Here is a 70089-nt window from a genome sequence, read left to right as displayed (position 1 = left end):
TTTTGTACTTCTCAAATTTCTAATAATAAAAATATGGGAAACAGTGAATGCCACCCGAGTGGTGATGGCTCCTGTGGTTTGGGGTCAGTGTTCAGAAATCCCGGCCTTTTGGTGAGATTATCTTTTATGTCAAGCAGCCACCCCTTTTCCATGGCTTCTTATTTATTTATTTATTTATTTATTATGTATTTATAAATAAATACATAATAAATAATGGAAGGAGATGGAAGGAGAGAGAGAATCCCAAGCAGGCCCTGCACCACCAGCACGGAGCCCAATGCAGGGCTCGAACTCACAAACCGGGAGATCGTGACCTGAGCCGAAACCAAGAGTCAGACGTTTAACCAACTGAGCCATGCAGGCGTCCCTCCATTGCTCCTTCCGAAGGAGAAAGGACTCTAGAGAACCCCCAGCGAGGCATTTATGTAGCACTCTGTGACCTGGAAGGACTTTGGGCTCCTCCCCAATCCTCCACTTCTCCCCATCACAATGCTTTGGGGGTGGATGATTCTGTCAATTGCTAGAGAGTATTTTTTCCATAAGACTAAAACGAAAAGATAAATTCGCTCCTGGAATCTGTCCAAGAGAGAAGAGAGTAGAAAAATACGGGTCAAGAACAAACACACCGAGATTCTTCCTCCCCGAGGACCCTCGGGATGTTCCGCCTGAAGAACTACAGCCAGACAGATGCTCATTCCTATCATTTCCTCCTCAAATCTCGCATCATATTTTCTTCAGTGAGGCCTCCCTTGCTCCGCCCCGCCCCGTTGGCTCCCAATGCCAAGTGCAAAACCCACAGCGCCTGCTTTGTTTGATTAGTTTGTACCTGTGCACCTGTTTTTGTCCTCTCACTTTTGATCTTTGTTTTCGGAAGCCAGCAGAGAACCAGATTCTGTTAAGTTCCTGATCCAGTTTGCCTTCTGCTCCTTGGTATGTGATTGAGAACGTGGGGGAACTGTCCATGGTCACTGCGAGCGCTCACACAGGTGGCCTTACTTCTACCATGTGATTTTTAGCTTTCTGTTTATCGTGCATGTTTCATGTTTCTTTCGTCTCCTTTCCTACCTATCATTGACCTACTTTCTTTATTCTCTTATTTTCGTCTTCCCGTTTGAAAAATATATACTCGATAGCGTTGCCCTGAAGACTTCTAAGCGTGTGTAACTTAGCAAACGTCTCAAGTGAGTATCTCACTCCTTCCTCCTGGAGGGCAGGACAAGAACCTCATTAATCTTTCATGCTAACCATCATCAGTCACGCTGATGATGCACATTGTTATTTCATTCCGACTTGTCATTAAAATCCCCCAAACCTGCTTTCTTGTGTGTTTTACCGCTAATGCTGATTTAGATTTCCCAACGCGTTGACTAGCTCCTTTGCTCATCCAGCTTTTTGTTTCCCCTTCGTCCCTTCGGGTCCAATTTTCTTGGGCTGGAAAACATCCTTTGACAGTTCTTCCGGTGAGGTTTTGTGAGAGGAAAGTTCTCTAGGCCTCAGCGTCTGACGGTGTGTCGATTGCGCCTTAACATCCCGGGCATAATTCACGGCTAAGAAATCCTGGCAAACGGTTCTTTTCCTCGGGGGTTTAAAGATGTCATTCCAGTGTCGGTGCTTTTCAGTCTTTCTAGAGGCTTTGAAGGTTCGGGCTGTGCTTTTGATGCCCTGTCGTTCTCTGCCTCGTCCGTGTGCGGACTTATTTGTATCTAAGACCCAGCGTGACCCTTCGATCTAAATGCTCAGCTTTTCTTTTCTTTATTTTTCTTTGTATTGCTGTGGCTATACCTTGCAGTCAAGAGTGCCTAGACTATGAGAAATGCAGTAAGCACCTATGTGTCTACCACCAAATTAAGTGCTAGACCTCTACCTGTGCCTTAGAAACCCTTCTGTGCTTCTCCTGGATCGCACCCCTCTCCTCCCTCCAACAGGCAGCCATACACCTGAATTTTAAATCAACAATTCCCTTGTTTTTCTCGAAGGCTCTGCCACAATCGGATGCGTGTCTACACAACATGTTTTGTTTTGTTTTGTTTTTAACTTTGCGTATTATTCTACTTTATATTACCGGAATCCTATATTCTCCATTCTTCTAGGAGTTGCCTTTCTCATTCAACAGTATGCCCTTGAGATACATCCGTCTTAACACATGCAGCTGTAGTTGGTTTATTCTAAACCAGGGTGTAGAATGCCATTGCGCAAACATTCCAGAAAATAAATATGTATGGGGTGAACGGATACGTGAATAAATAAATATACTCTCACACCCTGCCCCATTTTTTGACAACTGAATTTTGCTCTGAACATCAATTTTGGTTCCGTCAAAACTATTTGGTTTTTCCCAACCGTTGGCCCTATCACAACCTCTACATCATGCCCAGCCCAGTTTCTCAACCGGTATCTGACCCAGCTCCTCTCCACCTTAATAAATCCCTGGGGGTTATTTCACTTAAACTATAACTTACACTTAGGAAATCTAAATGTAAGTTACACTTGGGAAACCTTTTGTGATTAACCAACCAGTCAATCATTTTTTTTAATGGTTTAAGTTTTTATTTTTGAGAGAGCACAAGCAGGGGAGGGGCGGGGGAGGGGGACAGACGGTCTGAAGCAGGCTCTGCGCCGACAGCAGTGAGCCCCTTACGGGGTTAGAACTCATGAACTGTGAGATCCTGACCCGAGCCGAAGTTGGAGGCTCAGCCGACTGAGCCACCAGGTGTCCCAGTCAATTACTTTTAAAAGAAGGAAAGACTGTAAAGAACACATAACTCAATACCTATCTAGCGAGACACTCCCCTCACCACACACACACACACACACACACACACACGGCAAATGAACAGCCAGCCACCTGCTAGAATGCATCGAGTATTAAGGAGCCCACGGCTTCATAAGGACGCTCACTCCACTGGTAACTTTCACCTTGAAAGCTCTTCCTTCTACTCAGCTGAAACTCACTCCGGGTACCTCCCACCCTTGGAGGGTTAGTCTGCATTCTCGAGAGACACTCGAGAAATCGATCTCCTTTTCACGGCCCTTCTGAAATGCCTGCAAGTTACAAGCAGGTGCCTTTTGTCTCCGCTCCCTCCATACGCCCTCCACCCAAGTTCTTCCCTTTTCCGTGGTCACAGTTGTCTTCTCCTTTTGTCATTTCTCATTTACTGTGATTTCTAGGTTTCTCTTAGTAGGCTGACCACTCTCCTCTGAGCTCCGTCCCATCTATCCATGTGATGGATGACACGATCTCAGGGAATGATTCCCCTGCCCCCAGAGATGTCTCACTACTTGAGTACTTGTAATCTGTATTAGTGCCTCACTACACTTGGTAGAATATTTTAGATGTAAACATGCACAAGAAACAGTAGAACACCGAGTAATTCCTCTGTAACCACACCTTGGACATCCTAGGTATATGTATATGGGGAAGAAACAAACATTAGAAAATCCTAAAGGTTCTATGCTGAGATGCTATGATGAAGTTCAGGCTTCTTGTTTAGGTAAGTTTGCATGAAATAATTGATCGTTTTGTGTGCTTTTATTTATGCATCTAACTCATTTTCGCACCGGGATTCCAGGCTTGTAATAGTCTGGGGCTACAATTAGTCGAACCCTAAAAGTTTTTCTTTCTGCTATAGTCTCTTAGACACCATATGTGAGGAATGTTTTTGTTAACCGCGATTAAAAACTATTCTAGTTTTTTCAGAGCAAGGGCGAGCTGACCATGCAACCTACTGACCCATTTATCTCTAATTGTTAGTAATAGCAGCTAACATTATTTACACTTATACTGGGTAAGTTTGATTGTGATGAAATACAGAAAGCCTTGAAGTGCACCATTGCCAGTGCTGGTGGTGTGTATTGTGTTGACAGTAGCTATCCTGAAAGTGAAGGAAAGGTTTCGGACAAGGACCAGCGTGATCAGATCAGACCAGACACTTTGAAGTCAATTGGACATTTGAGGCATTTGGCAGAGTCGAAATTGAGGAATTAACCCATGCTCTGTTTAAAAACATATGCAGACAGGGGCGCCTGGGTGGCTCAGTCAGTTAAGCGCCCGACTTCGGCTCAGGTCATGATCTCACGATCCGTGAGTTCGAGCCCCACGTCGGGCTCTGTGCTGACAGCTCAGAGCCTGGAGCCTGCTTCGGATTCTGTGTCTCCCTCTCTCTCTCTGCTCCTCCCCCGTTCATGCTCTGTCTGTCTCTCTCTGTCAAAAATAAATAAACATTTAAAAAAAAAACAAACATATGCAGACAATTGGGGCATCTGGGTGGCTCAGTCGGTTAAGCGTCCAACTTTGGCTCAGGTCATGATCTCACAGTTCGTGAGTTTGAGCCCCGTGTCAGGCTCTGTGCTGACAGCTCAGAGCCTAGAGCCCGCTTCAGATTCTGTGTCTCCCTCTCTCTCTCTGCCTCTCCCCTGCTCGTGCTCTGTCTCTCTCTGTCTCTCTCTCTGCTTGGGATTTCTCTCTCCCTCTCTCTCAGAATAAATAAACTTTATTTTAAAAAAGAATTCTAGGGGGCACCTGGGTGGCTCAGTTAAGTATCCGACTCTTGGTTTCCCCTCAGATCACGATCTCGCAGTTCATGAGTTCGAGCCCCACTTTGGGCTCTGCACTGATAGTGTGGAACCTGCTTGGGATTTCTCTCTCCCTCTCTCTCTGCCTCTCCTTGGCTTGCTTTCTCTGTCTCTGTCTTTGAAAAGAATAAATAAATAAACATAAAAGTGTTTTAAAAAAAACCAAAAACATTGAGAAAGAAAGAGAGAAAGAAAGAACATTCTATTCATCAAAAGACACTACTAACAGAGTAAAAAGTGAATCTATATATTGGAAGAAGATAACTTGCAATACAGGCTCAACAGAGGACTCACATTTTGAATAGAAAAATAACTCCTTCAAACTGATATGAAAAAGAGAGACGCTCCAACAGAACAAAGTGAACAAACAACTTGAACAGAAACGTGATGACAGAGGATATCCAAATGGCTGATCAACATACGAAAAGTACTCCACCTCATCAGTCAGCAGGAAAATGCAAATTGAAATGAGAATGTGACGCCATTTTACACCTGCCAAAAAAGCTCAAAGGAAAATACCAAATCTTGCCAGGATTCAGAGCAACTACAACACCCACCTACTTCTGGTGGGGGTGTAAATTTGCAAGACCATTTTTGAAAACCGAACATAAACTGAATCAAAGCTGAACATATGTTTGCTCTACAATCCAGAAATTGTGCTATTAGGTAGAGACGCAACTAAATGCATACACACCACATGCAGTGCTATCTCAATCAAAACCCCAGAAGCTTATTTTGTGGACGTCACAGACTAATTCTAACGTTTATATGGAGAGGCAAAAGGCCTAGAATAGGCAACACGATGTTTAAGGAGAACAAGTTTGGAGCACTGACGCAAGCTTCAAGAGCTACCGTAAGTAACTACTAACTGTTGTTGGCAATCAAAATCATGTGGCATCGGTGAAAAAATAGTCAGACAGAAAAATGGCAAAGACTGGAGAGCCCAGAAATAGAGCCACACAAATATAGTCAACGGACCTTTGAAAAGGGGCAAAGGCAATTCAGCATAAAAAGGACAGTCTTTCTATCAAATGGTGCTAGGGGAAAAAAAGAAGTATCTAAACACAGACCTTATACCCTTCGCCAGAGTTAACTCAAAATGGACCAGACACCTAAATGTAAAATGCAAAACTGTAAAACTCCCAGAAGAGAGCATAGGAGAGAATCTAGACGACCGCGGGTTTGGCAATGACTTTTTTTCGTTTTATACGCGACACCGAAGGCGTAATCTGTGAAAACAATTGATAAGTTGAACCCTCCATTACAATTAAAAACTTCTGCTCTGGGGCGCCTGGGTGGCGCAGTCGGTTAAGCGTCCGACTTCAGCCAGGTCACGATCTCGCGGTCCGTGAGTTCGAGCCCCGCGTCGGGCTCTGGGCTGATGGCTCAGAGCCTGGAGCCTGTTTCCGATTCTGTGTCTCCCTCTCTCTCTGCCCCTCCCCCGTTCATGCTCTGTCTCTCTCTGTCCCAAAAATAAATAAATGTTGAAAAAAAAAAAAAACAAAAACAAAAAAAAAACTTCTGCTCTATCAAAGACACTGTCAAGAGAATGAGAAAACAAGTCATAAACTCGGAGAAAATAATTGCAAAACACATATCTGATCAAGACCAGTCTCTTAAATAGACAAAGAACTCTTAAAACCCAACGATAAGAAAACAAAAACCCCAATTTTAAAATGGGCAAAAGATCTGAACAGACACCTCACCAAAGAAGATATAATGATAACAAATAAACGTTAAAAAACAATCAACATCGTAAGTCAGTAGGGAGCTTGCAAATGAGAAAAAAAATCAGATGTCACTGCATACTATTAGAATGACCAAAATCCAAACGACCAAATACTGACAAGCATATAGAGCAACCAGAAATCTCACTTATTGCAAAATGGTGGGAATGTCAAATGGTACAGCCACTTTGGAAGACAGTTTGGAGATTTCTCGTAAACCTAAATATGCCATACTATACGATCCAACAATTTGTACCCCTTGGTATTTACCCACAAGAGTTGAAAACTTATGTCCATACAAAAACCTGCACACATACTGTGGTAGGGTCCCCTCCTTATGGAGAGGGGGGGAAAAGAGACAAAGAGAAAAAGGAAAACAAAAAACAAAAAACAAACCAACCTCAAGGTAACCTGGCTATGCGCCTACGTGACAACATCCCTCATGACTTTGTAACATGAGACCACTTAATCAGACTACATGTTTGTGTGTGTTACCATATATGGAAGATAAAGAAATAGAAAACGGATTACAAAAACTATGCCACGTGATGTTCGGCGCTCGGTTCTTTGGGTATGAACCCAAGTGAGCCGTGCCGGCACCAATAAGGTTGCTCTCTCGAAAGAAAAGCCTCAACGTCCCGACTCTCTGTGCGAGAATCCTGCTACAATGTTTATGGCAGCTTTATAGCCGAAACTTGGAAGCAACCAAGATGTCCTTCGGTGAGTGAACGGATACACAAACGGTGGTACATCTCACAATGGAATATTACGCAGCAGTGGAAAGAAAACAGCTATCAAGCCGTGAAAAGACAGGAGGGAAACTTAAATGCATATTACTAAGTGAAAGAAACCAATTCTACATGCTGGATTCCAACTACATGTATGATATTTTGCGAAAGGCGAAACTATAGAGACAGTAACAAGATTGGTGGTTGCCAGGAGTTAGGAGGGAGGGAGAGGGGGAGGGATGAACAGGCAGAGCACAGGGGATTTTCCAAGGTAAGGAAACTATGCTGTGTAATTCTGTAATGGTGGACATATGTCATTATACATTTGCTAAAACCCATAGAATGGACAACAAAAATGGCAGTCGGTTAAGTGTCCAACTGCAGCTCAGGTCGTGATCTCACGGTTCGTGGGTTTGAGCCCCGCATACGGCTCCGTGTTGACAGCTCAGAGCCTGGAGCCTGCTTCGGATTCAGATTCAGATTGTCTCTCTCTCTCTCTGCAAAATGCTATAAGCGTTCAGATTCTGTGTCTCCCTCTCTCTCTCTCTGCCCCTCCCCTCCTGCACTCAGTCTTTCTCTGCATCTCAAAAATCAACCAACGTTAAAAAAATTAAAAGGATGGACAACACTAAGAGTGAACCTTAATATAAACTGGACTTTGGTTGATAAGGATGATGTATAATGTAGTTTCATCAATTGTAACAAATGGACCCCTCTGTGCAAGATGTTGTTAGTGGGGAGGGGGTGCTTTATGTGTTGGGGGCCAAGGAATACATGGGAATTCTCTCTACTTTCTGCTTAATTTTCCTGAGAATCTATAACTGCACTAAAAAATAAAGTCAACTGAAACATTGTTTTAGTAGAAGAACCTGTAAAGTTTCACAGATGGACAGTATCCTCACCCCAAGATTGGGTTGGAGAATCGTCCTAAATTAGCCTTATCCTCGTGGAAAACCCCCCAACACTACCATAAAATGCAACTTGATGTGAGTGATAAATGAGAAAAGACAGAACCTCTTGCCCAGCCTGTATTTAAGATGAACAATGAATGATAAAAACGACCATTTGGAACAATAACATGGGAAATGGTTTTGCTAAGGAAAATCTTGGGCAGAGCAGCTGATCTGACAACAAGAACTGTTGTTATGTGATCTTGCTGTTAGGTTCTCATTCATTTCAAAGTCTCTTACCATTTTCTCTCTCTCTCTCTCTCTCTCTCTCTCTCTGCAAGATGTTTACAAGCGTTCCAATAGCAACAAAGAGTTCTTTAATCCAAATGGGACACACTTGTACCACCTTGAGACTTCATTCCATTGTTGCTTGTAACTATCTTCTCGTGGTTCCTGAGTTCGAGTCCCGCATCGGGCTCTGTGCCGACAGCTTGGAGCCTGGAGCCTGCTTCGGATTCTGTGTCTTCTCCTCTCTCTGCCCCTCCCCCATTCGTGCTCTGTCTCTCTCTGTCTCAAAAATAAATAAACGTTAATTTAAAAAATAATAATAATAATGCACGTATGATCATGTCACAGGCCCCCAAAAACAGTTTAGGGGCTTCCTATTTGGGCTTTTATAGCAGAGCCCTTACGACCCTACGAGCTTTATGAGAAGAAGTTGGGATGAGTGTTTGGTGAGCCAGGTGAGATTATCTGCTCCAAAGAGATACAGCAGGACAGAAAGCAGGGACAGCCCACAAATCTCTTGGCTTCATATTGCAGAAGCCCAAGCCCTTAAAGGCTACCAGAAGATTCTGTATACAGATATAATGCCAGAGTGAGGCGCATAGAGGTTATGTGTTTACAATGAGGAGAAGATTTGGGGAAGACAAATGATCTTTTGGGGAAGCTAGGGTATGGTAGGAATTGGACTGTCCTTTATTCCTACACCAAAGCAAGGGTCCCTTGACTCGAGGAGTCCGGGGGGGGGGGGGCGAGTAGTGTTGCAGACCAGGCCTCAGGGCAGGTGGCTGGGCCCCGAGGAGAAACGCTGACAGGCACAGCAATCTTCAGGAAGAGGGCGTTCCCAGCCCGGCACAGAGACCACAGGGACCCGGCAGGCCCACTGTCCACAACCACGACATCTCAGCAGTAACCAGCCAGGACCTGTCCCTGGTGATCAGACAACCCCACCCATAGCTCCCTTGTACCCTCTCTCACCGGTGGGCAAAACAGCACCAGGCCCTGTTACAGGGAGATAGCCATTCGGTGTGTTTTAAATGAGTGAAGGTAGAGAAACACCCCAACGGTGACTTTTTATCATGGGTGCTTTGCCCCCAGATTACCTTAAACTTATTTCTCTCCGCTGATACAGAAACACAACGTATCTCTTAAGAAAGGCAGACTTGTCCACATAACCGTTATCCCGTGGTTTTCCCATCCTGGGCTGTGACTGTGACCAGTTTTCTAAGAGGCTCCGGCCCCACCCTGTCAACTAGCTTAACATTTAAGCGGATGTATCATGGTCTTAAAACAAAGGGCTTTCGGGGCGCCTGGGTGGCGCAGTCGGTTAAGCGTCCGACTTCAGCTCAGGTCACGATCTCGCGGTCCGTGAGTTCGAGCCCCGCGTCGGGCTCTGTGCTGACGGCTCAGAGCCTGGAGCCTGTTTCAGATTCTGTGTCTCCCTCTCTCTCTCTGACCCTCCCCCGTTCATGCTCTGTCTCTCTCTGTCCCCAAAATAAATAAACGTTGAAAAAAAAATTAAAAAAAAAAAAAACACCCCTTTAAAAACACCATTAGAAAGAGGAGCATTTCTTAAGTTGATGGTTCATTCAAGCTGTCACTTCCAAGGGTAGGACAAAGTTGCACCAGCAGCCATGACGCAAGAATTGCAAGTCCTGTGACACACGGCCGCCGTCACTTACGTGTCTTTGGTCACATTCCTTCGTCCCCTCTTTTCCATCTTCTCTGCCGTGATGGTGAATTTCATGTGTCAATTTGGCCTGGCCATGGGACCTGCTTGTTTGCTCAACCTCTAGCCCCGATGTTACCGTGGAAGTGTGCTGTTTTCGTTGTTGCTTTTTGAGTGATCTTTGTGAACCGCAAACGAAAGTGTATTTTTAGGTGTGGTTAGTCTTTAAAGGAGCAGGCTTTGAGTAGAGCAGATTTCCCTCCATCCTGCGGGTGGGCCTCATCCAATCAGTTGAATATCTTAAGAGCAAAACTAGGGATCCCCAAAGAAGAAAAAATTGTCCTCAAGAATACAATGTAGAAGTCTTCCCTGAATTTCCGGACTCTGAGTCAGGGCTACAATGCCGACTCTTACCTGACTCTCTAGACTGCTGGCTTGCCATGCAGCTTTTGGACTTTGAAGGTCCCCACAATCCCATGAGCCAATTCCCTCTCTCTCTCTCTCTCTCTCTCTCGCACACACACACACACACGTTGTATACATACATTGTTATGTGTCTATGTATAATATTTATAATGTATATGTGTATGTATATGTGTGTGTGTCTTCTGTTGGTTATGTTTCTCAAGAGAACCCTGACTAATAGATGTTTTATGTCATACTTAGAAAGACCTTCCCCACGCTGAGATTATTAAAGCCATTTTCTGCCGTAAATTTTTTTCACCCTTTTTATGGTTTCTTTTCTTAATGTTTAAGGCTTTACCCGTTTGTTTTTTTCTTTTGGTGTAAGATATGACTAAGAATACAACTATATTTTATTCCCAGATAAGGAAATGCCATTTTGATTTATAAATCCGGTATAGGGGCGCCTGGGTGGCGCAGTCGGTTAAGCGTCCGACTTCAGCCAGGTCACGATCTCGCGGTCCGTGAGTTCGAGCCCCGCATCGGGCTCTGGGCTGATGGCTCAGAGCCTGGAGCCTGTTTCCGATTCTGTGTCTCCCTCTCTCTCTGCCCCTCCCCCGTTCATGCTCTGTCTCTCTCTGTCCCAAAAATAAATAAACGTTGAAAAAAAAAAAACACTTTAAAGAATTTAAGCATCTTTGGGGGAAATATATCATTGTTTGAGCACTACTTTTGAAGCCCAAAACTCACTCAGATATAGGACGCCTGAAGTGTTTACTTAAAGAAGAAAGCCAATAACTCAACAGCGATGCCTCCTTTATCAAATTATATTGCCACAGGCGTCGCTCCCGGGCTGAGGAAGGTGTTTTGCCCACGAGCCTTTAATATCACTGTGTACCTTGTGCCTGGTTTTGCACCAGAAACAGCGACAGCTTGACTCAAGGCACTTGGGAACTCACACACAATATTTCATTCTGCCCTGTTTTGAATCCTAACAGGCACTGTGGAATGCCCTTTGGCAAAAGACAATTTGTAACCCAATGGGAAGATTATTTACTGGGTCAAAGTCCTTGAGGTACTGATTCAAGAGGTATGACTATTCGTTGGGGAATGTAATTTGTTCAAAAGGCAGTTTGAACACCATAAACACTTGAACATCGGGGGACGGACTGCTTTTCCGACAAGGTGAAAAGAAAAAACCAATTCTATAACTCTACAAAAAATACTACTCACAGGGTTTACAATAAGATCTTTTGTTTGAATTCAAAGTCAAAAGTTAGCTTTAACAGGCGTGTTTTCCTCCCTAAACTATTTGACATTGTCAAATGAATCCACATTTCAGGAGGGGAAAAACAGGACTCAAATCAAGCGTCATCTGAATGCTATACGTTTGAAATAACTAAAACTCGTACGAGCGGTTAAGGCACATACTATTTCAAACCACCAACCCTACCGTAGGTTGAAAATAGTACAAAACTTGCAATATTTAAAGCAGTACATGAAGAAAAATGCAAAACCCACAAAAACTAGAATTGGGGGTATTTCTGGGTTCACGGGACTTGAACACAAGCACGTCAGAGGGGTGAATGGGTACGTACCTTAAGGGTTTTGCTCTTCAAAGAAATGAACCGGAGAGAACCTCTCTGGAAGGGATAGACAAGGCACTGGTGGAGTGGAGGCTGGCTTCAGGGGAGGGGTCCTGGTGGCTAAAGAGTCGGAGTTAGGAGGGAGATTGATCGCTCACTTCCTATCAAAAACAAAAAACGATTTCGGAAGAAATTATTGTTGGGAACTAACAATCAGCGAGACAGACCACCAAAAAGAAATGCTGTTGGGGTTCCTGGGTGGCTCCGTCAGTTACGCATCTGACTCTTGATCTCGGCTCAGGTCATGATCTCACGGGTTGTGAGTTTGAGCCCCGGGTTGGGCTCCATACCGACAGTGCAGAGTCTGTTTGGGATTTTCTCTCTCTCTCTCTCTCTCTCTCTCTCTTTGTCTCTCTCCCTAAATAAATAAATAAGCATCTTTTAAAAAAGGAAATGTTGCGGAAGAATGGCCGAACTGTCATGGACAGGTGACGCTGTTGACCACACCCCGCGACTTGGCGCTCCAGCCTTCCTTGACTTCCGGAACAGTGTGCTCCTCTAGCTCTCCCTCGATCTCTGACGTTCCTCCTTGGTCCTGTCCTGGGCTGCCCTTCTTTGCTCGCCCATTAATTCCCACAGCTCTGCCACGGCCGGATTCTGGACAAAGGGATTCACTCCCAAGTCTCTCCCCAAGCTTCGAAAGGTGGAACCAAGGGCCCCACTAGCTCAGCTCACGTGCCCTGCAGGCTCCTCAGTCTCAACATGCCCGCTTCCAGATGCATCTAAGAGCCAAGCGAAGCCTTTGGGAGGCCTCACAGAGCAAGCTGTCCACGTGGCGCCATGCTGGGACAGGCTTGCCTGACCTGGGAGACGGGAAGAGTAAGCAGGAATCTGTGCCTGTGTTCATTCAGCACTGCATCTCCGGAAGCTCCTAAAGCACCCCAACACCTCAGATGCCACGAACATTTGTTGAGAGGAGGAAAGGGTAGGAGGAAAGGAGAGGGGGGTAGGGAGCCCAGGAAAGAGGGAACAAAGATGGAAACAATCTTGACTCAAAACCCAGCAATTTATACTAAACTTATGGCCTTGGGTAAGTGACTCAGCCTCGCTGACTCTAAGCCTTGATGTCCTCGTCTGTAAAACGAGGCAGCCACTCCACTCAGGGTTGTTGTGAACACTGAATGAGATAAATATGGATAAAATGCTTAGCATAGGGCCCAATGTGTAATGAGTGGTCCATACATGTTATTGTTATGACTCTTGATGAGGGTCATAGAGCTGGTGAGGACCACGGGTGTAAAACACGCCTGTTAGCTCAACATCCGAGCCCCTTCTCTCTGCTCTCACCTCCACCTCCAGCCATTTGTGTAACAGACCCTTTCCCAGCCAGCCCCAGTTGCCCACTGTCCCCTGAAGAGCCCTGTCCCCAGCCACACAGACACCTATCCTCTCTGGTGAATGCAAATCCACTAATAACAACCAGAGGACTACCAGGATCTGTTTCTACTAGCTTGATAAAGCCTCTTCAACAGCTCAGCTGTCCCTGACACACAAAAAAGGAGCGGGCGGAACCATCAGGATGCACTCAGCCTGTTCTAAACCTCGAGGCAGTCAGCCTGAATCACCGTCCTTGTCAACAGTGCCTCTCAGCAGCATGGGAAGATTCTGTTCTGGGCTCTGGACCAGATTGCTCAGGAGCAAGAGGAAGCAGGAAGCTCGAGCCTCTCGCTCTTGCTGTTGCTGACCACGTGGCCACCGGGTTGGGGACACTAAGCCACAACCCTAGTGGGAGGGACAGCAGCCGAGGAGTCTGGTACTAGACACAGAGCACTCATTTCTTCTCCAATGCCCTTCGATGCTCTCTGCCCCTCCAGCAAGTAGAAAGGGGTGGCAAGTAGTGACCTTCCTGGTCTGCGGATGTCCTTGACCACAGACAAAGGCTAATCGAAAGAGATGGCTTCGCTTGGCAGCTAAGGGAGTATTCTGGAGCCGTTCAGCCTGGGTGTCAATTCCGAGTCTGCCTCTTACCGGCCATGCAACCTTGGGCAAGATACTTAACTTCTCTGAACCTCAGTCTTCTCATCTGTAAAAGGGGGGTGATAATAAGACTTCGCTCATAAGGCTGTGATGTAATGCCGCAGTAAGGGGAAGACAGAGAAGCAGTGGTCCACGTCCACCTTCCCAACATCCCACTCAGTCAAGTCCATCAGCACAGGCACCCCTTGACATTTGACATGGATTGGGCGTTGGTATGAGTCCTCAAATGGCCCAAACTGAGTAAAAAATCTATTCCATGGTGGAGGAAAGATGTTTGCTCTTTCCTGATTGCCATGAAGCCCCAGTGCCCTTGGGCCGCCATCTTGCCTCCAAGAAGAGAGGAGCCTTGGACTGATGTTGACACTGAGGACAGAATGAAGATGGCTCAGTCGGTTGAGCGTCCGACTTCGGCTCAGGTCATGATCTCACAGGTCGTGGGCTTGAATCCCCCATCGGGCTCTGTGCTGACAGCTCAGAGCCTGGAGCCTGCCTCGGATTCTGGGTCTCCCCATCTCTCTCTGCCCCTCCCCCGCCCATGCCCCGTCTCTCTGTCTCTCTGTCTCTCTCTCTCAAAAATAAACAAACATGAAACAACAACAACAAAAAGGCTATTTGCCAACATCAGACTTCTGGTTCCTGAACAAACTTAGGGTCAGCAAGACCACATCCTTGACCGCGTAAAACAGAAGAACCGGGGCCACGTGCCCTGCTACAGCATATCTCCGCGTCCAGCTTCCTGGCACAAATAGAATAAGAACATGTGAAATTGATTCAGCCCAGCCTGTGACAACCATCAGCATCCCATGGATTGGATGCCCCCCAAGACCACTTGTGCTCAAATCTTCTGCCTCTCTAATCAGTGTCTCCAGGCAACTCAGGCAGTGAACATTTTGTTCTTTCCTTCCCTCCCTCCTTCCCTCCCTCCCCCAACACGTATTGATCAAGCATCTACTATGTGCTTGGTGCTCAGGGTGGAGGGGGAAGGAGGTGTGCGGAGGGTCCGTGGAGGAAGTGGCGTTTGAGTTTGCCCTTGCAGACTTGCTGAGATCTGGATGAGCAGAAGGGACTCCAGGTGGACAGAGCACATGCATAGATGCCAGGAAACAGGAAAGACAAACCGTGTTCAGGGTCAATGGGTAGATAAGGTCTCTCGGGAACGGAGGGATGATTGCGTAAGGGCAGTGAGGGCACCAGTCTAGAAGGGTAGGTAAGATGTGATTGTGCCTTAGAGGGGTACCCCACCTCACCACCTGCCCTTCACTTCCGACAAGCTTGAAGTCAACCTGCAGAGGCCAAGGAGAAGGGGCGGAGACCTGGAGGCAGGCAGGTCGTTCCTCCTCCCAGGAAAGGATGGAGACAGGAAGGGAACAGTGACAATTACATGGTGCTCTGACAATAACAGCCAAGTATCCCTCTATTTGGAACGTATTGTACCTGGACTCTGACCATCCTGGTGGGCGTTCAGATTTGCATGGCAGTTTGGGAAACGTGATTTGATTGTCTATGGTCGAGCATCTAAATCTCTCACCGGGTGAACGATTTTGTTTGTGTACCATTCACTGGATGGTATACATGTTCGTGCAGATGCTTCCTTTCAAAGCACAGTTAGATAGCAGCCAAGAGATGCTTATGCTTAGATTGGCTTCTTAGATGGGAGTTAGTTCCTATTATAAGACAGCTCCCCACCCCCACCAGCCAGTTCTAGAACAGAATCACAGGTGAACACGTTGGCTTCCTAAAGTATGCTGGGGTGGGGGTGGGGTGGGACAATGAAAAAGAGGGGTCTGTAAACTGCAGAACAGCCCCTTCTGCGGGGAATTTGAGAGGACCGATGGGGTTCCCGGGCAGCCTGTCCTAAGTGTTCAATGCAGCTGGATGATTCAAGTAAGCAGATGCTTCCTGTCCCAAATTGTCAACCAGGCAGCTCCTTCTGGCTTGTCCGTGGGATTCAGGGTTTTCGGGGCACCCAAGAAACAATAACGGGAAACTTGTAAAATGTTTGTTGCTTCCCTTCTGGAGTACGAAAACCAAAAAGGGGTGGACTGCTTTGTGCCAAAGTGAGACACCACCATACTGGAAAGATCTGGTGATGCTGTTCAGGTAGGTTGTGTTAAGAATGCAAAACGTTACTTGAAGTACGTTGTTTTCTAAAAATGCCTCCGTCAGGAAATGTTGGGCTGGGGAAGAAAGGAATCTCAGAACATTAGAGTTAGATTAAGGGAGGCTAAGACCTGATAATTGAATACATTGTGTGTCTGGATCTTCTGCTAGAGATGGAAAAAAATGCTTTAAAAATATTACTGGATACTAGACCCTTACCAAAATCACAGTAAGAAACGGTTGCACACGCAGTAGGATGGCTATAACCAAAGATAAGCACGTGTGTTGGCAAAGGGGTGGAGAAAATGGAACCCTCACACATTGCTAGTGGGAACGTAACATGGCATACCTAGGTGTGTACCCAAGAGGAATGAAGACGTATGTCCAGACAAAAACATGTGCGCGTACGTTCATGGCGGCATGTTCATAACAGCCCAAAAACGGAAACAGCCCAAATGTCCATTAACTGACAAACACACCAATGAAAGGTGGTACGCCCAGGCAGCAATAAAAAGAAATAAGCTGGGGTGCCTGGGTGGCTCAGTCGATTGAGCGTCCGACTTCAGCTCAGGTCACGATCTCGCGGTCCGTGAGTTCGAGCCCCGCGTTGGGCTCTGTGCTGATGGCTCAGAGCTTGGAGCCTGTTTCAGGTTCTGTCTCCCTCTCTCTGCCCCTCCCCTGCTCATGCTCTGTCTCTCTCTGTCTCAAAAATAAATAAAAACATTAAAAAAAGAAAGAAAGGAAGAAAGAAAGAAAGAAAGAAAGAAAGAAAGAAAGAAAGAAAGAAAGAAAGAAAGAAAGAAGCTAATAGGCCAGGAAAAGACACAGGAAAACCTTAAATGCATATTACTCAGTGAAAGAAGCCAGTCTGGAAAAGCTATACACGCTCTAGGATTCCAACTCTATGACATCCTGGAAGAAGAAAACTACAAAGACGGTAAAAAGATTCGAGGTTGCCAGAGGTTAACAGGGAGGGAGAAGTAAAGAAATTTTTTTAGGGCAGTGCAACTATTCTGTTGTGATTCTGCAATAATGGATACACATCACTAAACGTTTGACAAACCCTATAGACTGCACGACATCAGGACTGGACCCTGGTGTAAACCATGGACTTGAGTGATATGCCCACGCAGGCTTTTCAGTTATATGAAATGTACCACTTTGGTGCGGGATGTTGACGGCGGGGGGGGGGCTGGACATATGTGGGGACGGGAGATGTACGAGAGAGGTCTGTACTTTCTGATCAGTCTTCTGATGAACCAAAAACCTCTCTAGAAATAAAGTCTATTTAAAAAAAAAAAAAACAGGGGCGCCTGGGTGGCGCAGTCGGTTAAGCGTCCGACTTCAGCCAGGTCACGATCTCGCGGTCCGTGAGTTCGAGCCCCGCGTCGGGCTCTGGGCTGATGGCTCGGAGCCTGGAGCCTGTTTCTGATTCTATGTCTCCCTCTCTCTCTGCCCCTCCCCCGTTCATGCTCTGTCTCTCTCTGTCCCAAAAATAAATAAACGTTGAAAAAAAAAAAATTAAAAACAAAACCAAGCAAAACAAAACAAAAACGAAAGGCGACTCCCAAGCCAAGAAACGCAGGCAGCCTCTGGAAGGTGGAAAAAGACAAATGGATTCTCCCCAGAGCCTTCAAAAGACACACAGCACTGCCAACACGTAGATCTGAGCCTCGTCGTGAGACGATTGATGAGGCATCGAGCCCCAGCTCTGCCCTCCAGACTGTACGGGAATGAATCTTGTTTTCAGAGCACCGAGTTTGGGTGATTTGTTAACAGCAGCCGCAGGAAACTCCTGCGGTAGCGTTGTCTGCTGAGTGCAGCGTGGTGGTTATGATGACGTTCGGGGGTGATGCTGGGGTTCACGGGGTCCGGAGCCGACGGCCAAGAGGGAATTCTTGAAGGCGTCTTTGGTGCATAAAGGTGATTTGATTAAAGCGTGGGGACAGGACCCGTGGGCAGGAAGAGCTGCCCGGGATCAAGAGCAGAGACTGGTTATATACTATGGAGCTGGGGTAGGTCAAGTCCAGGGGAAGTTTCCGGTGAGATTTTCAGATGCTAAAGAAGACTCACTCGGGGTACTGGAGGCCTAGCTATTACGCAGCTAAGGTGGTTTTTCCCTCTAGCAAAGCATTCACATGAAGACACAGGGAGTTCCTGGAGGAGCATTTTACTCGCCTGCCTCAAGTATCTGTCACTGGGCTGAGGTTATGAAGAAATGTAAGTCTACCCGCCATTTTCTTCTTGCCTCTGGTCCCCACATCACGATGGAAGGGTGACATTGGGGCTCCGGGGAAGTGGAGTCCACAGGTTACTGGACATTAGGCTATTGCTAAGATTGCCTTTTTCTTGTAATTGACTAAGATACTTGTAAACTGATGGAGACCCACTTCCTGTAAGACTTTGATCTGCATCTCAGTCATTTGTTTCCTTTCCTTTGTTCTTGGGCAGCCAGGAGGGCCTGAGGAACGTCACACAGATCCCACCTGGGGGTGGTCGGAGAATGCCAGCTTGTGTTTGGCCCTCAGCCCGCCTCACTCACCCTCCCTCATCAGTTAGGTAAGAGGAGAGCAGGAGGAGAAGCGGATGGAAAGATATACTAGCACCCTCTACACCGTATGTGTAACGCTCCCATAAACCTAAAAGTACTTATGTTTTTCCTTAAAAGAGGCTAAGATTGGCCAAGAACCAACAGGCGAGGCCCCTTGTGCACAGTCCCAGTGTGGCGGGGCCCTGCTGTCTCCTTGCTCCTTCCTGGTCACAAGGAGCCAGGACAGAAAAACCGAAGACGAGGAAAACCAACCATCTCCTGAGGGCACTGCCCAGGGGGGATCCTCACCACTGATGTGAAACAGTCAGTTTTCCAGAAGAGGTCAAGTCATCTGCAGCAGTGACCCGTGAGCCCCTTGCAAGAGAGAAAATGGGTAATTGTGCAAGGATGCCGAGGTCGAGCGGTGACAAAGTAGAGAATGTGCTAAGTGTCTACCACAGGCTGAATAAATACGTGTTACGGAAAACGAGGACACTATGCCAGCCGCCTGAAGCGTCGCTTAGAAAACATAGGCATTGGGGCGCCTGGGTGGCGCAGTCGGTTAAGCGTCCGACTTCAGCCAGGTCACGATCTCGCGGTCCGTGAGTTCGAGCCCCGCGTCGGGCTCTGGGCTGATGGCTCAGAGCCTGGAGCCTGCTTCCGATTCTGTGTCTCCCTCTCTCTCTGCCCCTCCCCCGTTCATGCTCTGTCTCTCTCTGTCTCAAAAATAAATAAACGTTTGGGGCGCCTGGGTGGCGCAGTCGGTTGAGCGTCCGACTTCAGCTCAGGTCATGATCTCGCGGTCCGGGAGTTCGAGCCCCGCGTCGGGCTCTGGGCTGATGGCTCGGAGCCTGGAGCCTGTTTCCAATTCTGTGTCTCCCTCTCTCTCTGCCCCTCCCCCGTTCATGCTCTGTCTCTCTCTATCCCAAAAATAAATAAACGTTGAAAAAAAAAATTTAAAATTTTTTTAAAAAGAAAACATTGTTTTTATAGATTTCTTAAAAAAAAAACAAACGCTGCTTTTTGTGTACCTATTCCTTATGCTGAGAAAAGTAGAGTCTTAACAACAACCTAGTTTCTCCTTCTTGAAAGTCTTATTATAATTACTATAAAATTAAGTGACTTTACAGAAAAAGATCGACATTAAATTCTAAGCCAGGGAACATGACACTCTTCGTGGGCAGTAACTTCTGCTCCGGGGCTACACAAGTGCCCACTTCACGTGGACGAGCGCCTCCCCAGGCGACTCCTCCCGCTTGTCCCCCGAGTCATCTTCCGAGGTGAGGGCATCTTCATATCTCCTCGACTGACCTCTCTGCTCCACCCAGCTCTCAGGGGCTGCCCTTGTTGGTAAAGAGTGTTTCTTTTCCTCCAGTTGTCCCCCAGTTGTCCCCCAGCTTCTTTTCCTCCAGTTGTCCAGTGGACTCCACTTTTGAGCCACCCCCGTCCCACTGTACCTGCTGCCTCCTGCCCACACCCCTGCCTCGGCCCAGAGATTAGAGACAGTCAAGATGGCGCAGCTTCCTGTGACCAGCTCCCTCCCGCCTGCAGGATGAAGTCTCCACCTTCCCGACCTAGGAGACCATCAAGTTCCTCACAGTCCTGCTCACAGACTCACTTCACCTCCAACCCCCGCCCAGCCCTTCCCCCCCCTTCCCCACCCCTACCCCTTCCCCTCTTGCTTGGCCCCCACACACCCGCCAAACCATAGGGCCTGTTCCTTAGAGTAGGCAGGTCCCATGAGCACCTGGGACTCTGGGCTCAGGCCCCTCCCTCAGCCTGAGGGTGCTCACCTCCCTCCACCCTTGACAAGCTCATACTTTCTTTTTTATCTATTTATTTTTTATTTAAGTATAGTTGATGACATGGGAAACAAAGGCAGAAGGAAATGGCAGATAAAATTAAATTTCCTCATAACCTGCTGCCCGTTGACAAATAACTTGGGCTGGCAGAGTAAAATATTTCTCCAGAAACTTCCTACTGCCTTAATGTTAATGCTTTGCTAGAGGGAAAAACCACCTTAGCTGGGCAATAGCTAGGCCTCCAGTACCCCGAGTGAGTTTTCTTTAGCATATGAAAATCTCACCGGAAACTTCCCCTGGACTTGACCTACCCCAGCTCCATAGTATATAACCAGTCTCTGCTCTTGGTCCCGGGCAGCTCTTCCTGCCCACGGGTCCTGTCCCCGCGCTTTAATGAAATCACCCTTTTGCACCAAAGACGTCTTCAAGGATTCGTTCTTGGCTGTTGGCTCCGGACCCCGCGAAAACCCCCCATCACCCCCAAACCTCATCAGGTGACGCACAGCGTGACAGTTTCAGGTGTACAACGTAGTGATTCCACAACCCTGTATGTCCTGCTGTGCTCGCCACAGTGCAGCTGCCACCTGTCACCAGACAGCTCTATTCCAGGGCCACTGACTGTATTCCCTGTGACTTGTTCAGTCCGTGACTGTATCTCCCGCTCCCCCTCACCCGTTTTGCCCGTCCCTCCTCCTCGCTGGCAGCCGTCAGTCTGTTCTCTGTATTTATGGGTCCGATTCTGCTTTTTGTTTGTTCATTTGGGTTTCTTTCTTGCCTTCTTTCCTCCCTCCCTCCCTTTCTTTTTCTTTCTTTCTTCCTTCCCTCCCTCCATCCCTCCCTTTTTCTTTCTTTCTTTCTTTCTTTCTTTCTTTCTTTCGTTCTTTCTTTCGTTCTTTCTTTTTTTTTCTTTCTTGTTCCCTCCCTCTTTCTTTCTCCCTTCCTTCCTTCCTTTTCTTTCTTTCTTTCTTTCTTTCTTTCTTTCTTTCTTTCTTCTTCCCTCCCTCCCTTTTTCTTTCTCTTTCTTTTTTTCTTCTTCCCTCCCTCTTCCTTCCTTCCCTCCATCCTTCCCTTTTTCTTTCTCTTTCTTTCTTTCTTTCTTTCTTTCTTTCTTTCTTCTTCCCTCCCTCCCTTTTTCTTTCTCTTTCTTTTTTTCTTCTTCCCTCCCTCTTCCTTCCTTCCCTCCATCCTTCCCTTTTTCTTTCTTTTTCTTTCTTTCTTTCTTTCTTCTTCCCTCCCTCCCTTTTTCTTTCTCTTTCTTTTTTTCTTCTTCCCTCCCTCTTCCTTCCCTCCCTCCATCCCTCCCTTTTTCTTTCTTTCTTTCTTTCTTTCATTCGTTCTTTCTTTCGTTCTTTCTTTTTTTTTTCTTTCTTGTTCCCTCCCTCTTTCTTTCTCCCTTCCTTCCTTCCTTTTCTTTCTTTCTTTCTTTCTTTCTTTCTTTCTTTCTTTCTTCTTCCCTCCCTCCCTTTTTCTTTCTCTTTCTTTTTTTCTTCTTCCCTCCCTCTTCCTTCCTTCCCTCCATCCTTCCCTTTTTCTTTCTCTTTCTTTCTTTCTTTCATTCGTTCTTTCTTTCGTTCTTTCTTTTTTTTTTCTTTCTTGTTCCCTCCCTCTTTCTTTCTCCCTTCCTTCCTTCCTTTTCTTTCTTTCTTTCTTTCTTTCTTTCTTTCTTTCTTTCTTCTTCCCTCCCTCCCTTTTTCTTTCTCTTTCTTTTTTTCTTCTTCCCTCCCTCTTCCTTCCTTCCCTCCATCCTTCCCTTTTTCTTTCTCTTTCTTTCTTTCTTTCTTTCTTTCTTTCTTCTTCCCTCCCCCTTTCTTTCTTTCTTCCTCTCTCCCTCCCTTTTTCTTTCTTTCTTTTTTTTCTTCTTCCCTCCCTCTTCCTTCCTTCCCTCCATCCTTCCCTTTTTCTCTTTCTTTCTTTCTTCTTCTTTCTTTCTTTCTTTCTTTCTTTCTTTCTTTCTTTCTTTCTTCTTTCTGTCTTTCTTTCTTTCTTTCTTTCTTATCTAGATATAGACAAGAGAGAGGAAGAAGACCAACCATTTCTTGAAGGTTCTACTCAGAGGGAGTCCAAACAACTGATTTGGGCCCACACACCCAACTCCTTCTAAATGCCTCCTTCTCTCTGATGCCTACTTGCACCCCTCCTGTCAGAAAGACTGGAACCCCCTCACTGACCACCCCCTCTGTTCCCAGAGCACATTGCTTGTCCCTTTCTGGTTGCTTCTGTCGAGTTTGCCCAGTACTCTGTGAGGTGTCTGTCTATCTTATCTTTTTTACCAAAGTCATCCATTCAGGGTGACTGTGTATTCAAGCAGCCAGCAGAATGGGTGGGGCGTGGCTGAGGACAGCCTCTTGGGAAAGCACTAGCTGAGACCCACAGCCAAGGTCGACTAGGCCTGCGTCACAGCTCTGCCTCTCCCAACGGGGGCGTGACCTGGGACAGCCTCTCCACAGTCCTGTGCCTCCGTTTGCACATCTGTAACAGGGGATAATCATCGCTCATACTATTAATAATGTACTGATAATACTAATTAGCCCTAATGTACTAAGAATAGTATATGTCACGGGATCGCTGCAGGATAAAATTAGTTAATCCACGAAAAACTCTTTTAAGTAGTGTTTGGCACACGGCAAGGACTCAGTAGGTTTTAGGTATTTTTGTTGGGCAATTTCCACGTGGAATTTCTGTATCAGAGTCTCTGGGAGTAGGGCCAGGAGACTGCATTTTAAGCAAGCACCCCCAGGCGAGTCCACTGCATCCTGGCATGTGTGGACCGCTAACGAAACCCAAACCTCTCGTTTCATAAACGAGGAGCTTGGAGACCGGCGAGGGGAAATGACTCACCCAGGCCCCACAAGGACTTGCATAAGCCACTGTTTAGTGTATCTTTCATCATTCAGGGGCTTGAACGCTCAAGAAGACCAACTTTTTTTGGCTTTCAGATGCTTTCCCCACCCAGGGCAGCCCAGAGGGGACCAGGGCCACAGAACTGGCCTGGGCAGGAAGTCCAGCTTTGGCCGATACAACCAACTCCTTTCCTATCTGCAGCCAGAGAAGCAAAGCCCACGAATTACCACTTACTCCATTTCCTCCGTTCTAAGCTCCTCAAGTTCATAAATAAGAATGCCGTTGGGGCGCCTGGGTGGCTCAGTCGGTTAAGCGTCCGACTTCGGCTCAGGTCATGATCTCGCGGTTTGTGAGTTCGAGCCCCGCGTCAGTCTCTGTGCTGACAGCTCGGAGCCTGGAGCCTGCTTCGGATTCTGGGTCTCCCTCTCTCTCTGCCCTTCCCCCACTTGTGCTCTGTCTCTCTGTCTCTCTCTCAAAAATAAACAAACATTAAAAAAAAAAAAAAGAATGTCTGACTATCAGACTGTTCGTCAGCCTGACCCCGTCCCTCCAAGGCAGAGGACCTTGCTATGATTTGTGTGCGTGGCCTGGGAGAAGCTGAAGTGGCTTCCCAGAGTCCCCAGGCTTCTCAGGTACCAGGAGCAGACAAGCCATTGAGAGGACACTGGGCAGAGCCATTTGGGGGCAAACTTCCCCTTCCTTCTTCAGCCAGACGTGAAGGAAATTCTTCCCTTCTCTTCCTTGTCCTCTACCAACCCGTGAAAACCCAGAGAATGAATCTGTCCTGAGATGGATTTTGTAGCAGTGACCATTAGCTGTCTCCAATATCCATTCTCTTGTCCCTTAAAAAATGGAAGTCGAGGGGCGCCTGGGTGGCTCAGTCGGTTGAGCATCCGACTTCAGCTCAGGTCATGATCTCACGGTCCGTGAGTTCGAGCCCCGCGTCGGGCTCTGGGCTGATGGCTCAGAGCCGGGAGCCTGTTTCCGATTCTGTGTCTCCCTCTCTCTCTGCCCCTCCCCTGTTCATGCTCTGTCTCTCTCTGTCCCAAAAATAAATAAACGTTGAAAAAAAAAAATGGAAGTCGAATTTTTAAATTTTATTAGAGAGAGAGAGAATGAATGGGGGAGAAGGGCGGGAGGGAGAGAGAAAGAGAGACGGAGAGAGAGAGAGAGAGAATCCTAAACAAGCTCCACACTCAGTGTGGAGCCTGATGCAGGTCTGGATCCCATAACCCTGGGATCATGACCTGAGCAGAAATCAGGGTCGGATGCTCAACCGACTGAGCCACCCAGGTGCCCCCGGCAGTGGAATTTCTGGCAGGGAGCAAACAGCCCAGCTGAAGTCTGCATCCCTCAGTCACACGAGGGAAGGACAGCAGAGGGGATGGCCTCGACTTTTGGGTCTCCACCTTAAAGAGACAGAGCCTCCTGTCTTGGCCCCTTCCTGCTCTCTGGCTGCAGACTGGCTGAGAGGCATCATAGACCCCGGAATGAGGGTGACACCAGGAAAGGCAGAGTGACAGAGAGGGGGAGCCTGGGCTCCTCCTGGGCCTCCTGGGCCCTGGAATGTCGGAGCAGAGCCACCCACCCAGCTTGAACTGCCCGTGTGGGAGACGCAAACTGTCTCTTGTCAGGCCATGCAGATGTCAGGGCAGCTAACCCCAATCCTGACACAGACGTGGAGACCTGTACTTGGAGGACACAGCCATGGTTCCCCCTGCTCTGGGCTGCCGTGCCTGGCCGCAAGGGTGCGGTGGGCAGAGCCCCGGCTTTAGGTTCAGACTCAAACATGGGCCCAGCCGTCTATTAACTGTACCAGCCAGCTCGGGCTGCCGTAACTAAGCACCCCAGCCAGGTGGCTTAAGCCACAGAAATATATTGTCTCCTGCTTCTGGAGGCTGGACGGTCGAGGTCAAGTTGGTAGCAGGGCCACGCCTAATTCTGATTCTAAGGAAGGATCCGTTCCAGGCCTCTCTCCAGCTTCTGGCGGTCCCTCGGCTTGCGGGCGTTCACCCCAGTCTCTGCCTCCACCCTCACGTGGCCTTCGCCCTGCGTCTCTTCTCATCACCTTCCCTCTGTTCACGTCTGTCTCTGTGTCTTTTTAAAACTATGTATGTATTCATTTGTTTAGTAAACTCGATGCCCAACGGGGGGCTTGAACTCACGACCCCGAGATCATGGGTCCCATGCTGTACCGGCTGAGCCAGCCGGGCCCCAGATTTCCTCTTGTTATAAGGACACCAGCCATTTTGATTTAGGGCTCATCCTAATGACCTCGTTTGAACTTGATTAGCTCCCTTAAGACCCTATTTCCAAATAAGGTCACATTCTGAGGTCCTAGGAGTCCAACGTATGGGTTTTCTTGAGGAATACAATTCAGCCCACAACACTCGCTTTGCTCATAAAATTTGGGTGTTTACTTAATGCCTTATTACCTGTTTCCCCAATGTTAGGTTTATATATTCATTCTCAAGGCCTAGTATTTAGGAAGTCCCCTGGCCATGCCTTGGGTCTGGCCTGTGTCAGTGTCACGTCTACATTTGAGGACAGGTGCCCCTTCGCATCATCTAATCATCAGACGTATGTAGTGGCCTTTGCCAACTTTTCTGCCTGCTCGTCCCCCAAACCCCTTTCCAGGGTCTGGGGTGAGCCTGTACCTTACACGTTGGGGACAGGGACCATCTACCACAACAGATGCTGAAAATGCCACCTTCTTGGCCTCCCTCGTAGCTGCACAGCCCCAGCTGTGGTTCTCCAGCTCAGCCGGTGATGCAGTAACGACTCACTAGCCCTTTTTTATTGATGAGGCAGAGTCTTCCCTAGTGATACCCCATGGCATTTTCAAGGCCAAGATGGTTGATCAGGAGAATGGCAGCAGCTTCCAGGTGACCTCAGGGTGCAGAGAGTAGGACCGTTGGCATGGGAGGCAATAGAGTGTGGTGGCTTCCAAATCAGAAAGCTGTGGATTGATGGAGCGCCTGGGTGGCTCAGTTGGTTGAGAGTCTGACTTCGGCTCAGGTCATGATTTCATGGTTCGTGGGTTCGAGCCCTGCGTCGGGCTCTGTGCTGAGAGCTCGGAGCCTGGAGCCTGCTTCGGATTCTGTGTCTCCCTCTCTCTCTGCCCCTCCTCTGCTCATTCTCATGCTCTGTCTCTGTCTCAATAATGAATAAACATTAAAAAAAATTTTTTTTTTAAAAAGAAAGCTGTGGATTGAAATCTCAACTGTGCCCCTTACTGGCTGAGAGACAATGAGGAAGTTGATGAACCTCTCTGAGCCTCGTTTTCCTGGTCTGTCAAATGGCGATGGTAATACTCAGCTGCTCAGAATTGCTTGGGAGGATTAAATGAGATAATACGCCTGAGACTCTTACTGCGCCGTGACGGTTACTTTGACCTGTCAACTTGACGGGGTCACGGGATACTCAGATACTTGGTCAAATGTTATTCTGGGCGGGTCTGTGAGGGTGTTTCCACACGAGGTTAGCACCTGAATGAGTGAACTGGGAAAAGTAGACTGCCCTCCTGAATGTAGATGAGCCCCCTCCAGTCCCTGGGGGGGCCTGCGTAGACTAGAAAGTCTGACTTCCCTCTTGTAAGCGGAGCTCCTCCAATACATATATATATAATACTATACTATATATATAATACTATATATAATACTATATGTATATATAATGCTATATATATAATGCTATACTATATATATTATATAATATATACTATATAATGTATAGTATATATATACACTATATAATGCTATACTACATATATAATGCTATATATATGCTATACTATATATATACTATAATACTATACTATATATACTATATATATATACTATACTATGTATATGTAATGCTATATATAATGCTATACTATATATATTATATAATATATACTATATAATATATAGTATATATATACACTATATAATACTATACTATGTATATATAATGCTATATATATGCTATACTATGTATATGTAATGCTATGTATATAATGCTATACTATATATAGCATTATATATAGCTATACTATGTATATGTAATACTATATATACTATATAGTATGTATACTATATAATGTATACTATATATAGCATTATACATAGCTATACTATGTATATGTAATGCTATGTATATAATGCTATACTATATATACTATATATATGTATATAATACTATACTATATATATATACTATATATATATACTATATATACTATGTATACTATACTATACATATATATACTATATACACTATATAATACTATACTACGTATATATAATGCTATATATATGCTATACTATATATACTATATATACACTATACTATGTATATGTAATGCTATGTATATAATGCTATACTATATATATTATATAATATATACTATATAATATATAGTATATATATACATACTATATAATACTATACTATGTATATATAATGCTATATATATGCTATACTGTGTGTATGTAATGCTATATATATAATGCTATACTATATATACTATATAATATATACTATATAACATATAGTATATATATATACACTATATAATACTATACTACGTATATATAATGCTATATATATGCTATACTATATATACTATATATACACTATACTACGTATATGTAATGCTATGTATATAATGCTATACTATATATACTATATAATATTATAATGCTATAGTATACATACACTATACTATATATATATATTTTTTTTTTTTTTCTGTTGATTCTATTTCGCTGGGCAATCCCGATACACTGGATACATGGAACAATAGTGCCCATTCAGCGATTACAGTAGCTGTTTGTTGCGTGAGTTCTAGAATTCTGCTACAAATAAATGATGGAGCCAACACACAGCCCCCAGCAAAGCCCCCTCGAGTATCGCCATAGCAGCCTCAGACTTTGCCCTACGCCACACTGAGTTGGGGTGGGGAGGCGTCTTTAGCTCCCGGATGTGCACTGGCAATTTCTGCTTCTGGCACCTTCCCTACACCGTTGGCTCCCACAGCCCCCTGGGACGCTGACATCAGCCGCCAGGGGCTCCAGGAGAAAAGAAAATGCCTGAATCTCTGGGGGCCGCTGTGCAGGCTGCTTCTCAGGGCCCCGGTCGGAGAAGAGCCTCGAGAGACAGCATGGCCGGGGGTGGGGTGCCCCGGGGCCTCTGACTTAGTGCCCCCTGCCCCCCCGCCCCAGATGGCTTCCAGAACGGTGACTCTGGGAGAGACCCTCCTAGCCTAGAGAAGACTGCACCCTACCGGCTGGTGCTGAAGACAGAAACTCAGCAGAGCAGCCCATCCCGGCCCCCCAGGCCAGCCACAGGGTCCCCCGCCCGTCCCTTGTGGCATTCTTGCCCTCCCCTCCAGGTGCCACTTTCCCCTGGGTAAACAGGAAGCCGGGATGATCTTGCTGAAACCTGCAAATGTGAGATATCTGGCCTCCTCCTTACCACTCAGGGAGCTCGTCAACAAGCAGACTCCTCCTCCACAGACCCACAGGATCCCTGGAACTGCGCCCCGGGATCTTTGCTTTCAACAGCTTCTCCAAAAGACGTGGGCCTGCACACGTCTGGCCAAGGGATACAGCCCTGAGCTGAGAGGCACTCTCTCCCCTTCCCCGGGGCCAGACCTCCTGCTTCCTGGGTTTATATGGCTTGTGGCCATCGCAGGACCTCTCTGAGCCTCAGTTTCCTCATCTGAAAGATGGGAGTGATCGTGGCTCTTCCTCAAAGGATTCAAGAGAAAATAAAAGTGCTCGGTGCAGAGTCAAGGATCAGTAATTGTTAGGCATTGTCACTGAGGGAACAACGGCTGCCCTGCAAACTTTGTTTCTCCCACGTGTGAAATGGAAAAAGTCGCGTCTTGCTGAGCACCTACTATAGTTTTTGGAGTACGCGAGCAAGGTCAAAAAGCACTCTTTTTCCAAAAGCAGCTTCGTAAATGTACCAGTGTACCTTTAAAAAATAATAAAAAACTGAAACTAATAATAATAATAATAATAATAAATGACAACTTCCTGAATGCCTTCTATGTGTCAAGCTCTGGCAACAATCCTGCCTGATGGGTGCTGTTATGCCCGTTTTAAGAGAAGGACACCCATACTGCACCTTGACCCAGGTAAAGTGGGCTTTGAACCCGATCTCAGTTTGGGACCCACACTGTGCTACCTTCATAAAGCTGGCGAATAACTGTCTCATCAGCAGGAGCTCCCGAAATTTCCCTGAGTTTCCACAGTCACAAATACACGGTAGTATTTCCAGGCAAAATTTGTTTATGTAAGTAAGCTTTGCTGTTAACAACGTTTCTTTTTTTTTTTTAATGTTTATTTTTGAGAGAGAGTGACAGTGAAAGCGGGGGAGGGGCAGAGAGAGAGAAGGAGACACAGAATCGGAGGCAGGCTCCAGGCTCCGAGCTGTCAGCACGGAGTCCGACGCGGGGCTCGAACCCACGAACCGTGACATCATGACCTGAGCTGAAGTCGGACGCTCAACCGACTGAGCCACCCAGGCTCCCCAACACCCTGAGATTCGGGTCCCAATCTTGTTTTCGCCTTTCATCCCCCAGAGTCCCACCCTCAAGGCGGACTCCCTAGAACTCCCTCGGGACTGTGTTTCCGGAGGGGGACAGCTCTCTTGATCACAATGACATCTGGCACAGAGCTTTGTAGGAAGCAGGTTCTCCATAAATGTGATTTGAAACCGTGCAAATCACTACCGTGGTGGTCTTTAGAAAGATAGGAGGAAAACCAAAAGCAATAATACTCATTTTGTTCACGTAGCCACGCCGTGGAGAATGGGTAAAGGGCCAATTCGGATCGTTTGACAGCGGGAGCCCAGAATATAGATACACACAGCACTGCCCTCCCGGCTGTACCCAAGTAACTGGAAATGCTCCTTAAGTTTTCTGATGGCTCACCTTAGCAACCGTTGAGGATCCTGGCTTCTACCGGACACTACAGCAGGTGCCGTGGCTGGGAATGAGCCAGCAGACGAGCACTAGAGGAGCTCATTCCTCCTGGGGCAGAGGTGCATGCGGGCATCCAAAGGCGAGGGCCGACCGAGCCAGGATGGGCAAATTTCTGCGCGGTATATGGAAAACCGTTCTTGCGGTTGCCAACTAATCGTTGCTTACGACGGTTCATTTTTCCTAGACCCCTAGAGAACTTCAGGGTGGTTGGGATTTTTTTTATGTATCACCCCTTTCTCACTGGGTGTCCGAGTGGCTCAAGACCAATTTTAACAAAGTCCTGAAAAAGACTCCACCCTTTGGAGACGGGTCAAATGGTAAGAATAAGTTATGAAACATCCCAAATTTCATCGCATCGTAAATTCGGACTGGTGACTGTGCACGGCGAGAAGCCGAAATGACAACACACACGTGGAACAAAAAAGCGATTCGAGCCCCAAGTTCATGACTAAACAGTCATCTTGTCTCTCCCATCTGCTCCATTGCCTTCCACGGCGACTTATTTTCATCCGTTCCTCCAAGGAGATGTGAATAAACTTCGGGGCTTCCGCTGTGCCCTTCACCTCAACCCAGGCAAAGCAGATTTATCTTCTGAGGCTATAATGGGTCTCGTTTTCCATTATTCGAGTTTGCTCTCCACGAGTGGCACATGGCGTACCGAACGCTTCCCGGATGTACAGTGTAGTCGTTTGGAGCTTCTCCATTATCTCCAGGACCATTAATTAAATAGGCTCATTAATTAAATCATTCTGCAGTTTCAGAGCAGCATTAGCACAGAGCCTTGACCGGAAGGGGGATGAGTGGTGTCAGTGGAGACGGGGGAATCTCAAAAACAGATGTGGGGGGGGGTTGGGGGTGAGGGGTGGGGGCGGGGGCGGGGCGTGAGGACGGAGGGGACAGTGAGGATGACACCCTGGAGGTACGGCAAACCTATGATGGAGATGTAGAGAGTCTCCTCCCCACCTCCCCACCTCCCCAATATTCTCCCCAAAGCTCCAGGAGGTGTGTCCTCACCAGGGGCGGAGCGACACCCAGGGCTCTGCCCCCCCACTCCTGAGGCAGAGGGACGCTAGCTGGGAGCTCAGCTTCCACTCTCAGGGCCTCCTCGGCACCCAGTCAAGGCCAAATCCTCACATCCTCTTTCCTGCACGGAAACCCAACAACGTCCCACCCTAAGTGCCCCCCCCCCCATGAACTCCATGCTCCCCTCTCACATCTGCAGGGCTGCTACCAGGGGGGCCTTCTGGATGTTGCCCCGTGCACCTCGCCCCCTCAGCAGGAGGTCTGGGCAACAGGCATGGAGGTCCCTGTGAGACCAGGGAGCGGGTCATCCCCTGGGTCCGTTCTGGCAACCAGAAAGAAAGGAAGCTTTGAGGCCCAGGTCAGTTATTTGTGATGCCGAGGCCGGGAAAAAATACCATGCGGGGTGCTTTCTGCTTGGCCCCGGGGTCCCTAGCGGCTCTGCTCCTCCCTTTGGAACTGCCCCGTGACTTTTGACCCCTCTGGCCCACCCTGTGCTCTCCCCTGGAGAGCTCAAGGGTACTTCCTGTCCTCCACATTCCCTCACTTGGAACTTCTTCATAGGCAGCCTTGGGACATCTCTTGTGTTGTTCTTTCGCTGCTGCAGTAGGACTTTCCCCTTGGGATGTGGGATGCCTTATTCCCATGGGATTTGGGCTCAGCTCCTTAAAGGCAAAGGAGCCCCCTCCCTGCGCAGAGTGGAGATCTCGGCAGGCTGTGGGCATAGCGGTAACTAGTACAACTGTGGTTTTCATGTCCTAACCTCCGGAGGGAAGATGTATGGTTAGAAGCAGGAATGGCCGATGATAGAAAGAACTGCTTTAGTTCTGTGCTTGCGAATCAGCAAGGTGAAGTAGGGACTTTTTCAAACATAATAGAATCCAAAACTATATTATTTTCCCTTGATTATTTCGATGCTGCTTTAGGCATGAACTATCTAATTGGGGGGTTTTCAATTTTTTTATTTTAAAAAAGTGTCTTTTAATGTTTATTATTTTGAGAGAGACAGCACGCGAGTGGGGGAGGGGCAGAGAGAGAGGGAGACGCAGAATCCGAAGCAGGCTCCGGGCTCCGAGCTGTCAGCGCAGAGCCCGACGCGGGGCTCAAATCCACGGATCGCGAGATCGTGACCTGAGCTGAAGTCAGATGCTTAACTGACTGAGCCACCCAGGCGCCCCTTGAACTATCTGATTTTTGTAATCCTTCAATGCCATTTAGCACAGGTAGTCACCCCAGGTAGACACCCCTCAAGTGCAGGGAAGAACGGTGGTAACAGCACAGATGTGGACACAGGGGTCCCTGGAAGGCAGGGTAATGGTCTGAAATGACCAGAAGCTACATATGTGTCACTTCCTCTCTGTCGCTGCCAATCAAGTACCTCTAACTACTCTGAACACCTCCTTTCCTTATTCTGCGGAAGTGACATTGTTTCGTAACCTCCCATCACTGTCCCTTGGCATCAAAATCAACGCATGCAGCTCGTATTATTCATCAAATATTTACTGAAAACTTACCACTCTGTGTGCAAGCCGGAGGCCAGAAGCTTGGGATACGAAGTCATAAAATGCAGTTGCAAGGGAGGTGACAAGTAGCTACATGGTGTGGCTGGGTTTCACACAAATGCTACAGGGAGACTGAGAGACGGCACCCCGGGAGCTGAGCCCAGCACAGGACTTGGGGCTTGAAAAATGAGTTTGTGATCTTTTCCGGGGAGAAGAGGAAAATGTATTCAAGGCACAGGGACTGGTTCGTGCTAAGGCAGGAAGCATGACAGAGCCTTGTATGTATTGAGAACAGCAGACCGTTCTGTTGAATGGGCTTTCAGTCCATCGTGTGTGTGTGTGTGTGTGTGTGTGTGTGTGTGTGTGGGCACACGCTTGAAGGAGGAGATGATAAGGCTGGAGAGGTGGTAAATGATCTCATGCCTCATTTATATTTTACCCAGTAGATAAGGGGAAAACGGCTGAGTTTCTTTAGCCATGAAAATAAAGAGATTAGGGTTGGTTTTAGCCAGGTTGTCCTGATGTGAAGAAAGCATGCGAGGGGTGTCATTCCAGAAACCAAGAAACCAGTCTCACCTTCCCTGCCACTCTGGGCGACACCTGTACAGGCCTAGATTGTGGCAGAGTGACGCTTTAGAGAAAAAGAGGGGAATGGACCCTTCAGATGCCCTGTCAGATATGAGTGTCCGGGAGGCAGAGCAGGAAGAATTTTTCACCTCTCTGGGTAGGGCGCGGTTACTGACCTAAGGCATTTTTAGTTTTTAGAACAGGGTGGAGAGGATAAACGTGCATTTGCACCAACAAATAAAACTGTTACTCCTGTTTGTAATTTTGTAGCACCAGCGGATAATGAACCCTTTTCCTTGAAAATCACATGGTGTCAATTTCCTGCCTGTGGCAAAGCGCCCTAATTAAAGACATCCTACAGTTGCTCAAGTCTTTCCTCCTGCACATTCTTTCCTTTCTCCCACAACAGATCCCCCTACATCAACCCCCTTACCGCAAGACACCAACAGGAGTTCAGACTGAGGGCAAGTGTGGAGCGTTCTGGGCTCTGGTGCAAGTATGATCTATAAAAAGACATTTAGAAAACAAGGAGCCATGTTGCCATTTTGCCTTTAATGGAAAAGTGGCTAGCAGTTACAGTAAAAAAAAAAAAAAAAAAAAAAAAAAAATTTAGTTTAATAAAAAAACAAACAAACTATCCAACTTCTAGGCAATCACTGAATTTTCAGAAACACACATACACTCGAAAACCAACGGTCTGTATAAAAATAAACTTTGAATGTGCGGCTAAAAAGGGAGATCCCCAGTCTTCTCGGCTGCACAAACGCTCAGTAAAAAGGAGGCGAGTCTGGGTGAGCCGGGTTCACCCCAGCGCAGAGGGGGCTTTGACTTTGGAAGACAGAGCCTGCTTGAAGCGCCTCTTGAGGTCTTGCATGTTGGGAGAGCGCGGCCGGGGAATGATGGAGGCTCTCCTCCTCTCCCCGCTGACGCCGTGCGACTTGCTCACCTCTTTGCAGAGGTGCTGAAACACATCGCAGACGTCCTCGTAGTTTTCACTGGTGGAAATTTCAAGGAACAGGCTGCCCAGCTCGTTGGCTAGTTGAACGCCATCATGCGTTTGCACCTGCCGGGCATGCAGAAGGTCCCCCTTGTTGCCCACGATGACGACGGGGACCCTGGCGTCGGGGTGGACCTTCCGGATGTGCTGGTAGAGGGGGCGGATGGCCTGGTAGCTGTCGTAGTCCGTGATGGAGTAGACCAGCAGAAAGCCGTCTGCCCACTGCACACACCTGGACAGCGGATCAGCTACCTGGAGGAGGTTGTCTTGGACCTGAGAAGATCAACACGAGTCTGGATCAAGGAAGCCCGCAGTGGCAGCGGACTCAAAATAAGATCAAAGGGACCCTCGGGAAAACAAGTTCGAAAAAGAAATCGTAAGTACAGTTTTCAGACTCCACCTAGCTCCTGCGGAAGGCGGCTCTGGCTGCGGGGAGAACAAATTCTCGGGCCAGCTCCCTGCCTGGGTTATTTTATTGGCTGCCACTAATGCTCGATCTTTCGGCCCCCTGCTTGGCAGGTATTCTGTGGTGAGCCCTGGCTGACTGAAGGATGACTTCAACGAGAACTTTCAAATAAGAATGGCGCAATCTTTAGGGAACTGGGAATAAACAAAACTTTGAAAACAAGCCAAGATAAATATCTTTTCCCAAGCCCATAAAAATATTTTTAGCATGTCCTTTTTGAGAATGTTACAGAAACAAATTCCTTCTTTCTGTTCTTCCACTAGACCTTGCCTCCCTAGAAGGGAGCGCAATTAATAACTTGTTAATCAAGTTAAATTCCTGACTGCTTGCCAAGGGCTTATCTGGTTGCAATTACTAACTTGAGGGAACAGTTAGAAGCACGTCAGCAGTCCCTGCTAGGGGAGAAGCCCCTCCCCAGAATCCCACCCCAATAATTTTGTTAACGGTTTCCTGGCCCAGTTCTGGAAGCTGGGGAGGACCCATCCCTACAAGCAGTGATGCCCCACTAGGGTTGTAAAGAAAGGTCACGTATCTCTCTCCTTTGGAGGTGACAGACACCAGGATGCTGCCTCCCTAACCATCCACCCACCCTGCCCGAGCCCCCAGGAGGGTTTCTAAGCCCCCACCTGGGGACAGCCCACTTCTACATCTAAAGGCAAAACGGGTGTGTTTGGACATCTTGCTCAAGCCTGGGAGCCCTCCCCCGCCCCCGTGTGTGCAAGGTGGTGAGCTGTTTGCTTCTGGCAGTCCTTACCTGGATGCCCCCGGGGGTGTCCTGAATCTGCAAGGATAGCTGGTCCCCCTCGACGTAGACGAGCCGTGAATACAACTTGCCTGGAGAGTGAAGGAGAGTTTGCTTTTAAATTCCTAGCCTCCTATCAGGAGAAAGAAAGCCGGAGCTCGGAGCATGCAGCCACGGAAGCAGAGAGCACGAAATTATTCTAACCTGTATTCGGTTCATAATCGCCGATGAATCTCTTGGTGAGGAAGCGCACGATCATTGCTGAAAGGGAACCATGGGGAAGTCCGCTAAACGACTGGAACCAAACGGTCACCCCGGACGCTCTCGAGGAAAAGGAGGGGGCGATGGGCCGCAGGACAGCGGGTACTGCCCCAGTCCTACGGCTCTGCAACACCCAGGGTGCGGCCGTCGCGGTCTCCCGCGCGTCGGGGTGTGACTGCAGGTGCCCGGCCTGCCGCACCAGCCCCCCGCCATTCTCCAGCAGGTGCCAACCCGGGCGGGAGGGAGCCCTGGAGTAGACGCCCCGGGGAAGCAGCGGGAAAAGCGGGCTGGCGGGGGAGAGCCGGGGCCCGCGCCGAAACTTCCAGGTTCCTCCCCGCGCTCCACCCCGCCTGCCTCCGATCCAGAGCTCCGGCTCTTCCCCGAAGCCCGGTTATCCCCCACCCCCGGCGCGGCCCCCCCCCCCCGGGCACTCACCGCTCTTGCCCACGCGGCCGGCGCCCAGCACGGCCAGCTTGATGTCCTTGGGCGGGAGGCAATCGGAGGAGGACTCGGGGATGGGCGCGAGCAGACAGTGCCCGGACATGCTGGGCGGCCGCATGGAGGGCGCGCCGGCCGAGCGGGACCCGCCGCCGAGAGCGCAAACCTGCCGAGCCCGGCCGCAGCGCCGCGGCGGCCAGCAGAGCGCGCGGGGACGCGGGAGCGCGGGCAGCGCGGCGGCCGGCGGAGCGCGCGGGGCCCCGCGGGTTTTAAAGGGCTCGGCGCGCGCGGTGGGGGCGCGGCGGCCGCCTCCGGCTCCTCCTCCTCCCGCCCCTTCCCGCGGCGGCCGGGAGGGGACGCGCTGGGAGAGCCGAGGGGCCGGTGGCCGCGGGCGTGCGCGCCGCCTAGGCCCTTGACGCGCTGTGCGCGGCGCCCGCCTCCGGCCCCTGGAAGGACCGCCGCCGTCCCGCGAGTGCGTGGGAGGCCCCGCGTCAGGCTGTGCCTGCGTAGCCCTGGGGGCCCCTCCTTCCCGCAGAGACGAACCCGGGTCCCTGGGCCGGTGGGTGAAGCTGAGAGCCCCATGAGCTGGAGGAGGAACGAAAGAGGAAAAGGTGCCCTCAGTCGGGTGTCTCCGCAACAACGGGAGGGATAAATTCCTGTTGAGTGCAGTGGCCCTGTTTATTTCCAAAGGTGCTAAGGGATGACATTAATAGGGAAGAAAGACGGGGGTGGAGTCCTGAATTCGTGTCAGTACAAGGGAACTCGGTCACGGTGACCTGGCTCCGGATATGTGAAGGCCCCCTCCGGGCAGTAATTGTTTGCAACTCGGCCTCCCCGCCCGACCCTCGCCCCTCGCCCCTCGCCCCTCGCTGCTGGCCTTGGCTGAATCCACTCATTAGGGAACCCTCAATGCACATTCCGTCCCCTGGGAGCTTTGGCTCTGGACTGATTCTCCATTGCTCTCTGCACTTGAGTCAGGCATTTGCTTTATTACTCAAGTACTAAAATGAAGGTTGGTGAGGATGGGGAGTGGAAGAAGAGGACACAAAAGGGAAAAGTGGCCTGCTCTCGGGTTTGGGGAGACCACCGTAGGAAGGCAGAAGCCTTGGGATTTTATCCTTGTAGGTTCAGAACTTCATGCTTCTGGCCTCCTGTGTACCCACCTCAAATGTCCCGTTGCCTATTGGGCGGCCCCACCCTTACTCGCCCCTTTCTCTTGGTTGAGTCAGTTGGCTTTGGCTGCATGACAAACTGCATGAAACTTAATGGTTTAAAACGACAATCCCCCACAGTTGCTCACAAGTCTGTAGGTCAGTGGAGGGGTTATCCTAATCTAGGCCAGAATCAGCTGACCTAGGCTGGGTCCTTTCACGTTTCTGCGGAGAGCTGGCAGGGGATGGGCGGTGGCGGGCAGGCAGTCAGCTGTGATGGGGGAGGAGCAGTGAGGGAGTCTCTCCCCACCCCGCAGGCTGGCCCGAGTTTGCTCCTGTGGTGGCTGGGCAGCGAGTGGAAGCAGAAGCAGAAGCAGAAAAGGCCTCTTGAACCCCAGGCTCCATGGTGGAACCCATCACCCCTGCTGCATTCTGTGGGCCGAAGCAAGACACAACGCGGCCCAAATTCAAGAGGGGAAGATGCACCCCACTCCTTCGTGGAGGGAGCTGACGTCACATTTGAAAGGGCTGAGGGTATGCAGGGAAGGGTAGAGAGTGGGATCCATGTTTGCAACTGACCACACTAATGCATGTTCCTTCCGTCTCCCCACGTGTCCAGACCGGCGACCTGTGAGCCATCCTTGATTCCAACCACTCTCCCTTCCGAGTTCCACCATTTCTACGGCCTGCACACCTTGGTGTCTCCCCTCTCCATGCCACTGCTGTCCTCGCTTCTCAGTTGACTTCTTCAGGGCTCCTGCAGCAGACTAGGAATCTCTCCTCTCTCAGATTTCTTTGCATTGCTGCCACCCCCACCCCTGTCTCCCAGTTCCTCTCTCTTGGGACGCCCTTGGCAGCACGGGTCTCAACTGTCACTTTCTGTTGAACTGATTTCCTGTCTCCAGGAGGGCAGAGACTCTCGTTTGTGCCTTTAGCATCAGCACGCAGTGGTAGCTGGGACTTACAAGGTCCTTTGTTCACTGACCGACTTTCTGAATGAGTAAATGATGTCTTCCCTGTGTGAACCGGAAAGGGCAGAAATCGTATGTATAACCATCATCCAAATACCTCGGTTTTGAAAGCAAAATGCTCTCAAGAGAAAGTGTTCCAGGAAGTGTCCTGAGATGAACTGCCGTATCTCAGTTGCACGGACTTTTGCCGGCTCACAAGGCAGTCTTTTAAACCTCAGTTTAACTGGAAAGATTTGAAGCAGGGCGCCTCCTTCCTCGACGGGGAGAAGGTACCATAAAGACAGCTACTATTTACAAAACCTTGAAACTATCCGGTGCCAAGGGTCCTTCAGCTGCTCAGTAATAGGGGTCCAAGTTGTTGTCTCCCAGATTCTCTTGGCTCTCCTTGGACACAAAAGGGCCCCTGCTTCGCCAAACACCAAGTCCTCAGCAAAGCAGGGAGGGTGGGACTCTATTCTTTGGTCTCTTTTTTGTTATGACAAAATAATTCTCAGAACCCGCAGACTTTCTCTTATCTCTGAACCTCCAGAGCTGAGAACTTGAGAGTTTATCCAAGTATCTCGCAAAGACTGGGACTGCCACTCCCTTAGGACAATCGTCGTCCCTTCCCAGGAGCTAGCAGGCACACTGCTTCCCCAAAAAATCAAGAAATAGAAGAGGGGATCACTGTGGAGCAGGAGTCCACGGGACCTGCCACAAACACCCCTCACTTTCCCATTAAAATGCAGAACTCTCAAGAGAGCACTTTCTTGGCTGAATCTTGGACTTATCTCTTCACCTCACATTCCCCGTCTCACATTCCGTCAGAAATAAGATCGCTTTAATTTAAGGTCACCCAATAAGTAAGATTCCTAAGACTGTTCCTCTGTCCACTGATGATTATGTTCCATTTTGCATTCATGTTGCACCTTTGCTCAGAGAGCTCAAAATGTTATTCTTTGCATTTGCAGATAGATAATCCATGACCTTTTAATACAGACAATATGTTACCGACTGTTACTGAACATTATAAATAGCCTTCCTTAAATGGTTGCAGCTTGTGTTCTCTTTCATTTTGGATTTCTTTGTGTCCAGAGTGATGTAAAATTGTACTGCAACCAATATAACACAGGCACACTGAAGTGGTTTTAACATTATAATGGAGATGCGTAGGCACAGATATAGATACACAACTCCTGTGGGTGTTTAGAATACCTGTGAGTGGCAGAATTTGGTAATTTGCAAATATCAGCCTCAGGAAGGTATTAACCCTTTACCAGCCAAGTAAGCTTGATTTCTAGCCCTCAGGCAAAACTTTGCTGAGGGTACTTGTCTAGTTCAAGAACATCTCTCCCCCCACCGTCCATCATCTCCTAATATCAACTGTCTTTCCTGCGTATCCTAAATCCTTGAACACTGAGCTTACTGGAGACTCACAGACTACCTTTTGGTAGTTTCCCCAGAATACAAATTGTGCTTCTGTACCAGCTCCCTACTTTATTTCAATCTTCAAAATTATTGAAAATCTACTCATTGCAAAGCTCTATTAAGTGCTGGTACAAAACACAGAGAACAGCTTTGTTACCATTTACTGAGGAGACAAAGTAGAAGACATTCCCGCCTGCCATCACAGACATCCCTAGTGAAACAGTGAAATTAATTCCCTTTTATTTTTTATTTTTTAATTTTTATTTATTTTTTTTTTTTATTAAAAATTTTTTTTTTCAACGTTTATTTATTTTTGGGACAGAGAGAGACAGAGCATGAACGGGGGAGGGGCAGAGAGAGAGGGAGACACAGAATCGGAAACAGGCTCCAGGCTCCAAGCCATCAGCCCAGAGCCCGATGCGGGGCTCGAACTCACGGACCGCGAGATCGTGACCTGGCTGAAGTCGGGCGCTTAACCGACTGCGCCACCCAGGCGCCCCATTAATTCCCTTTTATAAAATTGCTTAATGTACAAAAAAAAACTCGCATACATTTTTTCTTTAATCTTTTTTTTTTTTTTTTGGACAGAGTGTGAGCGGGGGAGTGTTGGCAAGAGAGGGAGACACAGACTCTGAAGCAGGCTCCAGGGTCCAAGCTGTCAGCACAGAGCCTGACACGGGGCTTGAACTCACGAACTACGAGATCATGACCTGAGCCAAAGTTGGGCGCTTAACTGACTGAGCCACCCAGGCGCCCCATTTCTTCCTTAGTCTTAGATTAAGCCTGTAAAATGGGTTAAATATCTCCTAAATTGAGATTCAGACAAGTTTGGTACCTTACCCAGTCACAGAGCCATTCAGCAGTAGATGCCCCAGCCCCTCTGATGTCCAGTCTTGGCACTTCCCATCAAGGTAGAGAGCAGGATGGGAAACGCGCCAGTCATGGACAAGGAGTGACAAAGCAGGTCAGGGTGCCAACTCCCAGTAGAGCTACAACGGGAAGAATTAAATCTGAAGGGGGCGGGGGTGGTGGTGGTCATCAGGGAAAGCTACAGGGAGAAATGGCCTGGTCTCTGAGCTTCAATGATATTTGATAGGTGGAAGCACAGAGGGCAAGAGATAGCATGTCAAGCTGAAGGAAGAGCAAGAGCAAAATCATGGAGGTAGAAAGTATAATTCAAGTTCGGGGAGCTGGCAGACTCCAATATTAGGACGTAGCGTGAGCCAAGAAGTTGGTGACCCCGCCACGGATGGCAATGAATGCTACCCTCGCTCGGGAATGTATCTGGAGCCCATGGGAAACCACTGAACTGTTCTCCAGGAGGGAACAGTATGTAACTGTCAGTGCTAGGAGCATGTGAAAAACAGAGTATCATCTCTGCTCCGAAGGATCTTGAAACTATTTACTCACTCATCTCCCAGAAGCAATTCTTCTGGATCTCCTTCTGGCTCAGGAGCAAAAAGTTCAATCACATCTTCACTTGAGCTGAGCCATCATCATCACCCCATTTCAGAGACAACAAGTACCTCACTGCATTTCTTTTCCAAGTCAAATGATTTCCATACATTCCAGTCTTGCTAGCCAAGTGCGTATGAGAGCATTTTCTCTGCGCTTTTCCCATCTGGGGCTTTATGAGCTAGCCTGTCGGTTACTCCTCACCACACACTCCGGCAGTTTGAAAAGAATCACAACACAGAAACCCCGGGCTGCTTACTCCCTCCTCTGCACACACTTTCCACCTCAGCAAGAACAGCAAGCAGATGCTGCCTCACTGTTACTCATAACCAAATAACCTGTCGAGCACATTCCGTGGAGGTTTTCGTACGAACAATACCAACTGTTTTCCTTTTCAGTGGGGATGGGACAAATACTGGTCTTCCAAAGCCAATTGTTTAAAATTATTTCTCTTGCGCTCAAAAAATAAACCTGCTTTGTTTATATTTTAGCAACATTGTTTATATTTTTCCTAATTGTTTTCCCACCAGAGTACAGAGAAGATGCTATAGACATTAGTGAGAACATCAAAGAGATATCAAACCGTGGGTTTTTTTTTTCCCCACTACCACAGAGTGGGACAAATTTTATTCAACCCTCGGGATTGGGCTCAACTGAACAAAAACAGAGGCCTTAAAAGACACCTAGCTAGATGTGAAAAGAATTAAAAGTTCAAGGAGCCAGGCACCTTCACTTATGGTCATGGCTCACTGAAAAACAGGGTGAAAAGTTTTACAGTTAGAACATTTTCCTTCATTCTCATCAAGTGTACGAAAAGGGAATTGCATGGTAAGAGATTCACTTACAATTTCACAACCTGTAACAATTACTCGTTTTTATTTTTATTTTTATTTTTTTAAATTTTTTAACGTTTATTTATTTTTGAGACAGAGAGAGACAGAGCATGAACGGGGGAGGGGCAGAGAGAGAGGGAGACACAGAATCGGAAGCAGGCTCCAGGCTCCGAGCCATCAGCCCAGAGCCCGACGCGGGGCTCGAACTCACGGACCGCGAGATCATGACCTCAGCTGAAGTCGGGCGCTCAACCGACTGAGCCACCCAGGCGCCCCGCCCCCAATTACTCGTTTTTAAAAGGACCTGCATTTCAAGGCGGGTACGTAATCTACCAGCGCACACACACATTACTCAAAGCTCAGGGAATTGGATGCAATTTATTTCACCAGTAATAAAACCCCTCCAAATGAGTCTGTGTAGTCTATGCAGGATATCAAGATGGAACTCCCCAAGAGGAAGCTGGAAATACAGTCGGAGCTTCAGAGAATGTGAGCTCTGAAATTTGAGTCTCAAGTGTATTAGAGAGGACTCAAACTTGAGCAAGCATCTCAACCACCCAGAGAGGCTGTGAAGAGTGCTGGGCCCAGCCCCAGAATTTGATTCAGTAGGCCCACATTCTTAACGAATTTCCAAAAAACGTAGATGCCATGTGGGGAACCATACTTGAGAACCACTGGCTTGGGTCACGCAGAAAACACAGAGAATAGAGACAGATGCAGAGCATCACGAAGCCAGAAAAACAGGGTGCAGAGTCAGACAGGTAGAAAAACCTGGGTGTAGGATGGCAGAAGCCTCTGGAACAGAAAGTTAGTCGTTGGCACGTCCAACATCGAGGTAAAATCAAAATTGACGTGTTTGGTGACCCTTGAGAGGAGGTTCATAGGAACGGTGGGGGCAGAAGCCAGATTTGCACTGGGGCGCTAGGAAATTAAGTTACAAATGGGACAAGGCATGCACAAGAGAAGCGGCTTCATTTAATTTGCCGGCTGAAGTCAAGGAAAAGCAAGTGGTAAGGGTCAAGGGTACGAGATCCAGGAATAATCAACGAAACGAGAGCAGACGCACGTCAACACCAACGTTCTCCCCTCTGCTGTCCCTTTACACACCGTGCCCTCCTAGCTCACCTTGTTTTACACAGCTTGAAGTCTTAACTGCTCCTCCTAGATTGTCATCTTTGCAGTTTGTCCCCACTTCTCTGGTAGAGTAGGTAACAAGTATTCCCTACCCTGAGAATGTTAAGTTGATAACCACCCCAACAAAATGTACCAAGTACAAAAGCAAGCGTGTAACTTGGCCTATCTGAGGCACCGCAAAGGTAGCGTAATTGAATTGGACCTTGGGGCTCAAGGAGTAGGAGGTCAGAAAGGCAGGCACTGACCAGACGATGTGGGTTTTTATAAGGCCCTTGAGAATCTGGAGGTCGGAAAGGTAGTCAAGACACAGCAAAGACTGCATTAAGAGGCAAAGGGAAACCAGGCAAGAGCTGCAGGAGGTGAAGCCAAGTCCATAATGAATGCAGTATCCTCCCACCAAGTTAGCAAAGACTGAATGAGAACAGTGCGGCACCGGCATTTTCATTCACGGGAGGGCAAACTAGTATGATCCTTCAGGAAAACAATTTATTCTCAATGAATCGGGAATCTGGAAAACACATTTTAGACTCCCCGCTGTGTGCGAAGAACAATCTTTAAAGCGTAATCTGAAAAGCCCCAAATGCCTTACGTACATTCGCAGGACCACCGCTGCCACGGACTGCACTGCACCCCAGATGGGAGCTCACGGGTCCCGATGAACTGCCCTAAGCCAGCTCTCCTGGCGGCCCTTCTTTCCCTCAACGTTCGGCCTCGCCAGCTCTCCCGCACCGAGCGCATCTTGTCCTCCGCCAGGCCTCTTCTCACAAGTATGTCATGGGGGTCATGGTTTAACAGGAAATCCCAGGCCCTGAGTGCACAAAGGACCTCCGGGAACCGTGAGGTCCAATCCCTATACACCTGTGGGGAACACCGTCATTTCACAGGGGACAACAGAAAGTGAGGTTAACACGAGCTGCCGGAAGACAAGCCAAGAACTGTTGAGGTTTCCACAGCATGTGGGAGATTTAAATAATCCCAGAAAACAAGATTAAACAATGAGAAAATGCACATCAAAAAAAAGACAGTGCTTTCCTCATTAATCCCAAGAGCATTTATTAAATGCTTACTATGTGCCAGGCCTTAAGAGTGCAAAGTTACTAAGACAATCTCTAACCTCAGGTGTAATGGGGAAGACAAGTTTTTAAAAATTATAAACACTAAAAAAAAAGCAAACACACCTGTCGTGGTAATAGATATAAGGGATTTAATTCTATCATCCCAAAGCAGATTGTCTCCTTTGATTCCGGTTTCATTCCTCTCCTTTCTCCTTAAAATACATTAGGGAAGGTTCACTTATGACATGCAAGGTGAACAAAGGACAATCAGGAATTCACCAACTTTAGAAAGCATAGGCAGTCTTGGGCAAAGGCAAGTGCAAAGGACCTGGGGCAACAAAGAGCGTTTCCAATAAATAAATTTTTCCTAACACCATATAGAAAAACACTTAACAGGAAATGATAGGGAAAACAATTCAGTGGGAACCAGAATGCTTTAAACAATCTTTTTAAGTAATAGGCTTCAAAGGGAAGTTCTTTATCCTTAAAACATAGCTACTTAAGACTTGATACAATTACAAGTACTCAACTTTCCGTGCTTAAATGCAATCACAACAGATAACCTTTCATTTGTTTTTAAAAAATCTTTTTTCTTAGTGATTTAGAGGAACTATTTCCAAACTACTATAAAATATGTTATAGGTACTATCTGGCAGATCCTAATCAATTGAGTATATTGTACAATAAACCACATCTTTCAGCAAAAACAAAACAAACAAAAACCCCATCATACTTTAACGTTTATTTTTGAGACTCTAGAGAGAACACAAGCAGGGGAGGGCAGAGAGAGAGAGGAGACACAGAATCCAAAGCAGGATCCAGGCTCTGAGCTGTCAGCCCAGAGCCTGACGCGGGGCTCAAACTCATGGACTGCAAGATCATGACCTGACCCAAAGTCGGATGCTTAACTGAGTCATTCAGGTGCCTCAAAACCCACAAAATTTGAATAAAGCCACCCCCCACTGAATTTGGATATAAAGTTTGCTTTAAATACTTCTTTGGGGAAGACAATACCACGCTGCTACTCAATTAAAAGAAACATTTTTACAGTCTTGACGTCTTTTATTTTTTTTTACATTTATCACGCCATGAATTCATAGGGAATGGGTTCCAACAGCTCAGGCTCCTTTCCATTGGTTCTCACAAAGTGTGCTTCTCTGGGTGGGGCAGGCTATTAAAAAAAAAAAAAAAAGGCAAGGGAACAATCATGTAAACTACAATCATCAATTTGAAAGTACTCTAGAACCAAAAAAAAGTAACACAGTCAACTCATTAACTTTCATATAAAAGAAAATGACCACTGAGCAAGTTTCAAAATTCCCAAGATCAATACCAAGAAGCCATCTGCCAAGCACTCACCTGGCGCTTCAGTTGAACCCAAGTCCCTTTCTCCTTGGCTTCCTTCTTTTTCTGATCATTTTCCTTCACACGCTTCAGGAAGCTGTCTCGGCTCTTTGAGTGCTTAATGTGCTCGATACGTACATTAATTCTCTTAGCAAGAATCTTGCCCCTGGAGAACAGAAATCCCTATAAATGCTCCAGCAAAAATGTAACAAAGTCCAAAAGCACTTCTGCCAATTTCGTTTATTAAAAAAAAAGAACAAACAAACATTAAGGGCACCTGGGTGGCTCAGTCAGTTAAGTGTCCCACTCTTGATTTGAGCTCAGGCCACGATATCCTGATCTGGGAGATCAAGCCCCACACTGCGCTCTGTGCTGACAGCATGCAGCCTGGGATTCCCTCTCTCTCAGTCCCTCCCCTGCTCTCATGTGCTCTCTCCCCCAAACAAACAAAAAAACCACAATCCATTTAAAATAAATCAACCACGAACCTTTCACCAACAAATAGGATTAAAGAGCAAGGTACAGCTAACTTACAATCATTTATTAATCGTACTGGAAGAGGCGTTGAGGCAAACACCCCCCATTTGTAAGCTTTCTTTTAACGAGGTGACAGACCTCACAATACTAAATAAGCAAAACCAAATCGCTAACTACATTTACATCGTGTTACACATCCTTTTATACTCTGAAGATCAGAGTTGCTTAACATCAAGTTCTAATGAACATTTCTCATTAGGTCTAGTTCAATTTGTTTCCTCTGACAGGATACAAGACAAACACCCAGTTTGCTTGAGTTTTGAAAGGATATTTCCTTTGCCCCACTTGAATGACCAATAAAGACATAAGTCCAATTGGCAAAGTGAAACGGGGGTATGAGGGAATACTAATCAGCTGGAAAGAAACCAGCCATTACTTACTTAACTTGTTTGTTTACAACAATGCCAACAGCATGCTGGGTAACATTGTAGACTCTTCCAGTTTTGCCGTGGTAACATTTGTGGGGCATTCCTTTTTGAACAGTGCCCATGCCCTGTTAAAAGGAGGTCAAAGTTATGCCAGCAATTTTCCCTTTTTACATCCTCTTATTAAAGTAACTAAGATACTCTTAGAATTTTTCTTTTAAATGGCAACTCCAGAGCTTTCAGAGCCGGTGAAATGGGTTTTTCACATTGCTTTAAGCAATCAAAAAGACAATCATCATTAAGCTCTAGAGTGCCAGGATTCTTTTAAATACCCATCACAAAAGAACGTAACTTTCACCGTTTTTTAAAAAACAGCAATCTCCATCTTCATCAACAATTAAATTTTGTACTAACATATTATTCCTTTCCACCTTAAAAAACCTGATTTTTCCACTACCTGTTAACAAACAAGTAGTAAAGTTTTCAGATTCAAGAATAGCACTTTAAAAACTCTGGTTTCTGGAAGTTAAATTAGCCATTCTACACTTAAGAGCTCTTATTTAGGCCAAAAATTTCCCCCTATTTAGGAGAATAAAAAGTCAACAGGTCAAATACAATATACACTAGTATCTGAATTTCAGTATTACACTTTTCTAGCTTCTAATGTTGTTCTGTAGGTTATTTACCCAATTTTAGAATTTACCTTGATGTCCACAATATCACCTTTCTTGTAGATTCGCATGTATGTTGCCAAAGGAACAACTCCTGTCCCCCAAAAAAATCAGTATAGTTAGTATCAAGATTAAAAAGTCCAGACTACAAAATACATGTAAGCTTACTAGCCTTCAACATACTCGTATCTTTGACAGTTGTATTTTTAAAATCTTGTTGACAAAAAACAACTATATGAAATTTATGCTTTTTATTTACAACAAAGAACAAGTTAGGTAGATGCTGGTTAACTAACACCATTTATTAAAAACACATTATATGAATATATACTATGTTTGCTCTCAAGAAGGAAGTATCTACTTACCATGTTTTCTAAAAGGCCTAGAGAACATATAGCGAGTACCTCTCCTCTTTCCCTTTGTGTTGGTCATTTTGGCGAATTACTGAAAACAGTAAGTATAAAACATCAAGCAAAACCGCAAAATTGGTAATTGTCTTTTTAAACAAAAAAAACCCCAAACCCTGTAAATTTCAAATGCCTGCTTTACAACAAAAAAATCTAAGTTGACTCACCAATTATTTCCCATAAAGGATAAAACCCCATCATTTGGGCATGTAGGATCTTCACGCAAACTGCCTAAGTGCTTATTAACATTAAAGCTACCAAGAACTGGATTTTGGAACCCACACCAGTACTTTCCCTGTTAGAACATAAGACACAGAACTTCTACCCCACTTCTGTAGAACCCATCTGAGAATGCCAAAGGCACTGGAATTACTAACTGGACAGTAATTTACCGTTGGAGAGCAAAACAACTCAGCCCTGCATTTTTATGTGGTGGATTAAACCCCTTCTCTTATCGAGGTAATTTTTTGTGACCCCGTATCTCTTACACAGGGTCATGTCTACAAAGCACTCAGCAACTTTTTTTTTAACATTTTGAGAGAGAGGGAGCCTGCAGGTGTGAATGGGGGAGGGGCAGAATCTGGAGCAGGCTGCAGGCTCTGAGCTGTCAGCACAGAGCCTGACGTGGGGTCCGAATCCGAACCTGAGATCACGACCTGAGTCGAAGTTGGACGCCCAACCAACTGAGCCACACAGGCGCCCCCACCGAGCAACTTCTAGTGTATGTTTTTAATATTAAGTGGTAGTTAATTTATCGTTATCTAAGAATTCACATATAGGCATTTCAAATTGCATCTTTCACTGTTCCCCAAAAGGTTGAAACAATGGCTTTTATGCTTCAGGTCGCTGGAGAGCACAACTCCCATCGCTGGGAATTACTCCAACCACAAGGCAAAATATATGGAAGTCAGGCTTAACTTGATGAGACCCTAACATAAATCCCTTAACTTATAAACACTTCTTAAAAGAAAAGGGACTCCAAAGCACCTTCTTCGGGTAACTTGAGACGCAAAAGGACACAATGTTTCACCCGACCCTGCTTGAATCCTCAAATTCTCTACATTTGTACCCAGCGCATACAAAAGCGTGAAGTTCATCATATATACAGGAGACGCTCCGCAGGTCCAAATCACTTCCCCCGGTCACAAAGTGGCAGATTTGATAATGGAAGTAATTTCGGACTCCGGAAACCATTCTTCCACCAGATCCATTTTCCCCAGTAAGAAATCACCCAACACACGCTTTTGAAAATGATACTTGATGTAGGGAATAGTGATGCTTTCTTTAGTCTCCAAAAGCACCAACCTGCACGCCACCTGCAGTTTGCTCAGCTCTGGTAGCTAAAATTTACAAACAAAACTCCCCCTCCCCAAAAAACCTCAGATTAAGTGGTAATTCACTAACTGCCCCCCCCCCCCCCAAGAGTCTACATGAGACACACAACTATTCGGGAATCCTTTCACCGGCTGCCCCGGCCTTAACAAAATACCTGCGGCAACCTGAACGTACTTTCCGTTTGTCCAAATGCGACTTGGGCCTAAAATCTGTAACAACTGGGATAATTTCACAAGCACTAACGCCGAGGGGTCTGGGGTTCACATCCTGCGAGGCGACTAAGCGGGCATCTACTCCTTTCTCGGACCACGGGCCCGGGCTTTCACACACACCCCGAGGCCTCCTTGGAGGTTAAAACTCCTGACTTTAAGCCCGTTTTAAACCCGTCCCAAACGACCGTAAGTCCCCACCCAACCCATTACAAGTTTAGGTTGCACATTAGGGGCCAAAACTCCACACTGAGTTCGAAAGGCCTGCCTGGGCCACGCGGCCCCACAAAGCCTGTCCGAAGGCCCAGAGTACGGAGTCTAAAGCCGCGGGGACCCAAGAAAAACCAACGATTCCCTAAACTGACCCGAGTCGCCTCCCCGCTGTATCTCGACTTAGCTTCTCTGGAGCCTCTCCCCCCGCAGGGCCCCGGCCTCGCGGTCCGGTCCTCAGCCCCCCGGCCCAGACCCGGCGCACGCCGCTCCCGGTCTGATTGAACATGGCTCCACCGCCCAGGCCGGTGGGCCCCGAACAGTCTAACCAGTCCCTTTAAGGTCTCAATGCACGGCCGGAGCGGTCACAGGGTCAGGACTCAGGTCTGGGGGGGGGGGCAAGCGGCACCGGGAGCCACGCGCAGGCCCTACCTGGAAGATGGCGGTTCCGGCCGAAAGGAAGGAGGCGGGGCTGCAGCGCGCGCCTTACAAGGGCCTACGGGCTGCCCGCGGCACTGCCTGAAAGAAACGCCAGCCGAAAGCAACTCTTCCGGGAAAAGGGATCTTCTCAGAGAACAAGGGGAACCCTTAGAATATTTTTCTTTTTTGTCAAAAAGAGGCAATAGACCTACACAAGCTGACACTTGGATCTTTCCAGACAGCCCGGAAAGGGGCCTTCAAGGACGTCAAACAGGGCGCCGACGTCCTACGCGTGCCGACGTTCGCCTTTACGTCCAGCTTACGCCGGAAGTGGGCGTGTATTGGCGTCTCCGGGCGCCGGGGAGAGGCTGGTCTAACGGAGTTTAAGCCTTTTGCGGGGCTCCTAGCGGTCGTATGTTTGTTTGCAGAAATGATTACGTGAGCACAGAGGGCAGATTACAATGAGGAAAGCATATTATCCAGTTTGTGCCTTTCAAAAGTTCTTTTTCCTCTATGAGTCACGGCATAACCACGTTCTTGCTGGTAGGTGCGTAAATGTTACATCCATTTTGGGAAGCACTTTGTCAGAATAAAGTAAACCGCAAATTTTCAAATACTGTATCCTGGCATTCTGCTTCTAAGTTTGTATCTTACAGAACCTTTGACATGTAGACAAGAATGCGTAACAGCACTGAGTAGAAGCAAAAGATTAGAAACCTCCCCTGGTGAGAACAAATACATGAATGGGATGCTCATGAGGGAATATTATATGCCAGTAAATCAGTACTAAACCCAGAAATATGAGGCCAGAAGAGGAAGATGTAGAATGTATATAGCATGACAATTTATATACATACGATCTTAAAACACGTAACGCTACCGTATGTTGCTTAGGTATATATGCATATGTATTGGAAGTACTCAAGAAATAAAAGGGGGTAAAAATCGAACTTGGAATTTTTACGTCCAGTAGGAAAAGAACTGGAAAGTAGTACAAGAAAGGGTTTTGCGGGCGCCTGGGTGGCCCAGTTGGTTAAGCATGCAACTTGGCTCAGGTCACAATCTTGTGGTTAGTGGGTTCCAGGCCCCGCATTGGGCTCTGTGCTGACCGCTCAGAGCCTGGAGCCTGCTTCGGATTCTGTGTGTCCCTCTCTCTCTCTGCTCCTCTCCCACTGATAACTCTGTCTGTCTCTCTCAGATTCTGTGTGTCTGTCTGTCTGTCCCTCACCCGCTCACACTTTCTCTCTCTCTCTCTCTCAAAAATAAATAACATTAAAAAAAAAAAAAAAAGGATTCGATAAAGACTGTCTCCTGATTCCTTAAGTTCTTGAGCAAGTGAGCTCAAGGCAAGAAACTACAGACAGAATGTATAAATTCAAAATTTTGAAGCCTATGCAGTTTTTAAAAATTACAAATTCCAGATGCATCGGGGTTGTAAGTCAAATTTCAAAATCAGCGGAATAACATTATTTAAATTCAAGCAGGTTAAGATTTTTGTTGCTTAGCTTATTTTTAGAAAAAAAACATCGTAAAAATAATACAATCGTGAGAAAAGGATCAGACAAATTCCGCTATTGGGACATTCTACAAAATATCTGCCCAGCATTCCTCAAACTGTCAAGCTCGTAAAAAACAAGGGTAGTCTGGAAAACTGCCACAGCATAAGGAGATGTGATAATTACATGTGCTGTGGTTTCCTGGATGGGATCTTAACAGAAAAATAATATTAGGTAAAAATTAAGGAAGTCTGAATAAAGTATGGCCTTCAGTTAACAACACTGTACAAAATTTGGGACACCTGGTGGCTTGGTTGAGCATCCGACTCTTGATTTTGGCTCAGGTCATGATCCCAGGGTCATGGGATCAAGCCCCATGTTGGGCTCCACACTCAGTGTGGAGCCTGCTTAAGATTCTCTCTCCCTGCCGCTCTCCCCTGCCCACGCTGTCTCCCCCTCTCTGTCTCTCTCAAATAAACAAAAAACCCTCCCCCCCCAAAACTCAACAATGTACAAAACTGGTCCACTACCTTCACTGTAACTATTATACCCTCCTTTGGTCTCTATATTCTTCTTTATCCAGCTTCATTTTTAGTAGTTCATTGTTACAGTCACTCTATCTCAACTAACTCAAATCAGTCTTCCGTATCACTCTCCTAAAAAATGTACCACCTTGGATAAATGCAACCTGTTTTCTTCAACACATAGGGTGGTTTTTGTTGTTGTTGTTGTTTTGTTGTTTAGAGAGAAAGAGGGCATGGTGAGCGAGGGACAGAGAGGGGGAGGGAGAGACAATCCCACGCACTGAGAGTGTGGAGCCACAAGTGGAGCTTGAACTCACCCGATGTGGGACTCAAACTCATGAACCGGGAGATCATGACCTGAGCCTAAGTCAGATGCTTAACTGACGAGCCACCCCGGTGGCTCATAGAGTGTTTTTTAAATTAAGATATGTTACATAAAAATCAAGATTTCTGGCTCCTCTTAGATCAGAGGATGTGACAACATAGGATTGACACTGTTGGTGGCAGCAGTCCAGTGGCCACCCCCTTGAGACGGGACATATATTCTTTTTTTAAATTTTTTTTTTTTTTTCAACGTTTATTTATTTTTGGGACAGAGAGAGACAGAGCATGAACGGGGGAGGGGCAGAGAGAGAGGGAGACACAGAATCGGAAACAGGCTCCAGGCTCTGAGCCATCAGCCCAGAGCCTGACGCGGGGCTCGAACTCACGGACCACGAGATCGCGACCTGGCTGAAGTCGGACGCTTAACCGACTGCGCCACCCAGGCGCCCCATATTCTTGAGTTTCATGTCCACTTAGCCTGCTTCAGGTTCACTTGTCTTGGCCCCTGTAGGCATTTGAGCTTTTAGCCTGTGCCACAAATTCATGGTCAACCGCTCTCAAGTGGTGCCTAACATCCCCACTGCAGTTCAGTTAATTTACGTACCTACTCTCTGTGAAGATTATTTCATGTTTTTTTTTCTTCAGTAACCAAATCTGTCCCTTTCGAAACTTCACCCTTTTTCAGCTGACAGTTGCTTAATTTTTATCAATGTACAAACACGCTTCGGTCTTTCCCCTCTCCTTCCGGGCCCTACTTGACCTCATCTTCCCTTCTATGTTCTTCCATCAAGTTCCTTAGAAAAGAACCATGTGAAATTACTGTTTTTGTACATCAGAAACTGTCAGAGTTCAGCAGTGTCCTATGATTTAACCTAATACGTGATCATTATGATCTCTTCCTTACATCCCATTCTGTTTCGAGTTTGATCTGACTTTTGCCCCAATCATGCTCTTCAGACTGCTTCCACGTTGCCAAGACCAAAAGGTAGCCTATGTTCATGGTTTTCTTAATCTCTGAGAAGCTTTGGCCACTCCCTCCTTGAAACCCTACCCTTTCTGACCAATCCACCGCCTGCTTTGCTGGTTTTCTTTTTCTTCCTGTCCTCTAAAAGGCTTCTTCAGGGTTTGGAACTGGTTCCCTTCCTTCTCTTTCTTCACCCTCTTCTTGGGGAAATCCACGTATACGTATAATTTTAAATTTCGTCTCTATCCTGCTTACTACCACATTTTTTTTTTTCAACGTTTATTTATTTTTGGGACCGAGAGAGACAGAGCATGAACGGGGGAGGGGCAGAGAGAGAGGGAGACACAGAATCGGAAACAGGCTCCAGGCTCTGAGCCATCAGCCCAGAGCCCGACGCGGGGCTCGAACTCCCGGACCGCGAGATCGTGACCTGGCTGAAGTCGGACGCTTAACCGACTGCGCCACCCAGGCGCCCCCACATTTATTTTTTTTTAATTCAAGACTCTTCTCAAAACTATTCAGCCTGACATCTCTTCTTGGATACATTTTGGCATCTCAAAGTTAATGTGTCCAAAATAAAACTTACCTTTCCACCCCCAAACCTGTTTTCAGTGCAGTGTTTCCCATGTCAGTAAGTGGCATAAGCCAGAAACCTCAGTTTCATTTTTAAGTTTTCCTCCCCCCCCACCCCCATATCCCATCCATCAGCATATTTTTATCCAGTAATACCTGTAAAATATATCTCCGGATGGCCTACCTCCTCCCATCTCCACCACCACCACTAGAATCTCTCCCCCAGACTAGCAATGGCCCCATTAAGGTCACTTTTTTCTCTCTTGCTTCTGCTCTGTCCATTTTCTACACAGCAGCCAGAATGATCTTTTAGAAATGTAAACTCAATTGTGTCATAACCTTGCTTAAAGTCCTCCAAAGGCTTTCTGTTGCTCTTAGAATAAAATCTATACTCCTTACCTTGGTTTACAAGGTCCTGTATAAACCAGTTCTGGGTTGTCTTCTCAGGGTCACTTGGTTTCCCCGCCCCAGCTCATTTGTAGCCTTCTGTGGTTCCCTAACCCGGACCAGGGCTTTCTAGCCTCAGGGGTTTTATGCACACTCTTCCCCTTTGCCTTTCCCATGGCTCATTCTTTCTCATCTTTTTTGCTTCCTAAGCATTAGCATCTGCATAGTTAGGAATTTAGTAAGGTGTTTAAATTATAGAACAAATCCAGATGCTGTGACCAAAGTATTGGCAATTACTGTGCTTCTATTTTAGGTAACTCTTTAAAAATCTTTTTTAGAGATTTTAAAGATTTTTGTCCTAGGAAAATATAATTGGAAGGTGGCAGTTGTTTTTTAGCATAGTTTTTTACGTCACTCATCAGTTGGTCCAGGCTAAGTGTAACCAGAATCATATTACTTTTAGCCCAAGAAGATCATAATTAAGATAAAAATAATAGTACAACAAATCCAGAATTAATGTGTTCTTGGTGTGGCCCACCATTTTAGACTTTGTATATTGTTCTTGACTATCTTGAATAATAAGTAATTGAACCCCAGTATAATGTATGTATATGTGTGTATACACATATGGACACATAGCTTATATATGTGTGTATACATCAGAGAGAGAGACTGAGAGATTTTTTTAGAATACATACACTAAAATGCACACATCTAAGTGTATACGTGGATGGTTTTTGACTAATTTTTATAACTTTACAACCAGTATTTACGACAAAGGTATAGACCATTGCCATCCCTGTGGAAAATTCCCTGATGATCCTTTCCAGCTAACCCTCCTCCCCACCACAACCATCTGATATCCTGATTTCTACAATTATAGAGTAGTTTTGCCTATTCTGAAATTTCACATAAATGGCGCCCTACAGTCTGCACTCTTACTTATCTTCTTTTGTTCAGCTCAGTGTTTTCAAGATTGCATCACGTCATCTGGACCAATAGTGCAATTCCTTTTTCATTACTAGGTAGTATTCCGCTGTGTGAATATACTACAAATTATGTAGACATTCTTTTCTAGAGGGAAAGTGGGATGTTTGCAATTTTTTGATACTGTGAATAAAACTGTCGTAAACATTTTGTGAATATGTTTTAGTGTCTTTGGGGGAAATACCTAGATTTAACGTTGCTTGACCATAAGGTGGGTGTATCTCTAACTTCATAAAAAATTGCCAAATGGTTTTTCCAAGTGAACCCCATTTTATTTATTTAGCATATTCCTCCAAAGAATGTAAGGCATTTATTTCTACTGCAGGCTTTTAAAATCGGTTTGTGTCACTAGCTCTGTCATACACATCTGAAAAACAAAGTGGTTTCCTGAGTCTCTAACAGTCAATTTGTCTCTACTTTGAGATCATTAATGTAAAGAATAAGAAAAGCGTTGAAACTTGAAAAGAAATGTGCCGTAATTGAATGTGGAAAGAAGGAAAACTCGAAAGTCATTCAATATTTATTAGCATCCAGATTAAGTCAGGTGCTGTGCTGAGTGATGAGACTATAAACATGAATAAAACATGACCCTTGCCCTCAAGGACTCCACAGAGAGTTTGGTGGAAGAAAAAGGTGAGTGTGTTCCAATATTCTAAGTGGTCTAGGAGAGGACACTGAACACGAGCAGTGCAGGCATTATGTGGATGACACTGTGTGTGTACGTTAGAGGGGGGAGTGGATGAGAGACGAGCCCCCGGACGAGAAGGAAGCCTCACAGGGGAGGTTGGACTTGAGGAAACAGTAACGCTTTGACCATAGAACAAGAAGTAAGGGTATTTTAGGTAGAGGGTATTTTAACTTTTTTTTTTTTTTAAGTTTATTGGTCTTGAGAGAGGGGAGAGAGAGAGAGAGAGAGAAAGAATGCAAGTGGGGGGAGGGGCAGAGAGAGAGAGGGAGAGAGAGAATCCCAAGCAGGCTCTGCCACCAGCACGGAGCCCGACCTGGAGCTTGAACTCACAAACCGTGAGACTAAGACCTGAGACGAAATCAAGAATTGGACGCTTGACTGAGCCACCCAGGCGCCCCAAGGTATTTTAACTTTTGTAAAAGCACAGTTGTTTTGAATAACAACTTTCAAAACTCGGGGAAATGAAGGTCATCCCAACGGCTTTAGAAAATAAGGTCAACACATGAACAGGAACGTGACTTATTAAAATGAGGGAAATTAGTTGTGCACCAGGCTTGAATAAAAGTACTAAACAAAACCCATAATTTTTGGTCATTAAGCTAAAGTCACGAGCTAAAGCTATGTCCATTTTCATGTTTTCTTCTGTGAAGGAATTTTAATAAGGTTCAGTGTATGTTTTGTTTTGGTTTGGTTTTCAGGAGACACTGGCAGTTCAACTCCAGCAGGAAAAATGTCTCCAAGCTAGGAGGAAACCTAGACCCACCCTCTGTGTGAGGCTGTGGTTAGGGAGCCCATACGAGTCTCAGTCGACTCCTTTTGATCCGCCCTTTGTCTTGGTAGGGTGGCAGGAGAACGATTTCAAATGAGAACTGATTAGGAAATTCTGGGGTAGAAAGTATACAATGAGAATTCTTGTCTCCAGGGAAATGTCAGTAATGATAACTGAAGTCATGGGAACTGAAATAGTATGAATAATGGAAAAATGTATAGTGAAGAATAATTATGTAAAAGAATCATTTTCTTCCCCATAAAAATTTTCATTTGAGATCCTGAGAGGCGAGGGGAAGGGGGAGGTGGAAATGAACAAGATAAAATCTATTTTTTAATCAAGGAGGCAAAGATTGCACCGTTCCAGAATTTTTCTACCTGCAAACAGTGAAGCATTACCAGGCTTGTGACCATGTGATTGGACATTCTGATGGAGTCTCGGCCCTCTAACCCAGGTCTTCCTTGTCTGTATCCAGATGTTTCTGTTCCCAAATCCTGCGTTTGCTCCAGCTTCCAAAATACCTTCAACTACCTTAGACTTTAAGGCCAGTGCAACATGAGGAAGAAGCTAGTCAAATACCAGAAGTGTTCAGACAGGAAGAGTGTTGCAGTGAGAGTAGGAGAAGCCGTTGCAGTGAGTTACGGAAGCCTAGTCAAGTACAGTCTAGTTAACTAGTACTAGTCAAGTACTAGTTAACAAGTTAACTAGTTAGACAGTCAAGTACAATTTGGAAAAGTGGGAAAAGATACGATGTAGAGTTTTGTAGTAGGTAGGAAACATCTAGTGGACCGTTGAACTTGTAATAAATTCCAGGAGACTCATCAGTTGGGGTCAACAGTCCTTGCTCTTGATGATTATGTTAGTTGTTTTGTTTTGTTTTTTTCCTAGGTAATTCGATCACTTGGAGCTGTGCACATCTCTTCCTGGCAAACGTAGTAACAAAGGAAGAGGTTCGTGCTCTGTTCCCACATACTTGCCTCGTAATGATTTAGAAATGAGGGCTGACAAATTTCAAGTCTGTTGTTAGCTCGGATTGATTGATTGATTGATTGATTATGGCTACCTGGACCTGAGTTGAGATGTTTCTGAGGCCAATTCCAGGCTAACTGAAACGTAAAGATTATTAATGTCCGGTGGGGGCTTATTGGGAGGGGGGGAAGACCTCTTATACCTTATTCTTCTCACTTCTGGCTTAGATAACTAGTATAAGAGAAGTAGTTTTACTGCTAGAGGAAAAAGTTTGCCCAGACTTGGAAACAGGTTAGATGGTAGTGTGGGGCATGGCTTATCATCGTGGGCAGTCTGCAAGAGGGTCCCTAAATCAAAGCTGGAAAGAAGGTATCTTTTTCCACTGTGGAGGCAAAACATGAGTTTTGGAGCCCAACAGACTAGATTCTACGTTCTGTCACTTGCTAAAGCCTGTTTCTTTGTCCTTAAAGTGGAAGCACAGATACTTGTTGAAGAGAATCTCGGACTTATAAGCCCACCTGGGAAAATGAATGTGGAACATCTTTTCCATTTTGTACAGCACTGGCACCTGGGAGGCCCAGAGCATGTCCTCTCCCTTGCTCTCCTTTGGAGTCTGGTCTGTGGGCCCCTGGGTGTCTCTGGGACCTTTGTAAGGGATGTGTGAGGTCAAAATTATTTTCAGAATAGTGTTAAGACGTTATTTGCCTTTTTTACTGCATTGCCATTTCTCTGGTGATGCAAAAGCTATAATGGGAAAAACAACCTAGTGCTTTACCACGAATCAAGGCAGTGGCGCTGGCCATTATTGTACTTTTCGCCACCATGCACTCTTAAGATAAAAACATAAAAGCAGTTCACTTAATAATAGGTGTGATGAGGGCAGTAAAAATCATTAATTTTATTTGATCTCCATATCTGAGTACACATCTTTTAAATAAACCGTGTGTGACAAAATGGGAACTGTGATTGTCTGGAGGAAAAGCACCTGTTCTGTTGTTTGAGTTGCAAGCTGAACTAACACCACCTTTCCCATTGAATACTATTTTTACTTGAAAGGACAGACTAACTAGGGTTATTCAGAGTTGAGTATTTGGCTGACATCTTCTGATAGGCTAAACCAGACTACTGCTACTTCAAGGGAAACAACCGATGCGTAGCCTATGAAAATTTGAGCTTTTAAGTAAAAGTTACAGTTTGGAAAACTTGTATCCACCACTGTGAGCCTGACAGCTTCCTACAACTGAGATACTTTTCTGTTAAGATCATTGGTGATATGAACAAACGCAGTTTGTTTTATATAGTTAAATGTTTCCACATTTGGATTATCTGCATAACTGAGTGAACCATATTTTCAAATGATCAGTACATGATGTTACAAAGTAAGAAATGGGAAAAGATCATTTGAAGTGTAAGATAGGCCAATGGAATTAAAAAACTTTTTTTTAATGTTTGTTTATTTCTCAGAGAGAGAGAGAGAGAGAGCATGAGCAGGGGAGGGGCAGAGAGAGAGGGAGGCACAGAATCCGAAGCAGGCTCCAGGCTCTGAGCTGTCAGCACAGAGCCCAACGCAGGGCTCGAACTCATGAACTGCTAGATCATGACCTGAGCCGAAGTCGGAAGCTCAACCAACTGAGCCACCAGGCACTCCTACGTGGGCCAATAGAATTTAATGTACCAGTATGAAAATGTCACTGATACTATTTAGATTTCACGTTGCAACTACTCTTTTAAAAAAAATCTGTCACTGTGGAGTGTTGGTGTGGTATCAAATAAGATTAGCCACAATTACCTGAAACAGTTATTAAAATGCTGCTCCCTTTTCTAGCATACCTGTGTGAGACGGTTTTCTTCATATACTTCAACCAAATGCATATGGCAATAGATTCAGTGTAGAGGCAGATGAGTGTCCGGTTGTTTTCGACCGAGCTAGACCTTAAGGATGTCACAAAAAGGTAAGACAATGCCACACTTCTCACCAAATGGTGCAGCAAAAAAGAAATGCAGTGAAAAAGAATTTATTTCGGAAAACACAGTCACTTGTCATAAAAGTATTTATGTGACCGTGTATGAGGTTTCTAGTATTATTATTTTTATTTTTATATAAGTTAATGAATATTTCTAGAAATTCTTCATTTTAATGTCTGATAAATATTGATAGATGAAAGTCCACGTAAATGAAAGTTCAGTGATTTTTAAGAGGTAAAGGGGTCCTGGGATCAAAAAGCTTACGAACATGGGGCACCTGGGTGGTGCAGTCGGTTAAGCGTCCGACTTCAGCCAGGTCACGATCTCGCGGTCCGTGAGTTCGAGCCCCGCGTCGGGCTCTGGGCTGATGGCTCAGAGCCTGGAGCCTGTTTCCGATTCTGTGTCTCCCTCTCTCTCTGCCCCTCCCCCGTTCATGCTCTGTCTCTCTCTGTCCCAAAAATAAATAGACGTTGAAAAAAAAAATTAAAAAAAAAAAAAAAGAAAAGCTTACGAACAGTGTCCTAGTCCCCTACTTCTGCTACCGCTGCATGTGCTCTGATCCCCAGAGGAGAGCCAGAGATGTCCCTGCAAATTCTGGAAGTAATTCCTATTTGTCGCAAACTTTGACTGTTACACTATTAGGGTGAGTTCCACATCAAAATGTGCATGTTCCCATGGTAATCTTGCCCTTGCAAAGTTACTCAGAAACAGGGGCACGTGGGATTATTTTCCATTTTGCCCTGTGGATTCTGAACAAGCTTTGGTACAATTTTGCTGACTTGCCTTGAGCTGACGGCCTGCAATTGTTAATTTATCCTGTAACTAAACCGATTTTGCTTCGCTGTTACCCTGTCATGTCCTTAGATTTCCAGTGCAACTGCTGATTAAGTCAAGCAGGTCAAATTTTGTGGGACAATCAGATAGGGGACTGGCACTCTGTTGTGCCTGTTAAAATTAAACTTGGAAACACTTTAAAAAGAAACCCACAAAAGTGTTCTCAAAACAGCCATTCTGGTTGTCAAATGAAATAGGGGGAGCAATTAGGCCTCTGTCCTATGATAGATTCAAAATTTTCTGCTGACTGGCAGTGTCCTGTTTCTACCTCCGAACTATTCCGCAGGTACTTGGCTGTACTCCGACGGGATAAGAAGATTCTGCGGTTGAAATATTTTAACTACAGTCCTTGCTGACAAAAGACTAAAACCTTTTTAGCCATTAGAAAAATTACTCTGGCTACAGTTTCATATATGCCCGGAATTATTGAAATAAACTCTTTTTTTTTTTTTTTTTGGAAAACTGACAATAACTTTAACCATTATAATGAACCACAATGACATCAAAATATTTCTGCAAAATAATTGATACAAATGCTTTTAAAGGTTTTAGCTCTGGGATTTATATAAGCCGAAGTGTAAAATTACATGAAGAACCTTCGTCAGATAGCAGTTTCATGTTGCTAATTTGCACTCAGCTTTCATATTGTATAGACGCGATCTCAGTGCCATCTATTCAGACTAGTTTTTAGGCATCTGTGGTGCTTCAAGCTAGGTTTCGGTGGTCTTTGAAAGCTGGTTTATGTGCGTGAAATTGGACAAGATTGAATTGAAATAATTTGCTAGAATTCTACTTAATTTTAGTTGATCTGAGAGAAGATACTTGAAACTGGGGAGAGGTAGTGGTCTGGTGACTTTCACACGGCGAATTTCAGAAAACTGTAAGCTTCGTAAAGGTAAGGACTTTGTCACTCTAGGCCTATCACTTTGTATCCAGTGCTTAGCATTCCGTATAGTAAAGGCTCAAAAATATTTGGGAACCGAGATGGAAAATACAGGGAAAAAGGGAGCAGCAAGCTGACCCCACTGAATCAGTGTTAATAGGGGTAATTTTAATAACATGAATGGAGTTTGAAGAAAATGATCATTCACAGTAGCAGCATCTTTTGTAACAGAATGATTTGGTATTTAGGATCCATTTGAGATTGACAATTAATCCAGCTTAGTCTGCTGCCCAGCTGACAGGTTTCCTCAAGCAGTGCTCAGGGCATTCGTTCATTCAGTCATTCATGGAGCATACATTCGTTGGGCACCTACTACATGGCAGAATGCTAGAGATACAGGGGATTAAAACAGACAAAAATCCCTATCCTCTCGAAGTTTACATTCTAGTGGGGGAAAGACAGTAAATGGTACACTATTTACACTATTGTGTTACAATGTGTATATTCTGACAGATGGAGACAAGTGCCATAGAGAAAAAAAAATCAAGCAGGAAAGAGGAAATGAGATATCACAGCTTCAAATAGAGTGATCAGGGGGGCGCCAGGGTGGCTCAGTCGGTTAAGCTTCCGACTTCGGCTCAGGTCATGATCTCGCACTCCGTGGGTCCGAGTCCCACATCGGGCTCTGTGCTGACAGCTCGGAGCCTGGAGCCTGCTGCGGATTCTGTGTCTCCCTCTCTCTCTGCCTCTCCCCCACTCACGTTCTGTCTGTCTCTGTTTCTCAAAAATGAATAAATGTTAAAAATAAAATAGAGTGATCAGGGACACCTGGGTGGCTCAGTAGGTTGAGCATCTGACTCTTGATTTCAGCTCAGATCATGATCCCAGGGTGAGTGTGGAGCCTGCTGGAGATTCTCTCTCTTCTTCTAGCCCACTTGCTCCCTCTCTGAAAGAAAGAAAGAAAGAAAGAAAGAAAGAAAGAAAGAAAGAAGAAACGAAAGAAAGAAATGTTATGTTATTGACATAAATTGACTTAGAATATTAGGGGGACAGCGTAATGATTCAGTATTTGTACATGTTGTGAAACGATCACCCCCAATAAGTCTAGTTAGCATCCATCACCATGTAGTTAAAAAGATTTTGAAACACAGGACACCGAACTGAGAAACTCCTATGATTGTATGTAGTACAAAGCACACCTTGCTGCACTTGACAGTTGACGGGACGCTGGGAGGGAAACAAGCCCGCAAATGCCAGAGCCTCCCATTCGCTCACCCTCAGTAGCACGCGCTCCTTTCTCCATTCTCATTCTCTGCACAAGCCAGAAATAAGACAACCGACAGAAATTATGGAGTCTTTCCTTTATAAAATTCTCCGTGGTGTGACATATTTATTCATTAATCTTTTTTTTTAATTTAAAAAAGTTTTATTTTTTAATTTTTTTTTTTTCTTCAACGTTTTTATTTATTTTGGGGACAGAGAGAGACAGAGCATGAACGGGGGAGGGGCAGAGAGAGAGGGAGACACAGAATCGGAAACAGGCTCCAGGCTCTGAGCCATCAGCCCAGAGCCTGACGCGGGGCTCGAACTCACGGACCGCGAGATCGTGACCTGGCTGAAGTCGGACGCTTAACCGACTGCGCCACCCAGGCGCCCCAAAAAAGTTTTATTTTTAAGAGAAAGAGAGAGAGAGAGAACATGAGCAGGGGAGGGGCAGAGAGAGAGGGAGACACAGAATCGGAAGCAGGCTGCAGGCTCCGAGCTGTCGGCACAGAGCCGGACGCCGGGCTTGAACCCACGAACCGTGAGATCATAATCTGAGCCGAAGTCAGATGCTCAACCGACGGAGCCACCCAGGCGCCCCTATTCATTACTCTTTTACTAAGCATTTCATTATGTGCCTGCTTGATACTGGGGCCCATTCCTGAAGAGGGGAACAAAGCCCGTGTCTTTTGGGAAATTATGTATTTTCCAGGGAGACAATACTGAACTAGTCATTGGGAGATAATTTAAGAATTATTTTTATATGTGCCACGAAGGACCAGCTGAGACTATGAGAACATCAAGGGCACGATCCTTATCCGGGAGATCAGGAAAGAGCTGCTGGAGTAGGTGACAGACAGTATCGGCACATGTGCTCAACACGTTTTGATCTGTGTTGATTTATATGATTATATCTGTACCCTTGAGAAGCGTACGTTTCACCATAGGACACAAAAGTGAGTAATCATTTTGGCTCAGTAGTGTATGGTCTAGGAAAAAGACTCACAAATTTCTGTGGCTACATAGATTTTCGAGAAGAATTATTAACTGAATTTTTCAGTTTAATAATGTTGTTCTAGCTTGTCAGTTGTTTTTTATTGTTTGTTGGTATGTTTAACAAGTCATAAAATGTATACACCTTCCTGTCTCTTGTGTGTGTGTGGAGGTGTATTTGATCATGTTTAGAATAAAATACAGAACCACAAACTAAATTTTCCGGTTCAATAGCAGACACACTATACTTTCTGAGGCGCTTTCTACAAAAGGTAGGTACAAAATAAAATTTTGTTTGATTTTTAAATGAACGTGTAATGTACAAAAGTAACAATCTGAAATCCTAAATCCTACATACATTGGTGAGCTCCTTGCCGCCTTTTCTTTTCTTTTCTTTTTTTTTTTAAGTTTTATAGATTTATGTATTAATATTTGACCTTGAAAACATACACAGAACTATAGCTTCTCTTCAAGTCTTTTGAATTTGAAGTTGGATGGATTGTTTAGAGTGGTCTTTATAACTTTTATTTGGGGGTAGACTAAAGGTTTTACCTAATTCTCCCTATTGATATCCCCTAGGCCAGACCACGCTTACTTACATGCTCTTTTGGCTGCAGGCACTAGAATCCTTATTTATTTACTTACTTACTTACTTACTTACTTACTTATTTAAAAAGTTTATTTATTTTGAGAGAGGGAGAGAGAGTGCATTCACAAGTGGGGGAAAGGCAGAGAGAGAGAGAGAGAGAGAGCACAAGAATCGCAAGCAGGCTCCACGCTGTCAATGCAGAGCCTGATGTGGGGCTCAAACTCATGAACTGTGAGATCGTGACCTGAGCCGAAACCAAGAGCCAGATGCTTAACCCACTGAGACCCCCAGGTGCCCACAGAATCCCAATTCAAGTGAGGTTAGAAAAAAAAGTCAAGGGGCGCCTGGGTGGCGCAGTCGGTTAAGCGTCCGACTTCAGCCAGGTCACGATCTCGCGGTCCGTGAGTTCGAGCCCCGCGTCGGGCTCTGGGCTGATGGCTCAGAGCCTGGAGCCTGCTTCCAATTCTGTGTCTCCCTCTCTCTCTGCCCCTCCCCCGTTCATGCTCTGTCTCTCTCTGTCTCAAAAATGAATAAAACATTAAAAAAAAAAAAAAAAAGTCAGTTTCCCAACAATAAAGGATTGTTTGCTCCACTTTTTCTGAGTATCAACCTCATTCTTCTCTCTCGTTGCAAGCATTCTTTCAACACATGAGAGAAACTTGACCTCTGATAGCTCCTGAGCTTTGCAGCTGACCAAGTTGGCCACCTGCAGAGAAACCACCTCAACTCTCTGGGCCCTAGGTCCAAGACCAGTGGGAAAACCCTCTCTGGGCCACAAGATCTAGACACAGCAACTGTCATAGGAGGAGGAGAGATGTGTGTGTGTGATGTTGTGTCGTAACTGGAGATCCTGAGAGAACAATTTGGATAGGACGACGGGAAATTGTTCTCAGAAGAAGGAGGCAATTCTGAGAAAAGAATTACATGTGAGCCTACCATGGTATTATTGGAAAGAAGTGTGAGAGAATGGGACTAAACGATGAATAAGGAACTAATGTTGGACATTTTATGTGAGGGAAAGGGAGAAAAGAAGGTCAGGAGATTTCCCTGAGAAAGTAAGGAAACATGAGAAACTTTAGCCAAGACAAAGTGGGACATAACCAAAACGTTGACAAATATTACACCCTGTTTACTTTCAAACACTTCAGTAAAAAACAAATAGATGAAACAGAAATGGCAAGATGTTAATATTAAAACTGGGCAATGAGTATATAGATGTTTTCTAAAAAGTGGCTCTCGGGGTGCCTGGGAGGCTCAGTCTAAGCATCCGACTTTGGCTCAGGTCATGATCTCACAGGTTCATGAGTTTGAGCCCCACATTGGGTTCTGTGCTGATGGCTCAGAGCCTGGAGCCTGCTTCCAATTCTGTGTCTTCCTCTCTCTCTGCCCCTCCCCCACTCGCATTCTGTCTCTCAAAAACAAATATTAAAAAAAGTAAAGTTTTGTCTGTTAAGTCTGATATTTGGGCTTCCTCAAGAACTATTAACTTTTTTCTTCCTATGAATGGTTCTTTCTTTCACATGTGACTTTGTAATCTTTCATTGAAAACTTAATATTTTGAATATTCTCATGTGGCAACTTTGGAAATCACTTATTCCCTCTCTCTCCGTGACGTGTTGTTGCTGTTTGTTGTAGTTGTTGTTGCTTGTTTTTTAAATGGCTTTTCTGAACTAATTTTCAAAGTATATTCTTTGTCATGTGTGGTCACTTATTTCTGTTCCATTAGTTTACTAGTCAGCTAGTGGTCAGGCAGAGAGTTCTTTTAATCCCTGGAGTAAAAAAAAAAAAAAAAAGAAAAAGAAAAAAAAAAAAGCCCACTAAAAACTCTCTCCAGTCTTTTCAGATGGGCTCTGTGTTGTGGCACTCCTCGATACTTGGCCGGGCCATTTACTTCCTGCTTGCATGGAGCTTGAAGGTCAGCCAATGAGAAGATCTTTGAATCTTCTCGGGTCTTTTCTGAGCATCTGTCCAGCCCAGGCATGCATGGAGTCTTCTAGTTCTCTGGATTAAATGGGAGCTTCTCAAAGCCCTTATTCCCTGAAATATGCCCTTCTCCAGCCTCTTTCTTCCCAGTATTTTGGCTTTTCTATTGCTTGCCCTAATTGTTATCCTTTGCCACAGATGGCTTATACGTTTGCAAATGTCACCCAGGAAACTGCCTTGGAGCTGAGGCGTGTGAAACAAAGGCAAGTCCTTGAGCAGATCCTTCAAGGAGCTTATGGGGAGCTTCAGGGAGCTACTAAGGTCAAAACGTGGATCCACAGTTCTTTGAGGTAAGATAAGATTGGTTCTGGTCCCTCCGGTACCAGTAACCTGCACCAGGAAAATGGACTTCTGTCTTCAAGTCTGTAGCTGCGTTGGGGATGGTAACAAGGTAAGTCAAAATGCTCTCTTACCAAAATTCAGCTGGCTTTTTTTTTTTTTTTTCCCAGTGAGCTTTATTCTGGTTGCGAAGGTTTCTTTTATTAGATTCTAGAGTTCTGAAAAACTTCATCGTGACAATTCTTGCCGGCTTGTTCCCTGCTTTTATGAAGGGATGAAGGTTTGGAGTTGTCTACTCTGCTGTTTTCAGAGACGTCTGTCCTGTGGAGAGAATGGGTGACACGGGTGTGGTATTCCTGATTCCAACAAAAGGACAGCATCCGGTCCAGATCCCTTCCCACTTCTCTGGGAGTCTTGAGAGTTGGATGGCGAGGAGATTTGTGGCTGAGCCCTGGAAATCATTGACCTGCCCCTTCTGTGGGGTCTACTCTGAGGAGCCCTATTCCATAACGTACGCACCTTCTGTCCAAGGCGCCTGGGCTCCTCGGTGATGCAGACTGACAAGAGGCTTTTCATCCACTCCGGGTGCATTCAGTTCTCCCAGAATAAGTAAGGCCAGGAAAGCCTGGTAGCAGGACGTTTGGCAGACCTTTCTAGAGAGTTGGACTCTGGAGTCGAGCACTGAGCATGGGCCTTAGGTCGGCAGGTTTCTGTGTGACCGTGACAGAAAACCGGAAAAGACTCATCTCTTCCTTTTACCTGCACTGTTTTGAAGACCTCTGCTTGACATCTTGCAAACAACTTATGCTTCCCCTGCCTTCAGCATTTGGCGAGAAAGCACCAGACGGGCTATTCATTTCTCGCCAGCCTCTTGACATTCCTCAGATACGCAAGATCCGGATCAACACGGCCCTTGGGAGGGTGGCTGAGACGAAGGTGCTCACGCCTGCGCCAAGCCCGTGCTGCTGTATGCTCGGCTTTTATGTGAACGTGAACTTGGGTTCACTAACCACCACCGACTGTCTCACATCCTCTGAGACATGTGAGGTGTCAGAAGGGTATGTCTGCTCCAGTCCGGTAGAGACTCCCGAGACATTCCTCCCCGCCGCTGGCGTCCTGGCTTCTCCACTTCACTTCTGGCCGCAACGATTAGAAGATGGAAACGGGAGGGAGGTAGAAATGGGATATAGGTGCTTGCTTGGCATCTGCCCATTGTCAAGGAACATTCCCTGTGTCTTCAGAGCTCGGATTCAGGGTTGGGAGCCTCACAGGAGGATGTGAAGTTGTGTTATCCGAACCCAGGACTGTTCTCCACATGCACCGAGAGTTACAGAAGGTGAGCATCTTCCCGGCTTGACCTAAAAGTCAACTCATTTTATGATGCCTCTGATGGTTTCCATCTCTTCACATTAAAAAAAAATGTGTCTACCTCAGGGCCTTTGCATCAACCCTCTATTCTAGGATTCTAGGGGTAAGAATGTGAAGATCTGTCCCAAGGGAGCCACAGATATTCCACTTTGGCCACAGTCACCCCAAGAAGACATGTAAACTCTGTCCAAAGTAAAGAGCAAATGGGAGAAAACTGTTGACTTCTATAGGCCCAAGATCTTTTGTTATTACAGGTGTTTATAAAGTTGAGAATACTGGGGTTTTTTTTCTCCTGATAAGGAAGGCTTGTGATAAAAATTGCTAAAAGAAGTCATTAACTTAATTTTTTAATGTTTATTTTTTTTTTAGAGAGAGAGAGAGAGAGCAGGGGAGGGGCAGAGAGAGAGAGGGAGACAGAGAATCCGAAGCAGGCTCCAGGCTCTGAGCTGTCAGCACAGAGCCCGACGCAGGGCTGGAACCCACAAACCGTGAGATCATGACCTGAGCTGAAGTCGGACGCCCAACCGATTGAGCCACCCAGGCGCCCCAAGAAGTCACTAATCTAATGACTGGCTTACCTCCAACTGCTAGGTTTTGCTTAGGTTGAGCCACAACAAACCAAAGAGGTAGCATTACAAGTGTCCTTTTGTTTCCTCTTACATGTTTCTGAGAGGACGGAGCCGTGAATTGCTGCTTTAGAAGGAAACCAAAAGCTAGCCTGTGGACAGTATCCAGGAGGAATCTGTGTAAAATGCCAATGAAAATACTCCCAGTCAAAACATGAGGTGTGTGGGTGAGCTGCGAACAAAGAAGACGTCATCACATTGAAGGCTCAACGTGCCAAGCGAGAAAGATGACCGATAGGCAGATGAAGCACCCAACTGCACAAGCTAAAGGCGGACTCCGAAACAGAAGGCTTTCCAAGGGAAAGTATTTGCAAAGACAAGAAGGAAGTCAGATTTCAGAAAGATCTGCTCCCCCAGTAGAGAGCCTGGTAAGCATTTGATTCAAGAAACCATAAAGTTATCAAGGTTTCCAAGTTTATATCCGTGTGTTAATGCTGGCAACAGACAACTTCCTTACGTGACGTTATAGTCAAAAAGACCAAGTCATAGTCTCAGATGCCAACATAACAAGATCAGGAGCGGAATTGCTCTTGTTTGGAAACCAGGTTTATGGGATGTTCGCTATTTTAAGAGCTTGGAGACCCAAGCCAGTTAGGGTGGTCCTGTTATTTTTTTTTTTTTAATTTTTTTTTTTCAACGTTTATTTATTTTTGGGACAGAGAGAGACAGAGCATGAACGGGGGAGGGGCAGAGAGAGGGAGACACAGAATCGGAAACAGGCTCCAGGCTCTGAGCCATCAGCCCAGAGCCTGACGCGGGGCTCGAACCCACGGGCCGCGAGATCGTGACCTGGCTGAAGTTGGACGCTTAACCGACTGCGCCACCCAGGCGCCCCGGTCCTGTTATTTTTAATTTAGCTCAGAATGCAAAGTGCTTTACTTTTTTCCTTATTGCCGTCTCTGAAGTGCTCAGTCGTGTTGGGAATAGAGTCATGTATCAGTGTTGGCTTCCTGCTTCCCTCTTTTGGTCAAGTTCCTGCCATTAAGATGTGGATTTGATAGCAGGGTTGGCTTGTGGTGGTGGTGGTGATTGTTGTTTTTAAATTCAGTATCATTAATTGTTTTTGTGTATGTTCTTTGACTTATTTATACAGGAGTAACTAGAGTTGTTTTCATAGAAGATCCTTTTAACGGTTATCAAAAATGCAGTCACATCATATGGAGGTCTAAAACTATGCTTTTTGGGGGGATTTTGTTCAGCCTGTAGCCTTATAATTGCCTTTTATGTTCAGAAGTATTTTACTTCCTTTATCAGATCTGTTGGGATCGAGAACTGAGAAATTAATCTACTCTGCCAGGTCACCCTGAAGTAACTATGACTGTAAGGGTCCCCATGTTAGACTGTTCCTGGCCTGCAAGTGACAAGCTCAAAATATGTATAAGGGGAGGATCTCATAAGCATAGAGCAGACACCAGGCAACTTTTCCTGGGAGGAATTTACGGATACCTTTTCCACATGTGAATCAGCCCTGAAGAGTGGGTTTTTGATGGGATGTCTAGGTGGCTCAGTTGGTTAAGTGTCTGACTTTGGCTCAGGTCATGGACGAATGGTTTGTGAGTTTGAGCCCCACGTCAGGCTCTGTGCTGACAGCTCAGAGCCCGGAGCCTGCTTCGGATTCTGTGTCTCCCTCTCTCTCTCTGCTTCTCCCCCACTCATACTCTGTCTCTCTCTCTCTCTCTCTCTCTCTCTCTCTCAAAAATAAATAAACATTTAAAAAAAAAGGTGGCCTTTTGATACTTAATTCCAGAATAATTAAACATGTAAATGTATAAAGGTAAGACCTTTAAACATTTAGAAATAGAAGACTGTCTTATCTTTGTGTAAGGAAAAAGTGCTTAAGACACAAAAAGCTCAAATCAGAAAGATTGATGTATCTGCCTATGTTATAAATTTTTAACGTTTGTTTATTTTTTCGGGAAAGAGAGACAGAATGTGAGCAGAGGAGAGGCAAACAGAGAGGGAGACACAGAATCTGAAGCAGTCTCC

At 46.0% G+C, this 70089-nt stretch overlaps 2 protein-coding genes, 1 long non-coding RNA gene and 2 other non-coding genes across 14 annotated transcripts; 1 reads left to right on the top strand and 4 right to left on the bottom strand.

The window, feature by feature from the left end:
- Positions 1 to 33764: 33764 nt before the first annotated feature.
- On the bottom strand, positions 33765 to 36529 carry RASL11A (RAS like family 11 member A). 2 transcript variants are annotated; one of them, XM_045463039.1, is made up of 4 exons: positions 36133 to 36529; positions 35641 to 35697; positions 35449 to 35528; positions 33765 to 34501 (listed from the first exon to the last, which is right to left on the bottom strand). In XM_045463039.1, exons 1-4 carry the CDS (start codon positions 36254 to 36256, stop codon positions 34034 to 34036), a joined length of 729 nt encoding a protein of 242 aa, XP_045318995.1. In that variant the 5' UTR covers positions 36257 to 36529; the 3' UTR covers positions 33765 to 34033. The 2 variants fall into 2 exon arrangements, with proteins under 2 accessions (XP_045318995.1, XP_045319067.1); XM_045463111.1 differs by lacking the exon at positions 35641 to 35697 and having other exon boundaries at positions 36133 to 36384.
- A 7741-nt stretch (positions 36530 to 44270) lies between these two features.
- Positions 44271 to 49928, bottom strand: RPL21 (ribosomal protein L21). Of its 3 annotated transcripts, none has more exons than XM_045463229.1 (6): positions 49652 to 49928; positions 47424 to 47502; positions 47091 to 47152; positions 46403 to 46515; positions 45501 to 45651; positions 44271 to 45312 (listed from the first exon to the last, which is right to left on the bottom strand). In XM_045463229.1, exons 2-6 carry the CDS (start codon positions 47488 to 47490, stop codon positions 45223 to 45225), a joined length of 483 nt encoding a protein of 160 aa, XP_045319185.1. In that variant the 5' UTR covers positions 47491 to 47502; positions 49652 to 49928; the 3' UTR covers positions 44271 to 45222. The 3 variants fall into 3 exon arrangements, with proteins under 3 accessions (XP_045319185.1, XP_045319348.1, XP_045319265.1); XM_045463392.1 differs by lacking the exon at positions 49652 to 49928 and adding an exon at positions 49375 to 49399 and having other exon boundaries at positions 45190 to 45312; XM_045463309.1 differs by lacking the exon at positions 49652 to 49928 and adding an exon at positions 47633 to 48501 and having other exon boundaries at positions 45190 to 45312.
- Positions 46232 to 46358, bottom strand: LOC123582138. The gene has a single exon (XR_006704229.1). It is a non-coding gene; the product is annotated as a small nucleolar RNA SNORA27 (small nucleolar RNA).
- LOC123582064 lies at positions 46622 to 46692 on the bottom strand. The gene has a single exon (XR_006704175.1). It is a non-coding gene; the product is annotated as a small nucleolar RNA SNORD102 (small nucleolar RNA).
- Positions 49929 to 49980: 52 nt separating the features above from the next.
- LOC123590372 lies at positions 49981 to 68715 on the top strand. Of its 7 annotated transcripts, none has more exons than XR_006708772.1 (7): positions 49981 to 50182; positions 56281 to 56418; positions 57240 to 57301; positions 59146 to 59272; positions 65969 to 66120; positions 66280 to 67445; positions 68151 to 68715. It is a non-coding gene; the product is annotated as an uncharacterized LOC123590372 (long non-coding RNA). The 7 variants fall into 7 exon arrangements; XR_006708733.1 differs by having other exon boundaries at positions 65969 to 66221; positions 66317 to 67445; XR_006708742.1 differs by having other exon boundaries at positions 49981 to 50186; positions 65969 to 66221; positions 66317 to 67445.
- Positions 68716 to 70089: the final 1374 nt, after the last annotated feature.

Source organism: Leopardus geoffroyi, chromosome A1 (genome assembly GCF_018350155.1).
Source record: "Leopardus geoffroyi isolate Oge1 chromosome A1, O.geoffroyi_Oge1_pat1.0, whole genome shotgun sequence".
NCBI classification, from domain to species: Eukaryota; Metazoa; Chordata; class Mammalia; order Carnivora; family Felidae; genus Leopardus; species Leopardus geoffroyi.
Note: the sequence above shows the minus strand (reverse complement) of the source record. Positions and strands in the feature narration are given on the sequence as shown.

Coding starts and splice junctions, on each gene's coding strand:
- RPL21 (XM_045463229.1), bottom strand. CDS start 47,490: ATGACCAACACAAAGGGAAAGAGGAGAGGTACTCGCTATATGTTCTCT. Junction 47,153..47,423: donor TAGGCCTTTTAGAAAACATG/GTAAGTAGATAC, acceptor TTTGGGGGACAG/GAGTTGTTCCTTTGGCAACA. Junction 45,313..45,500: donor GGGTTCAACTGAAGCGCCAG/GTGAGTGCTTGG, acceptor TTTTTTTAATAG/CCTGCCCCACCCAGAGAAGC.
- RASL11A (XM_045463039.1), bottom strand. CDS start 36,256: ATGCGGCCGCCCAGCATGTCCGGGCACTGTCTGCTCGCGCCCATCCCC. Junction 35,698..36,132: donor CGGCCGCGTGGGCAAGAGCG/GTGAGTGCCCGG, acceptor GTTCCCTTTCAG/CAATGATCGTGCGCTTCCTC. Junction 35,529..35,640: donor CGATTATGAACCGAATACAG/GTTAGAATAATT, acceptor TTCACTCTCCAG/GCAAGTTGTATTCACGGCTC.